The sequence below is a fragment of the Pseudophryne corroboree genome, chromosome 6, assembly GCF_028390025.1.
Source record: "Pseudophryne corroboree isolate aPseCor3 chromosome 6, aPseCor3.hap2, whole genome shotgun sequence".
NCBI classification, from domain to species: domain Eukaryota; kingdom Metazoa; phylum Chordata; class Amphibia; order Anura; family Myobatrachidae; genus Pseudophryne; species Pseudophryne corroboree.
Genome location: NC_086449.1, coordinates 660,891,742 through 660,963,830, shown reverse-complemented (window position 1 = coordinate 660,963,830; position 72,089 = coordinate 660,891,742).

Below are 72,089 nucleotides of genomic sequence, written 5' to 3'. Positions count from 1 at the left end.
GCTATCGCCTCAGCCTGGAGGTGCAGTGCTGGGTTGGCATGGTCGGATTCCCTGACTGGAAATATTGATATCCTAGATAAGGATAGTATATTATTGCCTATAGAGCATTTAAAAGATGCATTTCTATATATGCATGATGCACAGCGGAATAATTGCCGACTGGCATCAAGTATAAGTGCGTTGTCCAATTCTACCAGTAAAATGGTCAGGTGATGCGGATTCCAAACGGCATTTGGAAGTATTGCCTTTGAAAGGGGACATTTGGGGTCGGTCTTTTAGACCTGGTGGCCACGGCAACAGCTGGGAAATCCACGTTTGTACCCCAGGTCGCCTCTCAAAATAAGACGCCGTATTATCAGGCGCAGTCCTTTGTTGGCAAGCGGACAAAAGGTTCCTCTTTTCTGCTCGTGACAGAGGGAGAGGAAAAAGGCTGCAGAGATCAGCCAGTTCCCAGGAACAGAAACCCTTTCCCGCCTCTGCCAAGCCCTCAGTATGACGCTAGGGCTTTACAAGCTCAGGCACGGTGGGGGCCCGTTCTCAATGAATTTCAGTGCGCAGTGGGCTCACTCGCAAGTAGACCCCTGGATCCTTCAGGTAATATCTCAGGGGTACATATTGGAATTCGAGACGTCTCCCCCTCGCCGTTTCCAAAAGTCGGCTTTACCGACGTCTCCCTCTGACAGGGAGGCAGTTTTGGAAGCCATTCACAAGCTGTATTCCCAGCAGGTGATAATCAAGGTACCCCTCCTGCAACAGGGAACGGGGTATTATTCCACACTATTGTGGTACCGAAGCCAGACGGCTTGGTGAGACCGATTCTAAAATCTAAAATCTTTGAACACTTACATACAGAGGTTCAAATTCAAGATTGAGTCACTCAGAGCAGTGATTGCGAACCTGGAAGAAGGGGACTACATGATGTCTCGGGACATCAAGGATGCTTACCTTCATGTCAAAATTTACCCTTCTCACCAAGGGTACCTCAGGTTATGGTACAGAACTGTCACTATCAGTTCAGACGCTGCCGTAGGGATGGTCCACGGCACCCCGGGTCTTTACCAAGGTAATGGACGAAATGATATCCCTTCGAAGGAAGGAAATTTTAGTTATCCCTTACTTGGACGATTCCCTGATAAGGGTAAGATCCAGGGAACAGTTGGAGGTCGGTGTAGCACTATCTCAGGTAGTGTTGCGGCAGCACGATTGGGTTCTCAATATTCCAAAATCGCAGCTGGTTCCGACGACTTGTCTTCTGTTTCCTAGGGATGATCCTGGACACAGTCCAGAAAAAAGGTGTTTCTCCCGGAAGAGAAACCCAGGGAGTTATCCGAGCTAATCAGGAACCTCCTAAAACCGAACCAAGTCTCAGTGCATCAATGCACAAGGGTTCTGGGAAAAAATGGTGGCTTCCTACGAAGCAATCCCATTCGTTAGATTCCACGCAAGAACTTTCCAGTGGAACCTACTGGACAAATGGTCCAGGTCGCATTTTCAGATGCATCAGCGGATAACCCTGTCACCAAGGACAAGGGTATCCATCCTGTGGTGGTTGCAGAGTGCTCATCTTCTAGAGGGCCGCAGATTCGGCATTCAGGACTGGGTCCTGGTGACCACGGATGCCAGCCTGCGAGGCTGGGGAGCAGTCACACAGGGAAGGAATATCCAGGGCTTAGGGTCAAGCCTGGATACATCACTTCACATAAATATCCTGAAGCTAAGGGCCATTTACAATGCTCTAAGCTTAGCGAGACCTCTGCTTCAAGGTCAGCCGGTGTTGATCCAGTCGGACAACATCATGGCAGTCACCCACGTAAACAGACAGGGTGGCACAAGAAGCAGGAGGGCAATGGCAGAAGCTGCAAGGATTCTCCGCTGGGCGGAAAATCATGTAATAGCACTGTCAACAGTATTCATTCCGGGAGTGGACAACTGGGAAGCAGACTTCCTCAGCACGACCTCCACCCGGGAGAGTGGGGACTTCACCCAGAAGTCGTCCACTTGATTAAAAAACTCGACCGGTATTGCGCCAGGTCAAGAGGCCCTCAGGCAATAGTTGTAGACGCTCTGGTAACACCGTGGGTGTACCAGTCAGTGTATGTGTTCCCTCCTCTGCCTCTCATACCCAAGGTACTGAGATTGATAAGATGGAGAGGAGTAAGCACTATATTCGTGGCTCCGGATGGACCAAAAAGGACTTGGTAACCGGAACTTCAAGAGAGGCTCACGGAGGATCCGTGGCCTCTACCTCTAAGAAGGGACCTGCTCCAGCAAGGACCCTGTCTGTTCCAAGACTTACCGCGGCTGCGTTTGACGGCATGGCGGTTGAACACCGGATCCTGAAGGAAAAAAGGCATTCCGGATGAAGTCATCCCTATCCTGATCAAAAGCCAGGAAGGATGTAACCGCAAAAACATTATCACCGCAATTGGCGAAAATATGTTGCGTAGTGCGAGGCCAGTAAGGCCCGACGGAGGAAATTCAACTGGGTCGATTCCTACATTTCCTGCAAACAGGAGTGTCTATGGGCCTGAAATTGGGGTCCATTAAGGTTCAGATTTCGGCCCTGTCAATTTTCTTCCAAAAAAGAACTAGCTTCAGTCCCTGAAGTTTAGACGTTTGTAAAAGGGGTACTGCATATACAGCCTCCCTTTGTGCCTCCAGTGGCAATTTGGGATCTCAATGTAGTTTGGGTTCCAAAAGTCACATTGGTTTGAACCACTTAAATCTGTGGAGTTTAAATATATCACACATGTAAAGTGGTCATGCTGTTGGCCCTGGCCTGGGCCAGGCGCGTGTCAGGATTGGCGGCTTTATCCTGTAAAAGCCCTTATCTGATTTTCCATTCGGACAGGGCGGAATTGAGGACTCGTCCTCAGTTTCTCCCTAAGGTGGTTCCAGCGTTTTCACCTGAACCAACCTATTGTGGTGCCTGCGGCTACTAGGGACTTGGAGGAATCCAAGTTGCTGGATGTTGTCAGGGCCCTGAAAATATGTTCCAGGACGGCTGGAGTCAGGAAATCTGACTCGCTGTTTATCCTGTATGCACCCAACATGCTGGGTGCTCCTGCTTCTAAGCAGACTATTGCTCGTTGGATTTGTAGTACAATTCAGCTTGCACATTCTGTGGCAGGCCCGCCACAGCTAAAATCTGTAAAAGCCCGTTCCACAAGGAAAGTGGGCTCATCTTGGGCGGCTGCCCGAGGGGTCTCGGCTTTACAACTTTGCCGAGCAGCTACTTGGTCAGGGGCAAACACGTTTGCTAAATTCTACAAATTTGATACCCTGGCTGAGGAGGACCTGGAGTTCTCTCATTCGGTGCTGCAGAGTCATCCGCACTCTCCCGCCCGTTTGGGAGCTTTGGTATAATCCCCATGGTCCTTACGGAGTCCCCAGCATCCACTTAGGACGTCAGAGAAAATAAGAATTTACTTACCGATAATTCTATTTCTCGTAGTCCGTAGTGGATGCTGGGCGCCCATCCCAAGTGCGGATTGTCTGCAATACTTGTACATAGTTATTGTTACAAAAATCGGGTTATTATTGTTGGGAGCCATCTTTTCAGAGGCTCCTCTGTTATCATACTGTTAACTGGGTTCAGATCACAAGTTATACGGTGTGATTGGTGTGGCTGGTATGAGTCTTACCCGGGATTCAAAATCCTTCCTTATTGTGTACGCTCGTCCGGGCACAGTTTCCTAACTGAGGCTTGGAGGAGGGTCATAGGGGGAGGAGCCAGTGCACACCAGTTAGTCCTAAAGCTTTCTTTAGATGTGCCCAGTCTCCTGCGGAGCCGCTATTCCCCATGGTCCTTACGGAGTCCCCAGCATCCACTACGGACTACGAGAAATAGAATTATCGGTAAGTAAATTCTTATTTTTTATTTTCAGTGAGACCTGCTGGCAACAGGCTCACTGCAGCGAGGGACTAAGGGGAGAAGAAGCGAACTCGCCTGCTTGCAGCCGGATTGGGCTTCTTAGGCTACTGGACACCATTAGCTCCAGATGGATCGACCGCAGGCCCAGTCCTTGGTGTTCGGTCCCGGAGCCGCGCCGCCGTCCCCTTTACAGAGCCAGAAGCAAGAAGAGGTCCGGAAAAACGGCGGCAGAAGACATCAGTCTTCACCAAGGTAGCGCACAGCACTGCAGCTGTGCGCCATTGCTCCTCACACACACTTCATACTCCGGTCACTGAGGGTGCAGGGCGCTGGGGGGGGGGCGCCCTGAGAAGCAATAATAACACCTTGGCTGGCAAAAATTCCACAATATATAGTCCCAGAGGCTATATATGTGGAAAATACCCCTGCCAGAATATGGAAAAAAGCGGGAGAATAGTCCGCGGAAAAGGGGCGGAGCTATCTCTCACAGCACACTGGCGCCATTTCTCCTTCACAGATCCGCTGGAAGGAAGCTCCCTGGCTCTCCCCTGCAGTCTACACTACAGAACAGGGTAAAAACAGAGAGGGGGGGCACTAAATTTAGGCGCAGTATATAATATATAGAAAAAGCAGCTATAGGGGACATAACTCAGTTAGTCCCTGCATTATATAGCGCTCTGGTGTGTGCTGGCATACTCTCACTCTGTCCCCCCAAAGGGCTTTTGTGGGTCCTGTCCTCATTCGGAGCATTCCTTGTGTGTGTGCGGTGTGTCGGTACGGCTGTGTCGACATGTTTGATGAGGATAATGATGTGGAGGCGGAGCAGATGCCTTTAGAAGGGATGTCACCCCCTGCGGGGCAGACACCTGAGTGGATGAGCTTATGGAAAGTAATGAGTGCACGTATAGACTCCTTACATAAGAAAATTGACGACATGCCGAATGTGGGACAGCCGACTTCTCAGCTCGTGCCTGCCCAGGCGTCGCATGGGTCGTCAGGGGCTCTAAAACGCCCGCTACCGCAAGCAGACCCAGATGTCGACACTGATACTGACACCAGTGTCGACGACGATGAGTCTAACCTGATGCCCACTAAGGCCATTCACTGCATGATTGAGGCAATGAAAGAGGTGTTACACATTTCTGATATAACTACAGGTACCACTAAAAAGGGTATTATGTTTGGAGAGAAAAAACTACCCGTAGTTTTTCCCCCATCAGATGAATTAAATGAAGTGTGTGAAGAAGCGTGGGCTTTCCCGGATAAAAAATTGGTAATTCCTAAGAAGGTACTAATGGCGTTCCCTTTCCCGCCAGAGGATAGGTCACGTTGGGAAACACCCCCCAGGGTGGACAAAGCGCTCACACGTTTGTCTAAAAAGGTGGCACTACCGTCTCCGGATACGGCCGCCCTCAAGGAACCTGCTGATAGAAAGCAGGAGGCGATCCTGAAGTCTGTATATACACACTCAGGCATTATACTTAGGCCAGCTATTGCGTCAGCCTGGATGTGCAGTGCTGCCGCTGCGTGGTCAGATAAACTGTCAGAAAATATTGACACATTAGACAGAGACACGATCCTGTTAACCATAGACCATATAAAAGACTCAGTCTTATATATGAGAGATGCACAGAGGGAAATCTGCCGACTGGCATCTAAAGTAAGTGCATTGTCCATTTCTGCTAGGAGAGGTTTATGGACTCGCCAGTGGACAGGAGATGCAGATTCTAAAAAGCACATGGAAGTGTTGCCATATAAGGGTGAGGAATTATGTGGGGATGGTCTCTCGGACCTAGTTTCCACAGCAACGTCTGGGAAGTCAGCATTTTTACCCCATGTCCCCTCACAGCCTAAGAAGGCGCCGTTTTATCAGGTTCAGTCCTTTCGGACCCAGAAAAACAGGCGTGGAAAAGGCGGGTCCTTTCTGTCCAGAGGCAGAGGTAGGGGAAAAAGGCTGCAACAAACAGCAGGTTCCCAGGAGCAAAAATCCTCCCCCGCTTCTTCTTCCAAGTCCGCCGCATGACGGTGGGGCTCCACAGGCGGAGCCAGGTACGGTGGGGGGTCGCCTCAAGAATTTCAGCGATCAGTGGGCTCGCTCACAGGTGGATCCCTGGATCCTGCAAATAGTATCTCAGGGGTACAAACTGGAATTCGAGGCGTCCCCACCCCACCGGTTCCTAAAATCTGCCTTGCCGATTGCTCCCTCAGACAGGGAGGCGGTGCTAGCGGCAATTCACAAGCTGTATTCCCAGCAGGTGATAATCAAGGTACCCCTACTTCAACAAGGCCGGGGTTATTATTCCACACTATTTGTGGTACCGAAACCGGACGGTTCGGTGAGACCCATTTTAAATTTGAAATCCTTGAACACATACATAAAAAAATTCAAGTTCAAGATGGAATCGCTCAGGGCGGTTATTGCAAGCCTGGACGAGGGGGATTACATGGTATCCCTGGACATCAAGGATGCTTACTTGCATGTCCCCATTTACCATCCTCACCAGGAGTACCTCAGATTTGTGGTACAGGATTGCCATTACCAATTCCAGACGCTGCCGTTTGGCCTGTCCACGGCACCGAGGGTATTTACCAAGGTTATGGCGGAAATGATGATACTCCTTCGAAAAAAGGGAGTTTTAATTATCCCGTACTTGGACGATCTCCTAATAAAAGCGAGGTCCAAGGAACAGTTGTTGGTGGGAGTAGCACTATCTCAGGAGGTGCTGCACCAGCACGGCTGGATTCTGAATATCCCAAAGTCACAGCTGGTTCCGACGACACGGCTACTGTTCCTGGGTATGATTCTGGATACAGTCCAGAAAAAAGTGTTTCTCCCGGAGGAGAAAGCCAGGGAGTTGTCATCTCTAGTCAGAGACCTCCTGAAACCAAAACAGGTATCAGTGCATCGCTGCACGCGGGTCCTGGGAAAGATGGTGGCTTCTTACGAAGCAATTTCCTTCGGCAGGTTCCATGCCAGAATCTTTCAGTGGGACCTGTTGGACCAGTGGTCCGGATCGCATCTTCAGATGCATCGCTTAATAACCCTGTCTCCAAGAACCAGGGTGTCTCTACTGTGGTGGCTGCAGAGTGCCCATCTTCTAGAGGGCCGCAGGTTCGGCATACAGGACTGGGTCCTGGTGACCACGGATGCCAGCCTTCGAGGCTGGGGGGCAGTCACAAAGGGAAGAAACTTCCAAGGACTATGGTCGAGTCAGGAGACTTCCCTTCACATAAATATTCTGGAACTAAGGGCCATCTACAATGCCCTAAGTCAAGCAAAATCCCTGCTCCTGCACCAGCCGGTGCTGATCCAGTCAGACAACATCACGGCAGTCGCCCATGTAAATCGACAGGGCGGCACAAGAAGCAGGATGGCGATGGCAGAAGCCACAAGAATTCTCCGATGGGCGGAGAATCATGTACTAGCACTGTCAGCAGTGTTCATTCCGGGAGTGGACAACTGGGAAGCAGACTTCCTCAGCAGACACAACCTCCACCCAGGAGAGTGGGGACTTCATCCAGAAGTCTTCCAGATGCTGGTAAACCGTTGGGAAAAACCACAGGTGGACATGATGGCGTCCCGCCTCAACAAAAAGTTAAAAAGATATTGCGCCAGGTCAAGGGACCCTCAGGCGATAGCTGTGGACGCTCTAGTGACACCGTGGGTGTACCAGTCGGTTTATGTGTTCCCTCTTCTGCCTCTCATACCAAAGGTATTGAGAATAATAAGAAAGCGGGGAGTAAACACAATTCTCGTGGTTCCGGATTGGCCAAGACGAGCGTGGTACCCGGAACTTCAAGAGATGCTCTCAGAGGACCCGTGGCCTCTACCGCTCAGACAGGACCTGCTACAGCAGGGGCCCTGTCTGTTCCAAGACTTACCGCGGCTGCGTTTGACGGCATGGCGGTTGAACACCGGATCCTGAAGGAAAAGGGTATTCCGGAAGAAGTCATTCCTACGCTTATTAAGGCCAGGAAAGATGTTACGGCAAAGCATTATCACCGCATATGGCGGAAATATGTTGCATGGTGCGAGGCAAAAAAGGCCCCAACAGAGGAATTTCAGCTGGGTCGATTTCTGCATTTCCTGCAAGCAGGAGTGAATATGGGCCAAAGCTAGGCTCCATTAAATTACAGATCTCGGCTCTGTCGATTTTCTTTCAAAAAGAACTAGCTTCAGTACCTGAAGTTCAGACATTTGTGAAAGGAGTGCTGCAAATTCAGCCCCCGTTTGTGCCCCCTGTGGCACCTTGTGATCTCAACGTGGTGTTTAGTTTCTTAAAATCACATTGGTTTGAGCCACTTAAAACCGTGGATCTAAAATATCTCACGTGGAAAGTGGTCATGTTATTGGCCTTGGCTTCAGCCAGGCGAGTGTCAGAATTGGCGGCTTTATCATGTAAAAGCCCTTATCTGATTTTCCATATGGATAGGGCAGAATTGAGGACTCGTCCCCAGTTTCTACCTAAGGTGGTGTCAGCGTTTCACCTGAACCAGCCTATTGTGGTGCCTGCGGCTACTAAGGATTTGGAGGACTCCAAGTTGCTAGACGTTGTCAGGGCCCTGAAAATATATGTTTCCAGGACGGCTGGAGTCAGAAAATCTGACTCGCTGTTTATCCTGTATGCACCCAACAAGCTGGGCGCTCCTGCTTCTAAGCAGACTATTGCTCGCTGGATTTGTAGTACAATTCAGCTTGCACATTCTGTGGCAGGCCTGCCACAGCCAAAATCTGTAAATGCCCATTCCACAAGGAAAGTGGGCTCATCTTGGGCGGCTGCCCGAGGGGTCTCGGCTTTACAACTTTGCCGAGCAGCTACTTGGTCAGGGGCAAACACGTTTGCTAAATTCTACAAATTTGATACCCTGGCTGAGGAGGACCTAGAGTTCTCTCATTCGGTGCTGCAGAGTCATCCGCACTTTCCCGCCCGTTTGGGAGCTTTGGTATAATCCCCATGGTCCTTACGGAGTTCCCAGCATCCACTAGGACGTCAGAGAAAATAAGAATTTACTCACCGGTAATTCTATTTCTCGTAGTCCGTAGTGGATGCTGGGCGCCCATCCCAAGTGCGGATTGTCTGCAATACTTGTAAATAGTTATTGTTAACTAAAGGGTTATTGTTGAGCCATCTGTTGAGAGGCTCAGTTGTTTTTCATACTGTCAAACTGGATATAGTATCACGAGTTGTACAGTGTGATTGGTGTGGCTGGTATGAGTCTTACCCGGGATTCTAAATCCTTCCTTATTATGTCAGCTCGTCCGGGCACAGTGTCCTAACTGAGGCTTGGAGGAGGGTCATAGTGGGAGGAGCCAGTGCACACCAGGTAGTCATAAATCTTTCTAGAGTGCCCAGCCTCCTTCGGAGCCCGCTATTCCCCATGGTCCTTACGGAGTTCCCAGCATCCACTACGGACTACGAGAAATAGAATTACCGGTGAGTAAATTCTTATTTTTTCTGTCCTGGAGGACTTTGGTGTCACTGTCCCTGACCAGTTGATCTCCTTGGACTCTCACTTAAAATAACGACCCAATCTTCTGGGATGTTTTGGGTCACCTACGCTGCGATAGCTTTCACCTGGTTGAACTTTTTATGTTCTGTTTTATTTTTATGGTTTTGTATTCTGGTTTGATTTGAGTGCACCTGCGCTGCTATTGTTTTTTCTTTACTCTGTTATGGCAAGGTTCTGTCCGTTATGCTCTTATATTTTACTTGAATGTTTATATATGGTCCATTCCCGTTTACGTGTGTATGAATTTTCCCAGTATGTATAGTTTTCTCCCAATATTTTTACAAATATTTTTAGAGATATATTTTTGTATAGATTTATATTTTTTTATATATAGTATATATTTTATTTTTCTATTTTATTATATATTTTATATATTATTTTAGATTTCTATAGACTGTAAGCTCCTATGGGGCAGGGACTGATATGGATGACATGTGTTCTATGTATAGCACTGCATTTATTTGTGGTACTATATAAAGAAACAATGATAAATATGCAGGTATATCAGGAACATATTATCGCGCCTCTAATTTTTTTTTTTCAGGTGGACCATCTCCGTGATTGAATTGTGAGGTCATCAGCCGCCAGCCTTCATCTCTGGGCTTCTTTGAGGTCATCTTTACTACAAAGCATACTCTGAAGATAGAACCGCAGGAGTAGTTGACCCAAGACAGGTAATTAATATTATTATTAATTACCGATAACGCTCAGGCTAGACTTTAGTTCTAGACCTGTAGAGGCGTGGTAATATGTTTCTGATGTATATGGATATTTAATATGTATGTTTTCTAGTAGGTGAAAATTTTCATTTTCACCTTGCTTTGTAGAAATTTAGGGATAATAGGCCCCTTAGTGCGAAATCACCCTGCCAAAATGCAACACAGTTTGTGTTTGAGTACTTGTGTGTTAGGACACCTGCAAGGATATATTTATACAACACTGTGGGGGTAGGATTTCTAAGGCACAATTTATCAAAACTGGCCTTGATAGTGACTTTGATAAACTGTGTCTTACTGGGGTGTGGCCTGGATGGGCATGGAGCTTTCCAGCCGGATAACTCTATTTACCTACCCTGTGGCCACCCGAAAAGACTCATCCATTTTTTTTGTGTGCTTGCGTGTGTCTACCTGCCACTCTGTACTGACCAAAGGGTCTCCTCCAGCTCCAGACGCCTGGTTGTCATCTATCCCGGCTCTTCTGCTCAGGCTTTGACTGGGCGTTGTATGGGTATTTAGGGTAATCCCCGGTGGGCCCATAAAATTCATAGCCACTCCCTCTACCGCTGGAGGGCGATGCCTAGTTGTGGTCAACAGGGTGGTTCATTATAGCAGGCTGCACAGTGCAACTGCTTGCCGGGCAGTCATCGGACTGACCCGGCTGATGGCTGTGGATGGTGGGATCAGTCTCTGTACTGCCAATCACCCCACTTGCACTGGGCCGTCTGGCCTTATGTGTGTGTATATACATATATATATATGTGTGTGTGTATTATTTATGTATTTGTATACTATGTATACAGTGTATATGTTTATGTATACTATGTATGTGTACACTATGTATTGTTATGTATATGTATGTTACGTTCAGCATTTCAGTTGCTATGTCATGTCACATCTCAGCATGCCTTTCCACAGTTTTGCTGTTAGAGCAAGCTGTAACTTTAGCAGGGCATACTGGGATGTTCAGTTCCATAGCATCTGGAGTCCTGGACATTGCCTACGCCTGCTGTATATGTATGCATACTGAGTCTGTACACATATACAGATGGAGCCACGCTCATCTGAGGCGGCTCCATCGCAGGCGTGCACTTCCGGCATGACTAGGCGATCCGTCCGCCTAGCCCAGCCGAAGTGCACAGAGACCCTCTCCCATTCTAGTGAATGGGGCAGTCTCCGTCACGGACGCGTGGACGGAGACGCTCTAGCGATAGGTGCGCCCAGGCACAGACGGAGCCACGATTAATGTGGCTCCATCTGTACTGTAAGTATGTATATGTACACTATGTATAGGTATATTTACTATGTTTATGTGCTGGTCACACCCGTTCAGCAGGCCCTTGTCATTGCATTCCCCTGTGAACCCTTTAGGACCCAGTCCGACACTACCTCCTCTGACCGCGAAGGTCTCTCTGGCTGTTTGGTCCCCCCTGATGGTGGACAGTCTCCCCCTGGGTCCTGGCGTTGCCTGTGCCAGTGTTGCTCTTGATCCCCGTGGTGCCATGTCGCTGCACAATTCTCATGCAAGCCGCAGCCTTCTTGGATCCTGAGCTCTGCTCCAAAGTGCTTCCGTGTGATGTGCCGGGTACCATTGCTCCGCTGACCTGCTGGCTTGAGGGATATCCTCTACCGCCCGGCGGCTCCTGATTGCGGCTTCCTCTGTGGTGACTGCTGCTGTCCCGTGGCTGCGCTTGTATTGGGGTTCTGTTCTGCTGACCTGCTCCTGCCTGCTGGTCGCTTTCTTCTGTTTCCATTTTGAATATCGTATAATGTGTCTGTGGGGCCCTGGTGACTGCTGTCCCGCTTTCTCTGTCCTGTGATACTGGACACCCTGATCTCCTTGAAGTCTGCTGGTGTTAAGCTGTCATTATTTCCTTCTCTGTTGATCTAGTCATCCCAGTCTCAGTTTCAGTGCTATTCTGTAGAGTCCTGCTCCTGATACTTACCTGCTGCAGCCTGCTTGTCTTTTGCTTGAACTGTTCTCTTCACTCGTTTGTCTGTCTCGCTGGCTCTATATTTCCGTCTTCAGTTCAGTGTGACCCTATGTAGCTCCTGACTATACCTTCAGTCTCCTGTTCCAGTTATCCTGTGGATTTTTGCTATCACCTGCTCTGTTGATTTGGTCACCCCAGTCTCCTGTTCAGGGCTACCCTTTGCAACTTTTCTGTTCTCGTACATTGGCTGTCCCTTCTGACCATGCTATGGACCAGCTTCACCAAGCCATTTTCCACTCTTATAACAGACTGATGGCTCGGATAGCTGAATTATCTGTGGCTGTCCGTTTCATGTTAAAATATGCAGGAGATGGGGGATGGGTCTGGTGAGCCCAAGTACTGTTTTTCTGTCCTGGAGGACTTTGGTGTCACTGTCCCTGACCAGTTGATCTCCTTGGACTCTCACTTAAAATAACGACCCAATCTTCTGGGATGTTTTGGGTCACCTTCGCTGCGATAGCTTTCACCTGGTTGAACTTTTTATGTTCTATTTTATTTTTATGGTTTTGTATTCTGGTTTGATTTGAGTGCACCTGCGCTGCTATTGGTTTTTCTTTACTGTGTTATGGCAAGGTTCTGTCCGTTATGCTCTTATATTTTACTTGAATGTTTATATATGGTCCATTCCCGTTTCCGTGTGTATGAATTTTCCCAGTATGTATAGTTTTCTCCCAATATTTTTACAAATATTTTTAGAGATATATTTTTGTATAGATTTATATTTTTTTATATATACAGGTTGAGTATCCCTTATCCAAAATGCTTGGGACCAGAGGTATTTTGGATATCGGATTTTTCCGTATTTTGGAATAATTGCATACCATAATGAGATACCATGGCGATGTGACCCAAGTCTAAGCACAGAATTCATTTATGTTACATATATACCTTATACACACAGCCTGAAGGTCATTTTAGCCAATATTTTTTATAACTTTGTGCATTAAACAAAGTGTATCTACATTCACACAATTCATTTATGTTTAATATACACCTTATAAACACAGCCTGAAGGTCATTTAATACAATATTTTTAATAACTTTGTGTATTAAACAAAGTTTGTGTACATTGAGCCATCAAAAAACAAAGGTTTCATTATCTCACTCTCACTCAAAAAAGTCCGTATTTCGGAATATTCCGTATTTCGGAATATTTGGATATGGGATACTCAACCTGTAGTATATATTTTATTTTTCTATTTTATTATATATTTTATATATTATTTTAGATTTCTATAGAGTGTAAGCTCCTATGGGGCAGGGACTGATATGGATGACGTGTTCTATGTATAGCACTGCATTTATTTGTGGTACTATATAAAGAAACAATGATAAATATGCATGTATATCAGGAACATATTATCGCGCCTCTAATTTTTTTTTTTCAGGTGGACCATCTCCGTGATTGAATTGTGAGGTCATCAGCCGCCAGCCTTCATCTCTGAGCTTCTTTAAGGTCATCTTTACTACAAAGCATACTCTGAAGATAGAACCGCAGGAGTAGTTGACCCAAGACAGGTAATTAATATTATTATTAATTACCGATAACGCTCAGGCTAGACTTTAGTTCTAGACCTGTAGAGGCGTGGTAATATGTTTCTGATGTATATGGATATTTAATATGTATGTTTTCTAGTAGGTGAAAATTTTCATTTTCACCTTGCTTTGTAGAAATGTAGGGATAATAGGCCCCTTAGTGCGAAATCACCCTGCCAAAATGCAACACAGTTTGTGTTTGAGTACTTGTGTGTTAGGACACCTGCAAGGATATATTTATACAACACTGTGGGGGTAGGATTTCTAAGGCACAATTTATCAAAACTGGCCTTGATAGTGACTTTGATAAACTGTGTCTTATTGGGGTGTGGCCTGGATGGGCATGGAGCTTTCCAGCCGGATAACTCTATTTACCTACCCTGTGGCCACCGAAAAGACTCATCCATTTTTTTTGTGTGCTTGCGTGTGTCTACCTGCCACTCTGTACTGACCAAAGGGTCTCCTCCAGCTCCAGACGCCTGGTTGTCATCTATCCCGGCTCTTCTGCTCAGTCTTTGACTGGGCGTTGTATGGGTATTTAGGGTAATCCCCGGTGGGCCCATAAAATTCATAGCCACTCCCTCTACCGCTGGAGGGCGATGCCTAGTTGTGGTCAACAGGGTGGTTCATTATAGCAGGCTGCACAGTGCAACTGCTTGCCGGGCAGTCATCGGACTGACCCGGCTGATGGCTGTGGATGGTGGGATCAGTCTCTGTACTGCCAATCACCCCACTTGCACTGGGCCGTCTGGCCTTATGTGTGTGTATATACATATATATATATATATGTGTGTGTATTATTTATGTATTTGTATACTATGTATACAGTGTATATGTTTATGTATACTATGTATGTGTACACTATGTATTGTTATGTATATGTATGTTACGTTCAGCATTTCAGTTGCTATGTCATGTCACATCTCAGCATGCCTTTCCACAGTTTTGCTGTTAGAGCAAGCTGTAACTTTAGCAGGGCATACTGGGATGTTCAGTTCCATAGCATCTGGAGTCCTGGACATTGCCTACGCCTGCTGTATATGTATGCATACTGAGTCTGTACACATATACAGATGGAGCCACGCTCATCTGAGGCGGCTCCATCGCAGGCGTGCACTTCCGGCATGACTAGGCGATCCGTCCGCCTAGCCCAGCCGAAGTGCACAGAGACCCTCTCCCATTCTAGTGAATGGGGCAGTCTCCGTCACGGACGCGTGGACGGAGACGCTCTAGCGATAGGTGCGCCCAGGCACAGACGGAGCCACGATTAACGTGGCTCCATCTGTACTGTAAGTATGTATATGTACACTATGTATAGGTATATTTACTATGTTTATGTGCTGGTCACACCCTTTCAGCAGGCCCCTGTCATTGCATTCCCCTGTGAACCTTTTAGGACCCAGTCCGACACTACCTCCTCTTACCGCGAAGGTCTCTCTGGCTGTTTGGTCCCCCCTGATGGTGGACAGTCTCCCCCTGGGTCCTGGCGTTGCCTGTGCCAGTGTTGCTCTTGATCCCCGTGGTGCCATGTCGCTGCACAATTCTCATGCAAGCCGCAGCCTTCTTGGATCCTGAGCTCTGCTCCAGAGTGCTTCCGTGTGATGTGCCGGGTACCATTGCTCCGCTGACCTGCTGGCTTGAGGGATATCCTCTACCGCCCGGCGGCTCCTGATTGCGGCTTCCTCTGTGGTGACTGCTGCTGTCCCGTGGCTGCGCTTGTATTGGGGTTCTGTTCTGCTGACCTGCTCCTGCCTGCTGGTCGCTTTCTTCTGTTTCCATTTTGAATATCGTATAATGTGTCTGTGGGGCCCTGGTGACTGCTGTCCCGCTTTCTCTCTCCTGTGATACTGGACACCCTGATCTCCTTGAGGTCTGCTGGTGTTAAGCTGTCATTATTTCCTTCTCTGTTGATCTAGTCATCCCAGTCTCAGTTTCAGTGCTATTCTGTAGAGTCCTGCTCCTGATACTTACCTGCTGCAGCCTGCTTGTCTTTTGCTTGAACTGTTCTCTTCACTCGTTTGTCTGTCTCGCTGGCTCTATATTTCCATCTTCAGTTCAGTGTGACCCTATGTAGCTCCTGACTATACCTTCAGTCTCCTGTTCCAGTTATCCTGTGGATTTTTGCTATCACCTGCTCTGTTGATTTGGTCACCCCAGTCTCCTGTTCAGGGCTACCCTTTGCAACTTTTCTGTTCTCGTACATTGGCTGTCCCTTCTGACCATGCTATGGACCAGCTTCACCAAGCCATTTTCCACTCTTATAACAGACTGATGGCTCGGATAGCTGAATTATCTGTGGCTGTCCGTTTCATGTTAAAATATGCAGGAGATGGGGGATGGGTCTGGTGAGCCCAAGTACTGTTTTTCTGTCCTGGAGGACTTTGGTGTCACTGTCCCTGACCAGTTGATCTCCTTGGACTCTCACTTAAAATAACGACCCAATCTTCTGGGATGTTTTGGGTCACCTTCGCTGCGATAGCTTTCACCTGGTTGAACTTTTTATGTTCTGTTTTATTTTTATGGTTTTGTATTCTGGTTTGATTTGAGTGCACCTGCGCTGCTATTGGTTTTTCTTTACTCTGTTATGGCAAGGTTCTGTCCGTTATGCTCTTATATTTTACTTGAATGTTTATATATGGTCCATTCCCGTTTCCGTGTGTATGAATTTTCCCAGTATGTATAGTTTTCTCCCAATATTTTTACAAATATTTTTAGAGATATATTTTTGTATAGATTTATATTTTTTTATATATAGTATATATTTTATTTTTCTATTTTATTATATATTTCTCTGACGTTCTAAGTGGATGCTTGGACTCCGTAAGGACCATGGGGAATAGCTGCTCCGCAGGAGACTGGGCACAACTAAAGAAAGCTTTAGGACTACCTGGTGTGCACTGGCTACTCCCTCTATGACCCTCCTCCAGACCTCAGTTAGAATCTTGTGCCCGGCTGAGCTGGATGCACTCTAGGGGCTCTCCTGAGCTCCTAGAAAAGAAAGTATAATTTTAGGTTTTTTATTTTCAGTGAGATCTGCTGGCAACAGACTCACTGCTACGAGGGACTAAGGGGAGAAGAAGCGAACCTACCTGCTTGCAGCTAGCTTGGGCTTCTTAGGCTACTGGACACCATTAGCTCCAGAGGGATCGAACACAGGGCCCGACCTCGATCGTCCGGTCCCGGAGCCGCGCCGCCGTCCCCCTTACAGAGCCAGAAGCAAGAAAATGGTCCTGAAAATCGGCGGCAGAAGACTTCGGTCTTCAACAAGGTAGCGCACAGCACTGCAGCTGTGCGCCATTGCTCCTCATGCACACCTCACACTCCGGTCACTGATGGGTGCAGGGCGCTGGGGGGGGCGCCCTGAGCAGCAATATTAACACCTTGGCTGGCATAAAAAAATCACAATATATAGTCCTAGAGGCTATATATGTGAAAAATACCCCTGCCAGAGATCCATAAAAAAGCGGGAGAAGTCCGCCGGAAAAGGGGCGGGGCTATCTCCCTCAGCACACTGGCGCCATTTTTCCCTCACAGCTCCGCTGGAAGGATCGCTCCCAGGCTCTCCCCTGCAGTTTCAAGCTACAAAGGGTAAAAAAGAGAGGGGGGGCACTAAATTTAGGCGCAGTAGTAGATATATAAGCAGCTATAAGGGAAAATCACTCAGTTATAGTGTTCATCCCTGTGTTATATAGCGCTCTGGTGTGTGCTGGCATACTCTCTCTCTGTCTCCCCAAAGGGCTTTGTGGGGTCCTGTCCTCTGTCAGAGCATTCCCTGTGTGTGTGCGGTGTGTCGGTACGGCTGTGTCGACATGTTTGATGAGGAGGCTTATGTGGAGGCGGAGCAGATGCCGATAAATGTGATGTCACCCCCTGCGGGGCCGACACCTGAGTGGATGGACTTGTGGAAGGAATTACGTGAAAGTGTCAACTCCTTACATAAAAGGTTTGACGACATACCAAATATGGGACAGCCGGCTTCTCAGCCCGTGCCTGCCCAGGCGTCTCAAAAGCCATCAGGGGCTCTAAAACGCCCGCTACCTCAGATGGCAGACACAGATGTCGACACGGATACTGACTCCAGTGTCGACGACGATGAGACTAATGTAACTTCCAATAGGGCCACACGTTACATGATTGAGGCTATGAAAAATGTGTTGCACATTTCTGATATTACCCCAGCTACCACAAAAAAAGGGTATTATGTTTGGGAAGAAAAAACTACCAGTGGTTTTCCCCCCATCTGAGGAATTAAATGAAGTGTGTGAAGAAGCGTGGGCTTCCCCCGATAAGAAACTGGTAATTTCTAAAAGGTTACTAATGACGTACCCTTTCCCGCCAGAGGATAGGTCACGTTGGGAAACATCCCCTAGGGTGGATAAAGCGCTCACACGCTTGTCAAAGAAGGTGGCACTACCGTCTCCGGATACGGCCGCCCTAAAGGAGCCTGCTGATAGGAAGCAGGAGGCTATCCTGAAGTCTGTATATACACACACAGGTATTATACTGAGACCAGCTATTGCTTCAGCATGGATGTGCAGTGCTGCAGCTGCGTGGTCAGATTCCCTGTCGGAAAATATTGATACCCTAGACAGGGACACTATATTGCTAACCATAGAGCATATAAAAGACGCAGTCTTATACATGAGAGATGCACAGAGGGATATTTGCCGGCTGGCATCTAAAATAAGTGCAATGTCCATTTCTGCCAGGAGAGGGTTATGGACTCGGCAGTGGACAGGTGATGCAGATTCTAAAAGGCACATGGAAGTTTTGCCTTATAAAGGTGAGGAGTTGTTTGGGGATGGTCTCTCGGACCTCGTTTCCACAGCAACAGCTGGGAAGTCAGCATTTTTACCCCATGTTCCCTCACAGCCAAAGAAAGCACCGTATTATCAGGTACAGTCCTTTCGGCCCCATAAGGGCAAGCGGGTTAAAGGCGCGTCCTTTCTGCCCAGAGGCAGAGGTAGAGGGAAAAAGCTGCAGCATACAGCCAGTTCCCAGGAGCAAAAGCCCTCCCCCGCTTCCTCTAAGTCCACCGCATGACGCTGGGGCTCCACAGGCGGAGCCAGGTACGGTGGGGGCCCGTCTCAAAAACTTCAGCAATCAGTGGGCTCGCTCACAGGTGGATCCCTGGATCCTTCAAGTAGTATCTCAGGGGTACAAGCTGGAATTCGAGACGTCTCCCCCCCGCCGTTTCCTCAAATCTGCCTTGCCAACAACTCCCTCAGGCAGGGAGGCAGTGTTAGAGGCAATACACAAACTTCAACAAGGACGGGGTTACTGTTCCACAATGTTTGTGGTACCGAAACTGGACGGTTCGGTGAGACCCATTTTAAATTTGAAATCCTTGAACACATATATAAAAAAATTCAAGTTCAAGATGGAATCGCTCAGGGCGGTTATTGCAAGCCTGGATGAGGGGGATTACATGGTATCAATGGACATCAAGGATGCTTACCTGCATGTCCCCATTTACCATCCTCACCAGGAGTACCTCAGATTTGTGGTACAGGATTGTCATTACCAATTCCAGACATTGCCGTTCGGTCTGTCCACGGCACCGAGAGTATTTACCAAGGTAATGGCCGAAATGATGATACTCCTTCGAAAAAAGGGAGTTTTAATTATCCCGTACTTGGACGATCTCCTGATAAAGGCGAGGTCCAGGGAGCAGTTGTTGGTCTGGGTAGCACTATCTCAGGAGGTGCTACAACAGCACGGTTGGATTCTAAATATTCCAAAGTCACAGCTGGTCCCTACGACACGTCTACTGTTCCTGGGGATGGTTCTGGACACAGACCAGAAAAAAGTGTTTCTCCCGGAGGAGAAAGCCAAGGAGCTGTCATCTCTAGTCAGAGGCCTCCTGAAACCAAGACAGGTGTCGGTGCATCACTGCACGCGAGTCCTGGGAAAGATGGTAGCTTCCTACGAAGCAATTCCATTCGGCAGGTTCCATGCAAGAACCTTTCAGTGGGACCTGTTGGACAAGTGGTCCGGATCGCATCTTCAGATGCATCGGCTGATAACCCTGTCTCCAAGGACCAGGGTGTCTCTGCTGTGGTGGCTGCAGAGTGCTCATCTTCAAGAGGGCCGCAGATCCGGCATACAGGACTGGGTCCTGGTGACCACGGATGCCAGCCTTCGAGGCTGGGGGGCAGTCACACAGGGAAGAAACTTCCAGGGACTATGGTCAAACCAGGAGATTTCACTGCACATAAATATTCTGGAACTGAGAGCCATTTACAATGCCCTAAGTCAAGCAAGACCCCTGCTTCAAAACCAGCCGGTACTGATTCAGTCAGACAACATCACGGCGGTCGCCCATGTAAACCGACAGGGCGGCACAAGAAGCAGGATTGCGATGGCAGAAGCCACAAGGATTCTCCGATGGGCGGAAAATCACGTGTTAGCACTGTCAGCAGTGTTCATTCCGGGAGTGGACAACTGGGAAGCAGACTTCCTCAGCAGGCACGACCTCCACCCGGGAGAGTGGGGACTTCATCCAGAAGTCTTCCAAATGATTGTAAACCGTTGGGAAAAGCCACAGGTGGACATGATGGCGTCCCGCCTCAACAAAAAGCTAAAAAGATATTGCGCCAGGTCAAGGGACCCTCAGGCGATAGCTGTGGACGCTCTAGTGACACCGTAGGTGTACCAGTCGGTTTATGTGTTCCCTCCTCTGCCTCACTTACCCAAGGTACTGAGAATAATACGAAGGAGAGGAGTAAGAACTATACTTGTGGTTCCGGATTGGCCAAGAAGAGCTTGGTACCCAGAACTTCAAGAGATGATCTCAGAGGACCCATGGCCTCTGCCGCTCAGACAGGACCTGCTGCAGCAGGGGCCCTGTCTGTTCCAAGACTTACCGCGGCTGCGTTTGACGGCATGGCGGTTGAACACCGGATCCTAAAAGAAAAGGTCATTCCTACGCTGATTAAAGCCAGGAAAGATGTAACCGCAAATCATTATCACCGCATATTGCGAAAATATGTTGCGTGGTGTGAGGCCAGGAAGGCCCCAACGGAGGAATTTCAGCTGGGTCGATTTCTGCACTTCCTACAGTCAGGGGTGACTATGGGCCTAAAATTGGGTTCCATTAAGGTCCAGATTTCGGCTCTGTCGATTTTCTTCCAGAAAGAACTGGCTTCACTGCCTGAAGTTCAGACATTTGTTAAGGGAGTGCTGCATATTCAGCCTCCTTTTGTGCCTCCAGTGGCACCTTGGGATCTCAAGTGGTGTTGAGTTTCCTAAAGTCGCATTGGTTTGAGCCACTTAAAACCGTGGATTTGAAATATCCCACGTGGAAGGTGGTCATGCTGTTGGCCTAGGCTTCGGCCAGGCGTGTGTCAGAATTGGCGGCTTTGTCATGTAAAAGCCCTTATCTGATTTTCCATATGGATAGGGCAGAATTGAGGACTCGTCCCCAGTTTCTCCCTAAGGTGGTATCAGCTTTTCACTTGAACCAACCTATTGTGGTGCCTGCGGCTACTAGGGACTTGGAGGATTCCAAGTTCCTGAACGTAGTCAGGGCCTTGAAAATATATGTTTCCAGGACGGCTGGAGTCAGGAAAACTGACTCGCTATTTATCCTGTATGCACCCAACAAGATGGGTGCTCCTGCTTCGAAGCAGACTATTGCTCGCTGGATCTGTAGCACAATTCAACATGCACATTCTGCGGCTGGACTACCGCAACCTAAATCTGTAAAACCCCATTCCACGAGGAAGGTGGGCTCTTCTTGGGCAGCTGCCCGAGGGGTCTCTGCTTTACAACTTTGCCGAGCGGCTACTTGGTCAGGGTCTAACACTTTTGCAAAATTCTACAAATTTGATACCCTGGCTGAGGAGGACCTTGAGTTTGCTCATTCGGTGCTGCAGAGTCATCCGCACTCTCCCGCCCGTTTGGGAGCTTTGGTATAATCCCCATGGTCCTTACGGAGTCCCAGCATCCACTTAGGACGTCAGAGAAAATAAGATTTTACTCACCGGTAAATCTATTTCTCGTAGTCCGTAGTGGATGCTGGGCGCCCATCCCAAGTGCGGATTGTCTGCAATACTTGTATATAGTTATTGTTTAACTAAAGGGTTATTGTTGAGCCATCTGTTGAGAGGCTCAGTTATTGTTCATACTGTTAACTGGGTATAGTATCACGAGTTATACGGTGTGATTGGTGTGGCTGGTATGAATCTTACCCGGGATTCAAAATCCTTCCTTATTGTGTCAGCTCTTCCGGGCACAGTATCCTAACTGAGGTCTGGAGGAGGGTCATAGAGGGAGGAGCCAGTGCACACCAGGTAGTCCTAAAGCTTTCTTTAGTTGTGCCCAGTCTCCTGCGGAGCCGCTATTCCCCATGGTCCTTACGGAGTCCCAGCATCCACTACGGACTACGAGAAATATATTTACCGGTGAGTAAAATCTTATTTTTATATATTATTTTAGATTTCTATAGACTGTAAGCTCCTATGGGTCAGGGACTGATATGGATGACGTGTTCTATGTATAGCACTGCATTTATTTGTGGTACTATATAAAGAAACAATGATAAATATGCATGTATATCAGGAACATATTATCGCGCCTCTAATTTTTTTTTTCAGGTGGACCATCTCCGTGATTGAATTGTGAGGTCATCAGCCGCCAGCCTTCATCTCTGAGCTTCTTTGTGGTCATCTTTACTACAAAGCATACTCTGAAGATAGAACTGCAGGAGTAGTTGACCCAAGACAGGTAATTAATATTATTATTAATTACCGATAACGCTCAGGCTAGACTTTAGTTCTAGACCTGTAGAGGCGTGGTAATATGTTTCTGATGTATATGGATATTTAATATGTATGTTTTCTAGTAGGTGAAAATTTTCATTTTCACCTTGCTTTGTAGAAATTTAGGGATAATGGGCCCCTTAGTGCGAAATCACCCTGCCAAAATGCAACACAGTTTGTGTTTGAGTACTTGTGTGTTAGGACACCTGCAAGGATATATTTATACAACACTGTGGGGGTAGGATTTCTAAGGCACAATTTATCAAAACTGGCCTTGATAGTGACTTTGATAAACTGTGTCTTATTGGGGTGTGGCCTGGATGGGCATGGAGCTTTCCAGCCGGATAACTCTATTTACCTACCCTGTGGCCACCGAAAAGACTCATCCATTTTTTGTGTGTGCTTGCGTGTGTCTACCTGCCACTCTGTACTGACCAAAGGGTCTCCTCCAGCTCCAGACGCCTGGTTGTCATCTATCCCGGCTCTTCTGCTCAGGCTTTGACTGGGCGGTGTATGGGTATTTAGGGTAATCCCCGGTGGGCCCATAAAATTCATAGCCACTCCCTCTACCGCTGGAGGGCGATGCCTAGTTGTGGTCAACAGGGTGGTTCATTATAGCAGGCTGCACAGTGCAGCTGCTTGCCGGGCAGTCATCGGACTGACCCGGCTGATGGCTGTGGATGGTGGGATCAGTCTCTGTACTGCCAATCACCCCACTTGCACTGGGCCGTCTGGCCTTATGTGTGTGTATATACATATATATATATATATGTGTGTGTGTGTATTATTTATGTATTTGTATACTATGTATACAGTGTATATGTTTATGTATACTTAGGGGTAAATTTACTAACATTCGTATTTTCCCGTTTCAGGTCAAAGTTCAATCACGAATGACATCGAAAGTGTAAAACTGCAACTTTTTGAATTTATTACGACTAATTTACTAAGCTGCCGTATTTTGCCTTTTCGGGTTTTCCGATGTCGATGTCATTCGGTTTTTTTTTTCAGTTTTTTACGGCAGTGATTAGCAAAACACTGCCGAGTTTTTAAAAATGAATCTCGGCCGGATCTGTGTGATCCGTGCTGGGGTTCATTTTTTTTTTTTTTTTTAAATTAAACAGTGTAAAATCATAAAAAAAATTGCGTGGGGTCCCCCTTCCTAAGCATAACCAGCCTCGGGCTCTTTGAGCCGACCCTGGTTGCAGAAATATGGGGGGAAAAATGACAGGGGTTCCCCCATATTTAAGCAACCAGCATCGGGCTCTGCGCCTGGTCCTGGTTCCAAAAATACGGGGGACAAAAAGAGTAGGGGTCCCCCGTATTTCTAAAACCAGCACCGGGCTCCACTAGCTGGACAGATAATGCCACAGCCGGGGGTCACTTTTATATAGTGCCCTGCGGCCGTGGCATCAAAAATCCAACTAGTCACCCCTGGCCGGGGTACCCTGGGGGAGTGGGGACCCCTTCAATCAAGGGATCCCCCCCCCCAGCCACCCAAGGGCCAGGGGTGAAGCCCGAGGCTGTCCCCCCCCATCCAATGGGCTGCGGATGGGGGGGCTGATAGCCTTTTGTGATAATGAAAAGATATTGTTTTTAGTAGCAGTACTACAAGGCCCTGCAAGCCTCCCCCGCATGCTGGTACTTGGAGAACCACAAGTACCAGCATGCGGCGGAAAAACGGGCCCGCTGGTACCTGTAGTACTACTACTAAAAAAATACCCAAAAAAAGACAAGACACACACACCGTGAAAGTAAAGATTTATTACATACATGCACACAAACATACATACATACTTACCTTATGTTCACACGCAGGTCGGTCCTCTTCTCCAGTAGAATCCAAGGGGTACCTGTTGAATACATTCTACTCACCAGATCCAGGGTCCCAGGGTCCTCGGGGCAACCATTTGTAATCCAGGTACTTGAATAAAATGACAAACCGCAGACCCGAGCCACGAACTGAAAGGGGCCCCATGTTTTCACATGGGACTCCTTTCCCCGAATGCCAGAAACCCACTCTGACTTCTGTCTAAGTGGGTTTCTTCAGCCAATCAGGGAGCGCCACGTTGTAGCACTCTCCTGATCGGCTGTGTGCTCCTGTCCTGACTGACAGGCGGCACACGGCAGTGTTACAATGTAGCGCCTATGCGCTCCATTGTAACCAATGGTGGGAACTTTCTGCCCTGCGGTTGACCTAAAGTGACGTCACCGCTGAGCAGAAAGTTCACACCATTGGTTACAATGGAGCGCATAGGCGCTACATTGTAACACTGCCGTGTGCCGCCTGTCATACAGTACAGGAGCACACAGCCGATCAGGAGAGTGCTACAACGTGGCGCTCCCTGATTGGCTGAAGAAACCCACTTAGACAGAAGTCAGAGTGGGTTTCTGGCATTCGGGGAAAGGAGTCCCATGTGAAAACATGGGGCCCCTTTCAGTTCGTGGCTCGGGTATCCGTTTTGTTATTTTATTCAAGTACCTGGATTACAAATGGTTGCCCCGAGGACCCTGGGACCCTGGATCTGGTGAGTAGAATTTATTCAACAGGTACCCCTTGGATTCTACTGGAGAAGAGGACCGACCTGCGTGTGAACATAAGGTAAGTATGTATGTATGTTTGTGTGCATGTATGTAATAAATCTTTACTTTCACGGTGTGTGTGTCTTGTCTTTTTTTGGGTATTTTTTTAGTAGTAGTACTACAGGTACCAGCGGGCCCGTTTTTCCACTGCATGCTGGTACTTGTGGTTCTCCAAGTACCAGCATGCGGGGGGAGGCTTGCTGGGCCTTGTAGTACTGCTACTAAAAACAATATCTTTTCATTATCACAAAAGGCTATCAGCCCCCCCATCCGCAGCCCATTGGATGGGGGGGACAGCCTCGGGCTTCACCCCTGGCCCTTGGGTGGCTGGGGGGGGGGGGACCCCTTGATTGAAGGGGTCCCCACTCCCCCAGGGTACCCCGGCCAGGGGTGACTAGTTGGGTTTTTGATGCCACGGCCGCAGGGCACTATATAAAAGTGACCCCCGGCTGTGGCATTATCTGTCCAGCTAGTGGAGCCCGGTGCTGGTTTTAAAAATACGGGGACCCCTACTCTTTTTGTCCCCCGTATTTTTGGAACCAGGACCAGGCGCAGAGCCCGATGCTGGTTGCTTAAATATGGGGGAACCCCTGTCAATTTTTCCCCCATATTTCTGCAACCAGGATCGGCTCAAAGAGCCCGAGGCTGGTTATGCTTAGGAGGGGGGACCCCACGCAATTTTTTTAAAGAAAATAACCACTTTCCCACCCCTTCCCACTGATATACATGCACGGATCTCATGGATCCCTGCATGCCTATACAATCACGGATTAAAAAAGCAGGTCTGTTTTTTTTTAGCACTTTTTTACGAGTTGTAATTTTTCACGGCAGTGTTTGTTTTTTTTTTTGCTTTGCACTTCTTAGTAAATTACCGAGATTCATACTTAAACAGCCGCGTTTTGACCGATGGTGTATTCATTTGTATTTTTTTTGTTGGACTTCCAAAAAATTACGAATGCCCTCATCACTGCCGTGATTATTGCTTAGTAAATTACCGAGATGACACTTTGATGAAAAAACGGCATCTCGGTCAAAATCGGGACCTTAGTAAATATACCCCTATGTATGTGTACACTTTGTATTGTTATGTATATGTATGTTACGTTCAGCATTTCAGTTGCTATGTCATGTCACATCTCAGCATGCCTTTCCACAGTTTTGCTGTTAGAGCAAGCTGTAACTTTAGCAGGGCATACTGGGATGTTCAGTTCCATAGCATCTGGAGTCCTGGACATTGCCTACGCCTGCTGTATATGTATGCATACTGAGTCTGTACACATATACAGATGGAGCCACGCTCATCTGAGGCGGCTCCATCGCAGGCGTGCACTCCCGGCATGACTAGGCGATCCGTCCGCCTAGCCCAGCCGAAGTGCACAGAGACCCTCTCCCATTCTAGTGAATGGGGCAGTCTCCGTCACGGACGCATGGACGGAGACGCTCTAGCGATCGGTGCCCCCAGGCACAGACGGAGCCACGATTAACGTGGCTCCATCTGTACTGTAAGTATGTATATGTACACTATGTATAGGTATATTTACTATGTTTATGTGCTGGTCACACCCTTTCAGCAGGCCTCTGTCATTGCATTCCCCTGTGAACCCTTTAGGACCCAGTCCGACACTGCCTCCTCTGACCGCGAAGGTCTCTCTGGCTGTTTTGTTCCCCCTGATGATGGACAGTCTCCCCCTGGGTCCTGACGTTGCCTGTGCCAGTGTTGCTCTTGATCCCCGTGGTGCCATGTCGCTGCACAATTCCCATGCAAGCCTCAGCCTTCTTGGATCCTGAGCTCTGCTCCAGAATGCTTCCGTGTGATGTGCCGGGTACCATTGCTCCGCTGACCTGCTGGCTTGAGGGATATCCTCTACCGCCTGGCGGCTCCTGATTGCGGCTTCCTCTGTGGTGACTGCTGCTGTCCCGTGGCTGCGCTTGCATCGGGGTTCTGTTCTGCTGACCTGCTCCTGCCTGCTGGTCGCTTTCTTCTGTTTCCATTTTGAATATCGTATAATGTGTCTGTGGGGCCCTGGTGAATGCTGTCCCGCTTTCTCGCTCCTGTGATACTGGACACCCTGATCTCCTTGAGGTCTGCTGGTGTTAAGCTGTCATTATTTCCTTCTCTGTTGATCTAGTCATCCCAGTCTCAGTTTCAGTGCTATTCTGTAGAGTCCTGCTCCTGATACTTACCTGCTGCAGCCTGCTTGTCTTTTGCTTGAACTGTTCTCTTCACTCATTTGTCTGTCTCGCTGGCTCTATATTTCCGTCTTCAGTTCAGTGTGACCCTATGTAGCTCCTGACTATACCTTCAGTCTCCTGTTCCAGTTATCCTGTGGATTTTTGCTATCACCTGCTCTGTTGATTTGGTCACCCCAGTCTCCTGTTCAGGGCTACCCTTTGCAACTTTTCTGTTCTCGTACATTGGCTGTCCCTTCTGATCATGCTATGGACCAGCTTCACCAAGCCATTTTCCACTCTTATAACAGACTGATGGCTCGGATAGCTGAATTATCTGTGGCTTTCCGTTTCATGTTAAAATATGCAGGAGATGGGGGATGGGTCTGGTGAGCCCAAGTACTGTTTTTCTGTCCTGGAGGACTTTGGTGTCACTGTCCCTGACCAGTTGATCTCCTTGGACTCTCACTTAAAATAACGACCCAATCTTCTGGGATGTTTTGGGTCACCTTCGCTGCGATAGCTTTCACCTGGTTGAACTTTTTATGTTCTGTTATATTTTTATTGTTTTGTATTCTGGTTTGATTTGAGTGCACCTGCGCTACTATTGGTTTTTCTTTACTCTGTTATGGCAAGGTTCTGTCCGTTATGCTCTTATATTTTACTTGAATGTTTATATATGGTCCATTCCCGTTTCCGTGTGTATGAATTTTCCCAGTATGTATAGTTTTCTCCCAATATTTTTACAAATATTTTTAGAGATATATTTTTGTATAGATTTATATTTTTTTATATATAGTATATATTTTATTTTTCTATTTTATTATATATTTCTCTGACGTTCTAAGTGGATGCTGGGACTCCGTAAGGACCATGGGGAATAGCTGCTCCGCAGGAGACTGGGCACAACTAAAGAAAGCTTTAGGACTACCTGGTGTGCACTGGCTCCTCCCTCTATGACCCTCCTCCAGATCTCAGTTAGAATCTTGTGCCCGGCTGAGCTGGATGCACACTAGGGGCTCTCCTGAGCTCCTAGAAAAGAAAGTATAATTTTAGGTTTTTTATTTTCAGTGAGATCTGCTGGCAACAGACTCACTGCTACGAGGGACTAAGGGGAGAAGAAGCGAACCTACCTGCTTGCAGCTAGCTTGGGCTTCTTAGGCTACTGGACACCATTAGCTCCAGAGGGATCGAACACAGGGCCCGACCTCGATCGTCCGGTCCCGGAGCCGCGCCGCCGTCCCCCTTACAGAGCCAGAAGCAAGAAAATGGTCCTGAAAATCGGCGGCAGAAGACTTCGGTCTTCAACAAGGTAGCGCACAGCACTGCAGCTGTGCGCCATTGCTCCTCATGCACACCTCACACTCCGGTCACTGATGGGTGCAGGGCGCTGGGGGGGGGCGCCCTGAGCAGCAATATTAACACCTTGGCTGGCATAAAAAAATCACAATATATAGTCCTAGAGGCTATATATGTGAAAAATACCCCTGCCAGAGATCCATAAAAAAGCGGGAGAAGTCCGCCGGAAAAGGGGCGGGGCTATCTCCCTCAGCACACTGGCGCCATTTTCCCCTCACAGCTCTGCTGGAAGGATCGCTCCCAGGCTCTCCCCTGCAGTTTCAAGCTACAAAGGGTAAAAAAGAGAGGGGGGGCACTAAATTTAGGCGCAGTAGTAGATATATAAGCAGCTATAAGGGAAAATCACTCAGTTATAGTGTTCATCCCTGTGTTATATAGCGCTCTGGTGTGTGCTGGCATACTCTCTCTCTGTCTCCCCAAAGGGCTTTGTGGGGTCTTGTCCTCTGTCAGAGCATTCCCTGTGTGTGTGTGGTGTGTCGGTACGGCTGTGTCGACATGTTTGATGAGGAGGCTTATGTGGAGGCGGAGCAGATGCCGATAAATGTGATGTCACCCCCTGCGGGGCCGACACCTGAGTGGATGGACTTGTGGAAGGAATTACGTGAAAGTGTCAACTCCTTACATAAAAGGTTTGACGACATACCAAATATGGGACAGCCGGCTTCTCAGCCCGTGCCTGCCCAGGCGTCTCAAAAGCCATCAGGGGCTCTAAAACGCCCGCTACCTCAGATGGCAGACACAGATGTCGACACGGATACTGACTCCAGTGTCGACGACGATGAGACTAATGTAACTTCCAATAGGGCCACACGTTACATGATTGAGGCTATGAAAAATGTGTTGCACATTTCTGATATTACCCCAGCTACCACAAAAAAAGGGTATTATGTTTGGGAAGAAAAAACTACCAGTGGTTTTTCCCCCATCTGAGGAATTAAATGAAGTGTGTGAAGAAGCGTGGGCTTCCCCCGATAAGAAACTGGTAATTTCTAAAAGGTTACTAATGACGTACCCTTTCCCGCCAGAGGATAGGTCACGTTGGGAAACATCCCCTAGGGTGGATAAAGCGCTCACACGCTTGTCAAAGAAGGTGGCACTACCGTCTCCGGATACGGCCGCCCTAAAGGAGCCTGCTGATAGGAAGCAGGAGGCTATCCTGAAGTCTGTATATACACACACAGGTATTATACTGAGACCAGCTATTGCTTCAGCATGGATGTGCAGTGCTGCAGCTGCGTGGTCAGATTCCCTGTCGGAAAATATTGATACCCTAGACAGGGACACTATATTGCTAACCACAGAGCATATAAAAGACGCAGTCTTATACATGAGAGATGCACAGAGGGATATTTGCCGGCTGGCATCTAAAATAAGTGCAATGTCCATTTCTGCCAGGAGAGGGTTATGGACTCGGCAGTGGACAGGTGATGCAGATTCTAAAAGGCACATGGAAGTTTTGCCTTATAAAGGTGAGGAGTTGTTTGGGGATGGTCTCTCGGACCTCGTTTCCACAGCAACAGCTGGGAAGTCAGCATTTTTACCCCATGTTCCCTCACAGCCAAAGAAAGCACCGTATTATCAGGTACAGTCCTTTCGGCCCCATAAGGGCAAGCGGGTTAAAGGCGCGTCCTTTCTGCCCAGAGGCAGAGGTAGAGGGAAAAAGCTGCAGCATACAGCCAGTTCCCAGGAGCAAAAGCCCTCCCCCGCTTCCTCTAAGTCCACCGCATGACGCTGGGGCTCCACAGGCGGAGCCAGGTATGGTGGGGGCCCGTCTCAAAAACTTCAGCAATCAGTGGGCTCGCTCACAGGTGGATCCCTGGATCCTTCAAGTAGTATCTCAGGGGTACAAGCTGGAATTCGAGACGTCTCCCCCCCGCCGTTTCCTCAAATCTGCCTTGCCAACAACTCCCTCAGGCAGGGAGGCAGTGTTACATAGAAACATAGAAACATAGAATTTGACGGCAGATAAGAACCACTTGGCCCATCTAGTCTGCCCCTTTTTTATTTTATCCTTTAGGCAATCTCAACCCTTTTTTAACCTTGATTCTTTGTAAGGATATTCATATGCCTGTCCCAAGCATGTTTAAATTGCCCTACAGTCTTAGCCTCTACCACCTCTGATGGGAGGCTATTCCACTTATCCACTACCCTTTCTGTGAAGTAATTTTTCCTTAAATTTCCCCTGAACCTCCCCCCCTCCAGTCTCAATGTATGCCCTCGAGTTCTAATACTTCTTTTCCTTTGAAGAATGTTTCCCTCCTGAACTTTGTTAAGACCCTTTATATATTTGAAAGTTTCTATCATGTCTCCCCTTTCCCTTCTCTCCTCCAAACTATACATGTTAAGATCTTTTAGCCTTTCCGGGTAAGTTTTGTGATGTAGGCCATGCACCATTTTAGTTGCCCTTCTTTGTACACTCTCTAATGTATTTATATCCTTCTGGAGATAGGGTCTCCAGAACTGGACACAGTATTCCAGATGGGGCCTTACCAATGACCTATACAGTGGCATTATCACTTCTTTTTTCCTGCTACTGATTCCTCTCCCTATGCAACCAAGCATCTGACTTGCCTTTCTCATTGCTTTGTTGCATTGCTTTCCTGCCTTCAAGTCACTTGAAATAGTGACTCCTAAATCTCTTTCCTCCTCAGTAGTTTCCATTATAGTACCCTTGATACTATACTTAGCCTTTGGGTTTTTGAGACCCAAGTGCATGATTTTGCATTTTTTAGCATTAAACTGTAGTTGCCACGTTCTTGACCATTTCTCAAGCCTACCTAGGTCATCAATCATTTGCTTGACCCCTCCCGGTGTGTCTACCCTGTTGCATATCTTTGTATCATCTGCAAAAAGGCATATCTTCCCTTCAATACCATCTGCAATGTCACCAACAAAGATATTAAAGAGAACTGGACCAAGTACAGATCCCTGGGGTACTCCACTGGTAACATTTCCCTCCATAGATTGCACTCCATTAACTACAACTGTCTGTTTCCTATCCTGCAACCAGGTTCTTATCCATTTCACTAATTTATAATCCACCCCCAGGCTTTCAAGTTTATTTAGCAGTCTGTGATGTGGGACAGTGTCAAATGCCTTACTAAAGTCTAGATATGCTACATCTACAGCTCCCCCTTGCTCTATTATTTTCATCACAGAGTCAAAAAAGTCAATAAGATTTGTTTGGCATGATCTCCCACCAGTAAATCCATGCTGTTTTGGATCCTGTAAGTTGTTTGATTTAAGATATTCCACTACTCTTTCTTTTAATAGTTTTTCCATTACTTTCCCTACTACTGATGTAAGGCTTACTGGTCTGTAGTTACTTGCTTCTTCCTTGCTTCCACTTTTGTGCAGTGGAACTACATTTGCTCTTTTCCAGTCCTCTGGAATATCACCTGTATTTAGTGACTGGTTAAATAATTCTGTTAAAGGTGTAACCAGGACATCTTTTAGCTCTTTGAGTATCCTTGGGTGTATTCCATCTGGTCCCATTGATTTATCCACTTTTAGTTTTGAAAGTTCTGTTAGGACCTTCTCCTCTGTAAATGTATTTTCATCTACCTTATTTTTATGAATGTCCTTGCAATTTAACTGTGGCCCCATCCCTTCTTCTGTAGTAAATACTGAGCAAAAATAATTATTTAGGTGATCTGCTATTGCCTTGTCTCCCTCCACCAAATGCCCACTCTCTGTCTTAAGTCTTATTATTCCTCCATTTGATTTTCTCCTTTCACTTATATACTTAAAAAAAGTTTTGCCCCCTTTATCTACTGACTGGGCCATTTTCTCCTCAGCTTCTGCCTTTGCACGTCTGATCACTTTCTTAGCATCCTTCCGTCTGTCCAGATACTCCTCTTTGTCGTTATTATTTTGAGTCTGTTTGTATTTCCTAAAAGCCATCTTTTTTGCTTTCACACTAGTTGATACTACTTTTGTGAACCACACTGGCTTCCTTTTCCTGGTGCTTTTCCTAACCATTTTGATACAAAGGTCTGTTACACTTAGTAATGCACTTTTAATTTTTTTCCACCTCTCCTGCACCCCTTCCAAGTTCCTCCAGTCTGCCAATGAATCACTTAAACATCTCCCCATTTTTGCAAAGTCTGCATTTCTAAAATCCAACACCTTTGTTTTTGTGTGAGAGGAGTTGGATCCTGTCTTTATACTAAACCATACTGCTTGATGATCACTGGATCCCAGGTGCTCACCCACATATATATCAGATATTCTATCACCATTTGTAAGAATTAGATCTAATATTGAGTCTTTGCGAGTGGGCTCCCTCACCAATTGCTTGAGAGATGCTCCCTGTAAGGAATGTAGAAATTTGCCACTTGTAGCTGAACTTGCAAAAGACCCCTCCCAATTTACATCAGGTAAATTAAAGTCTCCCATGATTATGACTTCTCCCTTAAAAGCCATTTTAGAGATGTCCAACAATAGGTTCCTGTCCAAATCCTGCCCCTGGCCTGGTGGTCTATAGATCACCCCAATGCGAATAATGTCCTTCTTCCCAGTTTCTATGGTGACCCAAAGGGCCTCAGTTTTGGCTTCAATATTTTGTATTAAAGTGGCATTTATGCTTTTTTTCACATACATTGCTACCCCTCCTCCTATTCTTCCTATTCTATCTTTCCTAAATAAATTGTATCCTGGTATAGTTAAGTCCCAGTCATGATTCTCATTGCACCAAGACTCTGTAATAGCCACAAAATCCAGGTTATCCCTTGTCATTATCGCAATTAGCTCTGGAATTTTGTCTCCTAAGCTCCTAGCATTTGCAGACATAGCTTTAAAAAATGTTTCTGTGCATTTGTTAGTAGTAGCCATGTCCAGAGCGTACAAAATAAATGACAAGTTTAAAGTTGAAATTACCTGTTTGGGGATGTTGCTCAGTATTTGTTTTCTTTTACTAATCAGTAATCATACTCTGTCCTTTACACCACGACTATACCTTACTAAATATAAAGACATAGTACACCTGACCACAATGGGTTAATGTTCAAAAGAGGTAATCACCAGTTAGTATGCAATACTAAACTGTTTCACTGAGCAACTTCCCCACACATGCAATGACATTTTCAAGAAATCATTACATAAAGAAACATACATAAGTTTGCATAAGAGAGAACTGTAGTGAGCAGATTGGGGATACCTTTTCCTAGGTTTTGTAAAAACGGATGATATGCATAAGATGAATTACATACTTTTGAGCATTAAGGCAGTCCTTTTGTGGTAGTGTTGGTGTGTTGATGTTTTCCTTCTGGTTTCCTTCGGTTTAACGCAGGTATAACGCTATTTTTATAATAACACTTTTATGTCAGCACTTCTATGGAAGCACGACCAGCCGACGGCTATCCAGCCGTATACTAGACTACACATAGGAACAATATCCATGTGAATGCAATGATTGCAAACTCCACCCAAGACCATCCCCCTTTAAACTAAGGCCATAAATTAGCTTAGAAAAACAGACATTACATACCAATAAGGCAGCCAACTATATCTCTAGACTATTCAATCATGAAATTCATTTGACATAATCAGCAAATGCAGTACAACTTGCTGGGATGTGTAGTTCAACGAATCATACCTGTTGAGCACAAAGAGTGATGAGGAGTTGGTTCACAAGTTCACAATTGACAACAGCTGATGATATAACTTGACGCAGGTATAACGCTATTTTTATAATAACACTTTTATGTCAGCACTTCTATGGAAGCACATCCAGCCGACAGCTATCCAGCCGTATACTAGAGGCAATACACAAACTTCAACAAGGACGGGGTTACTATTCCACAATGTTTGTGGTACCGAAACTGGACGGTTCGGTGAGACCCATTTTAAATTTGAAATCCTTGAACACATATATAAAAAAATTCAAGTTCAAGATGGAATCGCTCAGGGCGGTTATTGCAAGCCTGGACGAGGGGGATTACATGGTATCACTGGACATCAAGGATGCTTACCTGCATGTCCCCATTTACCACCCTCACCAGGAGTACCTCAGATTTGTGGTACAGGATTGTCATTACCAATTCCAGACATTGCCGTTCGGTCTGTCCACGGCACCGAGAGTATTTACCAAGGTAATGGCCGAAATGATGATACTCCTTCGAAAAAAGGGAGTTTTAATTATCCCGTACTTGGACGATCTCCTGATAAAGGCGAGGTCCAGGGAGCAGTTGTTGGTCTGGGTAGCACTATCTCAGGAGGTGCTACAACAGCACGGTTGGATTCTAAATATTCCAAAGTCACAGCTGGTCCCTACGACACGTCTACTGTTCCTGGGGATGGTTCTGGACACAGACCAGAAAAAAGTGTTTCTCCCGGAGGAGAAAGCCAAGGAGCTGTCATCTCTAGTCAGAGGCCTCCTGAAACCAAGACAGGTGTCGGTGCATCACTGCACGCGAGTCCTGGGAAAGATGGTAGCTTCCTACGAAGCAATTCCATTCGGCAGGTTCCATGCAAGAACCTTTCAGTGGGACCTGTTGGACAAGTGGTCCGGATCGCATCTTCAGATGCATCGGCTGATAACCCTGTCTCCAAGGACCAGGGTGTCTCTGCTGTGGTGGCTGCAGAGTGCTCATCTTCAAGAGGGCCGCAGATTCGGCATACAGGACTGGGTCCTGGTGACCACGGATGCCAGCCTTCGAGGCTGGGGGGCAGTCACACAGGGAAGAAACTTCCAGGGACTATGGTCAAACCAGGAGATTTCACTGCACATAAATATTCTGGAACTGAGGGCCATTTACAATGCCCTAAGTCAAGCAAGACCCCTGCTTCAAAACCAGCCGGTACTGATTCAGTCAGATAACATCACGGCGGTCGCCCATGTAAACCGACAGGGCGGCACAAGAAGCAGGATGGCGATGGCAGAAGCCACAAGGATTCTCCGATGGGCGGAAAATCACGTGTTAGCACTGTCAGCAGTGTTCATTCCGGGAGTGGACAACTGGGAAGCAGACTTCCTCAGCAGGCACGACCTCCACCCGGGAGAGTGGGGACTTCATCCAGAAGTCTTCCAAATGATTGTAAACCGTTGGGAAAAGCCACAGGTGGACATGATGGCGTCCCGCCTCAACAAAAAGCTAAAAAGATATTGCGCCAGGTCAAGGGACCCTCAGGCGATAGCTGTGGACGCTCTAGTGACACCGTGGGTGTACCAGTCGGTTTATGTGTTCCCTCCTCTGCCTCACATACCCAAGGTACTGAGAATAATACGAAGGAGAGGAGTAAGAACTATACTTGTGGTTCCGGATTGGCCAAGAAGAGCTTGGTACCCAGAACTTCAAGAGATGATCTCAGAGGACCCATGGCCTCTGCCGCTCAGACAGGACCTGCTGCAGCAGGGGCCCTGTCTGTTCCAAGACTTACCGCGGCTGCGTTTGACGGCATGGCGGTTGAACACCGGATCCTAAAAGAAAAGGTCATTCCTACGCTGATTAAAGCCAGGAAAGATGTAACCGCAAATCATTATCACCGCATATTGCGAAAATATGTTGCGTGGTGTGAGGCCAGGAAGGCCCCAACGGAGGAATTTCAGCTGGGTCGATTTCTGCACTTCCTACAGTCAGGGGTGACTATGGGCCTAAAATTGGGTTCCATTAAGGTCCAGATTTCGGCTCTGTCGATTTTCTTCCAGAAAGAACTGGCTTCACTGCCTGAAGTTCAGACATTTGTTAAGGGAGTGCTGCATATTCAGCCTCCTTTTGTGCCTCCAGTGGCACCTTGGGATCTCAACGTGGTGTTGAGTTTCCTAAAGTCGCATTGGTTTGAGCCACTTAAAACCGTGGATTTGAAATATCTCACGTGGAAGGTGGTCATGCTGTTGGCCTAGGCTTCGGCCAGGCGTGTGTCAGAATTGGCGGCTTTGTCATGTAAAAGCCCTTATCTGATTTTCCATATGGATAGGGCAGAATTGAGGACTCGTCCCCAGTTTCTCCCTAAGGTGGTATCAGCTTTTCACTTGAACCAACCTATTGTGGTGCCTGCGGCTACTAGGGACTTGGAGGATTCCAAGTTACTGAACGTAGTCAGGGCCTTGAAAATATATGTTTCCAGGACGGCTGGAGTCAGGAAAACTGACTCGCTATTTATCCTGTATGCACCCAACAAGATGGGTGCTCCTGCTTCGAAGCAGACTATTGCTCGCTGGATCTGTAGCACAATTCAACATGCACATTCTGCGGCTGGACTACCGCATCCTAAATCTGTAAAAGCCCATTCCACGAGGAAGGTGGGCTCTTCTTGGGCGGCTGCCCGAGGGGTCTCTGCTTTACAACTTTGTCAGGGTCTAACACTTCTGCAAAATTCTACAAATTTGATACCCTGGCTGAGGAGGACCTTGAGTTTGCTCATTCGGTGCTGCAGAGTCATCCGCACTCTCCCGCCCGTTTGGGAGCTTTGGTATAATCCCCATGGTCCTTACGGAGTCCCAGCATCCACTTAGGACGTCAGAGAAAATAAGATTTTACTCACCGGTAAATCTATTTCTCGTAGTCCGTAGTGGATGCTGGGCGCCCATCCCAAGTGCGGATTGTCTGCAATACTTGTATATAGTTATTGTTTAACTAAAGGGTTATTGTTGAGCCATCTGTTGAGAGGCTCAGTTATTGTTCATACTGTTAACTGGGTATAGTATCACGAGTTATACGGTGTGATTGGTGTGGCTGGTATGAGTCTTACCCGGGATTCAAAATCCTTCCTTATTGTGTCAGCTCTTCCGGGCACAGTATCCTAACTGAGGTCTGGAGGAGGGTCATAGAGGGAGGAGCCAGTGCACACCAGGTAGTCCTAAAGCTTTCTTTAGTTGTGCCCAGTCTCCTGCGGAGCCGCTATTCCCCATGGTCCTTACGGAGTCCCAGCATCCACTACGGACTACGAGAAATATATTTACCGGTGAGTAAAATCTTATTTTTATATATTATTTTAGATTTCTATAGACTGTAAGCTCCGATGGGGCAGGGACTGATATGGATGACATGTGTTCTATGTATAGCACTGCATTTGTTTGTGGTACTATATAAAGAAACAATGATAAATATGCATGTATATCAGGAACATATTATCGCGCCTCTAATTTTTTTTTTCAGGTGACCATCTCCGTGATTGAATTGTGAGGTCATCAGCCGCCAGCCTTCATCTCTGGGCTTCTTTGAGGTCATCTTTACTACAAAGCATACTCTGAAGATAGAACCGCAGGAGTAGTTGACCCAAGACAGGTAATTAATATTATTATTAATTACCGATAACGCTCAGGCTAGACTTTAGTTCTAGACCTGTAGAGGCGTGGTAATATGTTTCTGATGTATATGGATATTTAATATGTATGTTTTCTAGTAGGTGAAAATTTTCATTTTCACCTTGCTTTGTAGAAATGTAGGGATAATAGGCCCCTTAGTGCGAAATCACCCTGCCAAAATGCAACACAGTTTGTGTTTGAGTACTTGTGTGTTAGGACACCTGCAAGGATATATTTATACAACACTGTGGGGGTAGGATTTCTAAGGCACAATTTATCAAAACTGGCCTTGATAGTGACTTTGATAAACTGTGTCTTATTGGGGTGTGGCCTGGATGAGCTTTCCAGCCGGATAACTCTATTTACCTACCCTGTAGCCACCGAAAAGACTCATCCATTTTTTTTTGTGTGTGCTTGCGTGTGTCTACCTGCCACTCTGTACTGACCAAAGGGTCTCCTCCAACTCCAGACGCCTGGTTGTCATCTATCCCGGCTCTTCTGCTCAGGCTTTGACTGGGCGTTGTATGGGTATTTAGGGTAATCCCCGGTGGGCCCATAAAATTCATAGCCACGCCCTCTACCGCTGGAGGGCGATGCCTAGTTGTGGTCAACAGGGTGGTTCATTATAGCAGGCTGCACAGTGCAACTGCTTGCCGGGCAGTCATCGGACTGACCCGGCTGATGGCTGTGGATGGTGGGATCAGTCTCTGTACTGCCAATCACCCCACTTGCACTGGGCCGTCTGGCCTTATGTGTGTGTATATACATATATATATATATATATGTGTGTGTATTATTTATGTATTTGTATACTATGTATACAGTGTATATGTTTATGTATACTATGTATGTGTACACTATGTATTGTTATGTATATGTATGTTACGTTCAGCATTTCAGTTGCTATGTCATGTCACATCTCAGCATGCCTTTCCACAGTTTTGCTGTTAGAGCAAGCTGAAACTTTAGCAGGGCATACTGGGATGTTCAGTTCCATAGCATCTGGAGTCCTGGACATTGCCTACGCCTGCTGTATATGTATGCATACTGAGTCTGTACACATATACAGATGGAGCCACGCTCATCTGAGGCGGCTCCATCGCAGGCGTGCACTCCCAGCATGACTAGGCGATCCGTCCGCCTAGCCCAGCCGAAGTGCACAGAGACCCTCTCCCATTCTAGTGAATGGGGCAGTCTCCGTCACGGACGCATGGACGGAGACGCTCTAGCGATAGGTGCGCCCAGGCACAGACGGAGCCACGATTAACGTGGCTCCATCTGTACTGTAAGTATGTATATGTACACTATGTATAGGTATATTTACTATGTTTATGTGCTGGTCACACCCTTTCAGCAGGCCCCTGTCATTGCATTCCCCTGTGAACCCTTTAGGACCCAGTCCGACACTACCTCCTCTGACCGCGAAGGTCTCTCTGGCTGTTTTGTTCCCCCTGATGGTGGACAGTCTCCCCCTGGGTCCTGACGTTGCCTGTGCCAGTGTTGCTCTTGATCCCCGTGGTGCCATGTCGCTGCACAATTCCCATGCAAGCCGCAGCCTTCTTGGATCCTGAGCTCTGCTCCAGAGTGCTTCCGTGTGATGTGCCGGGTACCATTGCTCCGCTGACCTGCTGGCTTGAGGGATATCCTCTACCGCCCGGCGGCTCCTGATTGCGGCTTCCTCTTTGGTGACTGCTGCTGTCCCGTGGCTGCGCTTGTATTGGGGTTCTGTTCTGCTGACCTGCTCCTGCCTGCTGGTCGCTTTCTTCTGTTTCCATTTTGAATATCGTATAATGTGTCTGTGGGGCCCTGGTGACTGCTGTCCCGCTTTCTCTCTCCTGTGATACTGGACACCCTGATCTCCTTGAGGTCTGCTGGTGTTAAGCTGTCATTATTTCCTTCTCTGTTGATCTAGTCATCCCAGTCTCAGTTTCAGTGCTATTCTGTAGAGTCCTGCTCCTGATACTTACCTGCTGCAGCCTGCTTGTCTTTTGCTTGAACTGTTCTCTTCACTCGTTTGTCTGTCTCGCTGGCTCTATATTTCCGTCTTCAGTTCAGTGTGACCCTATGTAGCTCCTGACTATACCTTCAGTCTCCTGTTCCAGTTATCCTGTGGATTTTTGCTATCACCTGCTCTGTTGATTTGGTCACCCCAGTCTCCTGTTCAGGGCTACCCTTTGCAACTTTTCTGTTCTCGTACATTGGCTGTCCCTTCTGATCATGCTATGGACCAGCTTCACCAAGCCATTTTCCACTCTTATAACAGACTGATGGCTCGGATAGCTGAATTATCTGTGGCTTTCCGTTTCATGTTAAAATATGCAGGAGATGGGGGATGGGTCTGGTGAGCCCAAGTACTGTTTTTCTGTCCTGGAGGACTTTGGTGTCACTGTCCCTGACCAGTTGATCTCCTTGGACTCTCACTTAAAATAACGACCCAATCTTCTGGGATGTTTTGGGTCACCTTCGCTGCGATAGCTTTCACCTGGTTGAACTTTTTATGTTCTGTTATATTTTTATTGTTTTGTATTCTGGTTTGATTTGAGTGCACCTGCGCTACTATTGGTTTTTCTTTACTCTGTTATGGCAAGGTTCTGTCCGTTATGCTCTTATATTTTACTTGAATGTTTATATATGGTCCATTCCCGTTTCCGTGTGTATGAATTTTCCCAGTATGTATAGTTTTCTCCCAATATTTTTACAAATATTTTTAGAGATATATTTTTGTATAGATTTATATTTTTTTATATATAGTATATATTTTATTTTTCTATTTTATTATATATTTCTCTGACGTTCTAAGTGGATGCTGGGACTCCGTAAGGACCATGGGGAATAGCTGCTCCGCAGGAGACTGGGCACAACTAAAGAAAGCTTTAGGACTACCTGGTGTGCACTGGCTCCTCCCTTTATGACCCTCCTCCAGACCTCAGTTAGAATCTTGTGCCCGGCTGAGCTGGATGCACACTAGGGGCTCTCCTGAGCTCCTAGAAAAGAAAGTATAATTTTAGGTTTTTTATTTTCAGTGAGATCTGCTGGCAACAGACTCACTGCTACGAGGGACTAAGGGGAGAAGAAGCGAACCTACCTGCTTGCAGCTAGCTTGGGCTTCTTAGGCTACTGGACACCATTAGCTCCAGAGGGATCGAACACAGGGCCCGACCTCGATCGTCCGGTCCCGGAGCCGCGCCGCCGTCCCCCTTACAGAGCCAGAAGCAAGAAGATGGTCCTGAAAATCGGCGGCAGAAGACTTCGGTCTTCAACAAGGCAGCGCACAGCACTGCAGCTGTGCGCCATTGCTCCTCATGCACACCTCACACCCCGGTCACTGATGGGTGCAGAGCGCTCGGTGGGGGGGGGGGGGGGCGCCCTGAGCAGCAATATTAACACCTTGGCTGGCATAAAAAAAATCACAATATATAGTCCTAGAGGCTATATATGTGAAAAATACCCCTGCCAGAGATCCATAAAAGAGCGGGAGAAGTCCGCCGGAAAAGGGGCGGGGCTATCTCCCTCAGCACACTGGCGCCATTTTTCCCTCACAGCTCCGCTGGAAGGATCGCTCCCAGGCTCTCCCCTGCAGTTTCAAGCTACAAAGGGTAAAAAAGAGAGGGGGGGCACTAAATTTAGGCGCAGTAGTAGATATATAAGCAGCTATAAGGGAAAATCACTCAGTTATAGTGTTCATCCCTGTGTTATATAGCGCTCTGGTGTGTGCTGGCATACTCTCTCTCTGTCTCCCCAAAGGGCTTTGTGGGGTCCTGTCCTCTGTCAGAGCATTCCCTGTGTGTGTGCGGTGTGTCGGTACGGCTGTGTCGACATGTTTGATGAGGAGGCTTATGTGGAGGCGGAGCAGATGCCGATAAATGTGGTCACCCCCTGCGGGGCCGACACCTGAGTGGATGGACTTGTGGAAGGAATTACGTGAAAGTGTCAACTCCTTACATAAAAGGTTTGACGACATACCAAATATGGGACAGCCGGCTTCTCAGCCCGTGCCTGCCCAGGCGTCTCAAAAGCCATCAGGGGCTCTAAAACGCCCGCTACATCAGATGGCAGACACAGATGTCGACACGGATACTGACTCCAGTGTCGACGACGATGAGACTAATGTAACTTCCAATAGGGCCACACGTTACATGATTGAGGCTATGAAAAATGTGTTGCACATTTCTGATATTACCCCAGCTACCACAAAAAAAGGGTATTATGTTTGGGAAGAAAAAACTACCAGTGGTTTTTCCCCCATCTGAGGAATTAAATGAAGTGTGTGAAGAAGCGTGGGCTTCCCCCGATAAGAAACTGGTAATTTCTAAAAGGTTACTAATGACGTACCCTTTCCCGCCAGAGGATAGGTCACGTTGGGAAACATCCCCTAGGGTGGATAAAGCGCTCACACGCTTGTCAAAGAAGGTGGCACTACCGTCTCCGGATACGGCCGCCCTAAAGGAGCCTGCTGATAGGAAGCAGGAGGCTATCCTGAAGTCTGTATATACACACACAGGTATTATACTGAGACCAGCTATTGCTTCAGCATGGATGTGCAGTGCTGCAGCTGCGTGGTCAGATTCCCTGTCGGAAAATATTGATACCCTAGACAGGGACACTATATTGCTAACCATAGAGCATATAAAAGACGCAGTCTTATACATGAGAGATGCACAGAGGGATATTTGCCGGCTGGCATCTAAAATAAGTGCAATGTCCATTTCTGCCAGGAGAGGGTTATGGACTCGGCAGTGGACAGGTGATGCAGATTCTAAAAGGCACATGGAAGTTTTGCCTTATAAAGGTGAGGAGTTGTTTGGGGATGGTCTCTCGGACCTCGTTTCCACAGCAACAGCTGGGAAGTCAGCATTTTTACCCCATGTTCCCTCACAGCCAAAGAAAGCACCGTATTATCAGGTACAGTCCTTTCGGCCCCATAAGGGCAAGCGGGTTAAAGGCGCGTCCTTTCTGCCCAGAGGCAGAGGTAGAGGGAAAAAGCTGCAGCATACAGCCAGTTCCCAGGAGCAAAAGCCCTCCCCCGCTTCCTCTAAGTCCACCGCATGACGCTGGGGCTCCACAGGCAGAGCCAGGTACGGTGGGGGCCCGTCTCAAAAACTTCAGCAATCACTGGGCTCGCTCACAGGTGGATCCCTGGATCCTTCAAGTAGTATCTCAGGGGTACAAGCTGGAATTCGAGACGTCTCCCCCCCGCCGTTTCCTCAAATCTGCCTTGCCAACAACTCCCTCAGGCAGGGAGGCAGTGTTAGAGGCAATACACAAACTGTATTCCCAGCAGGTGATAGTCAAGGTGCCCCTCCTTCAACAAGGACGGGGTTACTATTGCAATGTTTGTGGTACCGAAACTGGACGGTTCGGTGAGACCCATTTTAAATTTGAAATCCTTGAACACATATATAAAAAAATTCAAGTTCAAGATGGAATCGCTCAGGGCGGTTATTGCAAGCCTGGACGAGGGGGATTACATGGTATCACTGGACATCAAGGATGCTTACCTGCATGTCCCCATTTACCATCCTCACCAGGAGTACCTCAGATTTGTGGTACAGGATTGTCATTACCAATTCCAGACATTGCCGTTCGGTCTGTCCACGGCACCGAGAGTATTTACCAAGGTAATGGCCGAAATGATGATACTCCTTCGAAAAAAGGGAGTTTTAATTATCCCGTACTTGGACGATCTCCTGATAAAGGCGAGGTCCAGGGAGCAGTTGTTGGTCTGGGTAGCACTATCTCAGGAGGTGCTACAACAGCACGGTTGGATTCTAAATATTCCAAAGTCACAGCTGGTCCCTACGACACGTCTACTGTTCCTGGGGATGGTTCTGGACACAGACCAGAAAAAAGTGTTTCTCTAACGTCCTAGTGGATGCTGGGGACTCCGAAAGGACCATGGGGAATAGCGGCTCCGCAGGAGACTGGGCACAAAAGTAAAAGCTTTAGGACTACCTGGTGTGCACTGGCTCCTCCCCCTATGACCCTCCTCCAAGCCTCAGTTAGATTTTTGTGCCCGAACGAGAAGGGTGCATACTAAGGGGCTCTCCTGAGCTGCTTAGAGTAAAAGTTTAAAGTAGGTTTTTTATTTTCAGTGAGACCTGCTGGCAACAGGCTCACTGCACCGAGGGACTAAGGGGAGAAGAAGCGAACTCACCTGCGTGCAGAGTGGATTGGGCTTCTTAGGCTACTGGACATTAGCTCCAGAGGGACGATCACAGGCCCAGCCATGGATGGGTCCCAGAGCCGCGCCGCCGGCCCCCTTACAGAGCCAGAAGACTGAAGAGGTCCGGAAAATCGGCGGCAGAAGACGTCCTGTCTTCAATAAGGTAGCGCACAGCACCGCAGCTGTGCGCCATTGCTCTCAGCACACTTCACACTCCGGTCACTGAGGGTGCAGGGCGCTGGGGGGGGCGCCCTGAGACGCAATAAAAATACCTTTTTTGGCAAAAAATACATCACATATAGCTCCTGGGCTATATGGATGCATTTAACCCCTGACAATTTTTCCATAAAAAAGCGGGAGAAAGGCCCCCGAGAAGGGGGCGGAGCCTATCTCCTCAGCACACTGGCGCCATTTTTTCCTCACAGCTCCGTTGGAGGAAGGCTCCCTGACTCTCCCCTGCAGTCCTGCACTACAGAAACAGGGTAAAACAAGAGAGGGGGGGCACTAATTTGGCAGATAAATATATACAGCAGCTATATCAGGGAAAAACACTTATATAAGGTTATCCCTATATATATATAGCGCTCTGGTGTGTGCTGGCAAACTCTCCCTCTGTCTCCCCAAAGGGCTAGTGGGGTCCTGTCCTCTATCAGAGCATTCCCTGTGTGTGTGCTGTGTGTCGGTACGTTGTGTCGACATGTATGAGGAGGAAAATGGTGTGGAGGCGGAGCAATTGCCTGTGTTAGTGATGTCACCCCCTAGGGAGTCGACACCTGACTGGATGGTCTTATGGAAAGAATTACGTGATAGTGTCAGCACTTTACAAAAGACTGTTGACGACATGAGACAGCCGGCAAATCAGTTAATACCTGTACAGGCGTCTCAAACACCGTCAGGGGCTATAAAACGCCCGTTACCTCAGGTCGATACAGACACTGACACGGACACTGACTCCAGTGTCGACGGTGAGGAAACAAACGTATTTTCCAGTAGGGCCACACGTTACATGATCACGGCAATGAAGGAGGTTTTGAACATTTCTGATACTACAAGTACCACAAAAAAGGGTATTATGTGGGGTGTGAAAAAACTACCCGTAGTTTTTCCTGAATCAGATGAATTAAATGAGGTGTGTGATGAAGCGTGGGTTTCCCCCGATAAAAAACTGCTAATTTCTAAAAAATTATTGGCATTATACCCTTTCCCGCCAGAGGTTAGGGCACGTTGGGAAACACCCCCTAGGGTAGATAAGGCGCTCACACGCTTATCAAAACAAGTGGCGTTACCGTCTCCTGATACGGCCGCCCTCAAGGAACCAGCTGATAGGAAGCTGGAAAATATCCTAAAAAGTATATACACACATACTGGTATTATACTGCGACCAGCAATCGCCTCAGCCTGGATGTGCAGTGCTGGGGTGGCTTGGTCGGATTCCCTGACTGAAAATATTGATACCCTGGACAGGGACAATATATTATTGACTATAGAGCATTTAAAGGATGCATTTCTATATATGCGAGATGCACAGAGGGATATTTGCACTCTGGCATCAAGAGTAAGTGCGATGTCCATTTCTGCCAGAAGAGGGTTATGGACGCGACAGTGGTCAGGTGATGCGGATTCCAAACGGCATATGGAAGTATTGCCGTATAAAGGGGAGGAGTTATTTGGGGTCGGTCTATCGGACCTGGTGGCCACGGCAACGGCTGGGAAATCCACCTTTTTACCCCAGGTCACCTCTCAGCAGAAAAAGATACCGTCTTTTCAGGCTCAGTCCTTTCGTCCCCATAAGGGCAAGCGGGCAAAAGGCCACTCATATCTGCCCCGGGGCAGAGTAAGGGGAAAAAGACTGCAGCAGACAGCCTCTTCCCACGAACAGAAGCCCTCCCCCGCTTCTGCCAAGTCCTCAGCATGACGCTGGGGCCTTACAAGCGGACTCAGGCACGGTGGGGGCCCGTCTCAAGAATTTCAGCGCGCAGTGGTCTCACTCGCAAGTGGACCCCTGGATCCTGCAAGTAGTATCTCAGGGGTACAAATTGGAATTTGAGACGTCTCCCCCTCGCCGGTTCCTGAAGTCTGCTTTACCAACGTCTCCCCCCGACAGGGAGGCGGTATTGGAAGCCATTCACAAGCTGTATTCCCAGCAGGTGATAATCAAGGTACCCCTCCTACAACAGGGAAAGGGGTATTATTCCACGCTGTTTGTGGTACCGAAGCCGGACGGCTCGGTGAGACCCATTTTAAATCTGAAATCCTTGAACACTTACATAAAAAGGTTCAAGTTCAAGATGGAGTCACTCAGAGCAGTGATAGCGAACCTGGAAGAAGGGGACTATATGGTGTCTCTGGACATCAAGGATGCTTACCTCCATGTCCCAATTTGCCCTTCTCACCAAGGGTACCTCAGGTTTGTGGTACAGAACTGTCACTATCAGTTTCAGACGCTGCCGTTTGGATTGTCCACGGCACCCCGGGTCTTTACCAAGGTAATGGCCGAAATGATGATTCTTCTTCGAAGAAAAGGCGTCTTAATTATCCCTTACTTGGACGATCTCCTGATAAGGGCAAGGTCCAGAGAACAGTTAGAGGTCGGAGTAGCACTATCTCAAGTAGTACTACGACAGCACGGATGGATTCTAAATATTCCAAAATCGCAGCTGATTCCGACGACACGTCTGCTGTTCCTAGGGATGATTCTGGACACAGTACAGAAAAAGGTGTTTCTCCCGAAGGAGAAAGCCAGGGAGTTATCCGACCTAGTCAGGAACCTCCTAAGACCAGGCCAAGTCTCAGTGCATCAATGCACAAGGGTCCTGGGAAAGATGGTGGCTTCTTACGAAGCGATTCCATTCGGCAGATTCCACGCAAGAACTTTTCAGTGGGATCTGCTGGACAAATGGTCCGGATCGCATCTTCAAATGCATCAGCGGATAACCCTGTCTCCAAGGACAAGGGTGTCTCTCCTGTGGTGGTTACAGAGTGCTCATCTCCTAGAGGGCCGCAGATTCGGCATTCAGGATTGGGTCCTGGTGACCACGGATGCCAGCCTGAGAGGCTGGGGAGCAGTCACACAGGGAAAAAATTTCCAGGGCTTGTGGTCAAGCATGGAAACGTCACTTCACATAAATATCCTGGAACTAAGGGCCATTTACAATGCCCTAAGTCAGGCAAGGCCTCTGCTTCAGGGTCAGCCGGTGTTGATCCAGTCGGACAACATCACGGCAGTCGCCCACGTAAACAGACAGGGCGGCACAAGAAGCAGGAGGGCAATGACGGAAGTTGCAAGGATTCTTCGCTGGGCGGAAAATCATGTGATAGCACTGTCAGCAGTGTTCATTCCGGGAGTGGACAACTGGGAAGCAGACTTCCTCAGCAGACACGATCTTCACCCGGGGGAGTGGGGACTTCACCCATAAGTCTTCCACATGATTGTGAACCGTTGGGAAAAACCAAAGGTGGACATGATGGCGTCCCGCCTCAACAAAAAACTGGACAGATATTGCGCCAGGTCAAGGGACCCTCAGGCAATAGCTGTGGACGCTCTGGTAACACCGTGGGTGTACCAGTCAGTATATGTGTTCCCTCCTCTGCCTCTCATACCCAAGGTACTGAGAATCATAAGAAGGAGAGGTGTAAAGACTATACTCGTGGCTCCGGATTGGCCAAGAAGGACTTGGTACCCCGGAAATTCAAGAGATGCTCACGGAAGACCCGTGGCCTCTACCTCTAAGAAAGGACCTGCTCCAGCAGGGACCATGTCTGTTCCAAGACTTACCGCGGCTGCGTTTGACGGCATGGCGGTTGAACGCCGGATTCTGAAGGAAAAAGGCATTCCAGATGAAGTCATCCCTACCCTGATCAATGCCAGGAAGGATGTAACTGTGCAACATTATCACCGTATTTGGCGTAAATATGTTGCGTGGTGTGAGGCCAGGAAGGCCCCTACAGAGGAATTTCAACTGGGTCGATTCCTGCATTTCCTGCAAACAGGACTGTCTATGGGCCTCAAATTAGGGTCCATTAAGGTTCAAATTTCGGCCCTGTCAATATTCTTCCAAAAAGAACTTGCTTCAGTTCCTGAAGTTCAGACGTTTGTCAAGGGGGTACTGCATATACAGCCTCCTTTTGTGCCTCCAGTGGCACCTTGGGATCTCAATGTAGTTTTGGGATTCCTAAAATCACATTGGTTTGAACCACTCACCACTGTGGACTTAAAATATCTCACATGGAAAGTGGTAATGCTGTTAGCCCTGGCTTCAGCCAGGCGTGTATCAGAATTGGCGGCTTTATCCTATAAAAGCCCTTACCTAATTTTTCATACGGACAGGGCAGAATTGAGGACTCGTCCTCAATTTCTCCCGAAGGTGGTTTCAGCATTTCACTTAAACCAGCCTATTGTGGTGCCTGCGGCTACTAGGGACTTGGAGGATTCCAAGTTGCTGGACGTAGTCAGGGCCCTGAAAATATATGTTTCCAGGACGGCTGGAGTCAGAAAATCTGACTCGCTGTTTATCCTGTATGCACCCAACAAGCTGGGTGCTCCTGCTTCTAAGCAGACGATTGCTAGTTGGATTTGTAGTACAATTCAGCTTGCACATTCTGTGGCAGGCCTGCCACAGCCAAAATCTGTAAAAGCCCATTCCACACGGAAAGTGGTCTCATCTTGGGCGGCTGCCCGAGGGGTCTCGGCTTTACAACTTTGCCGAGCAGCTACTTGGTCAGGGGCAAACACGTTTGCTAAATTCTACAAATTTGATACCCTGGCTGAGGAGGACCTTGAGTTCTCTCATTCGGTGCTGCAGAGTCATCCGCACTCTCCCGCCCGTTTGGGAGCTTTGGTATAATCCCCATGGTCCTTTCGGAGTCCCCAGCATCCACTAGGACGTTAGAGAAAATAAGAATTTACTTACCGATAATTCTATTTCTCATAGTCCGTAGTGGATGCTGGGCGCCCATCCCAAGTGCGGACTGTCTGCAATACTTGTACATAGTTATTGTTACAAAAATCGGGTTGTTATTATTGTTGTGAGCCATCTATTCAGAGGCTCCTCTGTTATCATGCTGTTAACTGGGTTCAAATCACAAGTTGTACGGTGTGATTGGTGTGGCTGGTATGAGTCTTACCCGGGATTCAAAATCCTTCCTTATTGTGTACGCTCGTCCGGGCACAGTATCCTAACTGAGGCTTGGAGGAGGGTCATAGGGGGAGGAGCCAGTGCACACCAGGTAGTCCTAAAGCTTTTACTTTTGTGCCCAGTCTCCTGCGGAGCCGCTATTCCCCATGGTCCTTTCGGAGTCCCCAGCATCCACTACGGACTATGAGAAATAGAATTATCGGTAAGTAAATTCTTATTTTCTCCCGGAGGAGAAAGCCAAGGAGCTGTCATCTCTAGTCAGAGGCCTCCTGAAACCAAGACAGGTGTCGGTGCATCACTGCACGCGAGTCCTGGGAAAGATGGAAGCTTCCTACGAAGCAATTCCATTCGGCAGGTTCCATGCAAGAACCTTTCAGTGGGACCTGTTGGACAAGTGGTCCGGATCGCATCTTCACATGCATCGGCTGATAACCCTGTCTCCAAGGACCAGGGTGTCTCTGCTGTGGTGGCTGCAGAGTGCTCATCTTCAAGAGGGCCGCAGATTCGGCATACAGGACTGGGTCCTGGTGACCACGGATGCCAGCCTTCGAGGCTGGGGGGCAGTCACACAGGGAAGAAACTTCCAGGGACTATGGTCAAACCAGGAGATTTCACTGCACATAAATACTTTGGAACTGAGGGCCATTTACAATGCCCTAAGTCAAGCAAGACCCCTGCTTCAAAACCAGCCGGTACTGATTCAGTCAGACAACATCACGGCGGTCGCCCATGTAAACCGACAGGGCGGCACAAGAAGCAGGATGGCGATGGCAGAAGCCACAAGATTTCTCCGATGGGCGGAAAATCACGTGTTAGCACTGTCAGCAGTGTTCATTCCGGGAGTGGACAACTGGGAAGCAGACTTCCTCAGCAGGCACGACCTCCACCCGGGAGAGTGGGGACTTCATCCAGAAGTCTTCCAAATGATTGTAAACCGTTGGGAAAAGCCACAGGTGGACATGATGGCGTCCCGCCTCAACAAAAAGCTAAAAAGATATTGCGCCAGGTCAAGGGACCCTCAGGCGATAGCTGTGGACGCTCTAGTGACACCGTGGGTGTACCAGTCGGTTTATGTGTTCCCTCCTCTGCCTCACATACCCAAGGTACTGAGAATAATACGAAGGAGAGGAGTAAGAACTATACTTGTGGTTCCGGATTGGCCAAGAAGAGCTTGGTACCCAGAACTTCAAGAGATGATCTCAGAGGACCCATGGCCTCTGCCGCTCAGACAGGACCTGCTGCAGCAGGGGCCCTGTCTGTTCCAAGACTTACCGCGGCTGCGTTTGACGGCATGGCGGTTGAACACCGGATCCTAAAAGAAAAGGTCATTCCTACGCTGATTAAAGCCAGGAAAGATGTAACTGCAAATCATTATCACCGCATATTGCGAAAATATGTTGCGTGGTGTGAGGCCAGGAAGGCCCCAACGGAGGAATTTCAGCTGGGTCGATTTCTGCACTTCCTACAGTCAGGGGTGACTATGGGCCTAAAATTGGGTTCCATTAAGGTCCAGATTTCGGCTCTGTCGATTTTCTTCCAGAAAGAACTGGCTTCACTGCCTGAAGTTCAGACATTTGTTAAGGGAGTGCTGCATATTCAGCCCCCTTTTGTGCCTCCAGTGGCACCTTGGGATCTCAACGTGGTGTTGAGTTTCCTAAAGTCGCATTGGTTTGAGCCACTTAAAACCGTGGATTTGAAATATCTCACGTGGAAGGTGGTCATGCTGTTGGCCTAGGCTTCGGCCAGGCGTGTGTCAGAATTGGCGGCTTTGTCATGTAAAAGCCCTTATCTGATTTTCCATATGGATAGGGCAGAATTGAGGACTCGTCCCCAGTTTCTCCCTAAGGTGGTATCAGCTTTTCACTTGAACCAACCTATTGTGGTGCCTGCGGCTACTAGGGACTTGGAGGATTCCAAGTTACTGAACGTAGTCAGGGCCTTGAAAATATATGTTTCCAGGACGGCTGGAGTCAGGAAAACTGACTCGCTATTTATCCTGTATGCACCCAACAAGATGGGTGCTCCTGCTTCGAAGCAGACTATTGCTCGCTGGATCTGTAGCACAATTCAACATGCACATTCTGCGGCTGGACTACCGCATCCTAAATCTGTAAAAGCCCATTCCACGAGGAAGGTGGGCTCTTCTTGGGCGGCTGCCCGAGGGGTCTCTGCTTTACAACTTTGCCGAGCGGCTACTTGGTCAGGGTCTAACACTTTAGCAAAATTCTACAAATTTGATACCCTGGCTGAGGAGGACCTTGAGTTTGCTCATTCGGTGCTGCAAAGTCATCCGCACTCTGCCGCCCGTTTGGGAGCTTTGGTATAATCCCCATGGTCCTTACGGAGTCCCAGCATCCACTTAGGACGTCAGAGAAAATAAGATTTTACTCACCGGTAAATCTATTTCTCGTAGTCCATAGTGGATGCTGGGCGCCCATCCCAAGTGCGGATTGTCTGCAATACTTGTATATAGTTATTGTTTAACTAAAGGGTTATTGTTGAGCCATCTGTTGAGAGGCTCAGTTATTGTTCATACTATTAACTGGGTATAGTATCACGAGTTATACGGTGTGATTGGTGTGGCTGGTATGAGTCTTACCCGGGATTCAAAATCCTTCCTTATTGTGTCAGCTCTTCCGGGCCCAGTTTCCTAACTGAGGTCTGGAGGAGGGTCATAGAGGGAGGAGCCAGTGCACACCAGGTAGTCCTAAAGCTTTCTTTAGTTGTGCCCAGTCTCCTGCGGAGCCGCTATTCCCCATGGTCCTTACGGAGTCCCAGCATCCACTACGGACTACGAGAAATATATTTACCGGTGAGTAAAATCTTATTTTTATATATTATTTTAGATTTCTATAGACTGTAAGCTCCTATGGGGCAGGGACTGATATGGATGACATGTGTTCTATGTATAGCACTGCATTTATTTGTGGTACTATATAAAGAAACAATGATAAATATGCATGTATATCAGGAACATATTATCGCGCCTCTAATTTTTTTTTTCAGGTGGACCATCTCCGTGATTGAATTGTGAGGTCATCAGCCGCCAGCCTTCATCTCTGAGCTTCTTTGAGGTCATCTTTACTACAAAGCATACTCTGAAGATAGAACCGCAGGAGTAGTTGACCCAAGACAGGTAATTAATATTATTATTAATTACCGATAACGCTCAGGCTAGACTTTAGTTCTAGACCTGTAGAGGCGTGGTAATATGTTTCTGATGTATATGGATATTTAATATGTATGTTTTCTAGTAGGTGAAAATTTTCATTTTCACCTTGCTTTGTAGAAATGTAGGGATAATAGGCCCCTTAGTGCGAAATCACCCTGCCAAAATGCAACACAGTTTGTGTTTGAGTACTTGTGTGTTAGGACACCTGCAGGGATATATTTATACAACACTGTGGGGGTAGGATTTCTAAGGCACAATTTATCAAAACTGGCCTTGATAGTGACTTTGATAAACTGTGTCTTATTGGGGTGTGGCCTGGATGGGCATGGAGCTTTCCAGCCGGATAACTCTATTTACCTACCCTGTGGCCACCGAAAAGACTCATCCATTTTTTTGTGTGTGTGCTTGCGTGTGTCTACCTGCCACTCTGTACTGACCAAAGGGTCTCCTCCAGCTCCAGACGCCTGGTTGACATCTATCCCGGCTCTTCTGCTCAGGCTTTGACTGGGCGTTGTATGGGTATTTAGGGTAATCCCCGGTGGGCCCATAAAATTCACAGCCACTCCCTCTACCGCTGGAGGGCGATGCCTAGTTGTGGTCAACAGGGTGGTTCATTATAGCAGGCTGCAAAGTGCAGCTGCTTGCCGGGCAGTCATCGGACTGACCCGGCTGATGGCTGTGGATGGTGGGATCAGTCTCTGTACTGCCAATCATTATGTGCTGGTCACACCCTTTCAGCAGGCCCCTGTCATTGCATTCCCCTGTGAACCCTTTAGGACCCAGTCCGACACTACCTCCTCTGACCGCGAAGGTCTCTCTGGCTGTTTTGTTCCCCCTGATGGTGGACAGTCTCCCCCTTGGTCCTGACGTTGCCTGTGCCAGTGTTGCTCTTGATCCCCGTGGTGCCATGTCGCTGCACAATTCCCATGCAAGCCGCAGCCTTCTTGGATCCTGAGCTCTGCTCCAGAATGCTTCCATGTGATGTGCCGGGTACCATTTCTCCGCTGACCTGCTGGCTTGAGGGATATCCTCTACCGCCTGGCGGCTCCTGATTGCGGCTTCCTCTGTGGTGACTGCTGCTGTCCCGTGGCTGCGCTTGCATTGGGGTTCTGTTCTGCTGACCTGCTCCTGCCTGCTGGTCGCTTTCTTCTGTTTCCATTTTGAATATCGTATAATGTGTCTGTGGGGCCCTGGTGAATGCTGTCCCGCTTTCTCGCTCCTGTGATACTGGACACCCTGATCTCCTTGAGGTCTGCTGGTGTTAAGCTGTCATTATTTCCTTCTCTGTTGATCTAGTCATCCCAGTCTCAGTTTCAGTGCTATTCTGTAGAGTCCTGCTCCTGATACTTACCTGCTGCAGCCTGCTTGTCTTTTGCTTGAACTGTTCTCTTCACTCGTTTGTCTGTCTCGCTGGCTCTATATTTCCGTCTTCAGTTCAGTGTGACCCTATGTAGCTCCTGACTATACCTTCAGTCTCCTGTTCCAGTTATCCTGTGGATTTTTGCTATCACCTGCTCTGTTGATTTGGTCACCCCAGTCTCCTGTTCAGGGCTACCCTTTGCAACTTTTCTGTTCTCGTACATTGGCTGTCCCTTCTGATCATGCTATGGACCAGCTTCACCAAGCCATTTTCCACTCTTATAACAGACTGATGGCTCGGATAGCTGAATTATCTGTGGCTTTCCGTTTCATGTTAAAATATGCAGGAGATAGGGGATGGGTCTGGTGAGCCCAAGTACTGTTTTTCTGTCCTGGAGGACTTTGGTGTCACTGTCCCTGACCAGTTGATCTCCTTGGACTCTCACTTAAAATAACGACCCAATCTTCTGGGATGTTTTGGGTCACCTTCGCTGCGATAGCTTTCACCTGGTTGAACTTTTTATGTTCTGTTATATTTTTATTGTTTTGTATTCTGGTTTGATTTGAGTGCACCTGCGCTACTATTGGTTTCTCTGACGTCCTAGTGGATGCTGGGAACTCCGTAAGGACCATGGGGAACAGCGGCTCCGCAGGAGACTGGGCACAACTAAAGAAAGCTTTAGGTCACCTGGTGTGCACTGGCTCCTCCCACTATGACCCTCCTCCAAGCCTCAGTTAGATTTTGTGCCCGGCCGAGGTTGGATGCACACTAGGGGCTCTCCTGAGCTTCTAGAAAGAAAGTATAATTAGGTTTTTTATTTTCATTGAGACCTGCTGGCAACAGGCTCACTGCAGCGAGGGACTAAGGGGAGAAGAAGCGAACCTGCCTGCTTGCAGCCAGCTTGGGCTTCTTAGGCTACTGGACACCATTAGCTCCAGAGGGATCGACCGCAGGCCCAGCCTTGGTGTTCGGTCCCGGAGCCGCGCCGCCGTCCCCCTTACAGAGCCAGAAGCAAGAAGAGGTCCGGAAAATCGGCGGCAGAAGACATCAGTCTTCACCAAGGTAGCGCACAGCACTGCAGCTGTGCGCCATTCTTCCTCATACACACTTCACACTCCGGTCACTGAGGGTGCAGGGCGCTTGGGGGGGGGGGGCGCCCTGAGCAGCAATAAAAACACCTTGGCTGGCAAAAATACCACAATATATAGCCCCAGAGGCTATATATGTGGTAAATACCCCTGCCAGAATCCAGAAAAAAGCGGGAGAAAAGTCCGCGAAAAAGGGGCGGAGCTATCTCCCTCAGACACACTGGCGCCATTTTCTCTTCACAGTGCAGCTGGAAGAAAGGTCCCCAGGCTCTCCCCTGTAGTTTTCAGGCTCAAAGGGTTAAAAAGAGAGGGGGGGCACTAAATTTAGGCGCAATATTATATATACAAGCAGCTATTGGGGAAATTTCACTCAGTTATAGTGTTAATCCCTGTCACAACTGAGGGCCTGAGCTGACGGGAGGCAGCCTCAGTTGTAGGGGCTGAGATGTACCGGAACCTGGGAGGTTGTATCAGACCCCTGGACATGTAAGTAACATGAATAATAACTGCCCGAAGGCGTGACCACGACAACTTGGATAAAAGTCAATGATGTTTATTATGACAACTCCGCAACACAGCAGCAGTAAAAGAAAACGTAAAAGTCAGCAAAGAATAAATACAGTTCCTGGGTACTACAGGATGGCAGGAGCCACAGGGCACTGGTAGTGTGAGATAGTTCTTATGATCTTCTAGATGGAAAGTCCTTACCAGGCCCGACTGTAGCAATGGAGATAACCCAGGATTGTGCCAGCTGGTGTTCCAGGAAAAGCTGGGTTGCTGAAGATAAAACAGCTGCTGTGGATACTGGCTGGAACCAGACTGTTGTTAGCACGGAGTGGATACTGGCTGGAACCAGTTAAATAATAAATGAACTTGGGAGCGATGAAATATGAACTGAAATGTAGAACTTGAGAGCGGAGAAATAATAATACCGGTGGAGAGTGGTAAAGTGTAGAAAGGACACCGGCCCTTTAAGGGAAGCTGTACTCTGCTGGAAGCTGAGCTGGAAGCAGGTAATGTTGTAGCTGGAAACAGATGAATCCACAATGGATTGGAGAGTCAGGCTACACCGCAGGTGGAATGCTGGTGCGGGTCTCTATGGTGGAAGTCTTGAGACAGGAGCTGGAACCTGGAAGACAATCACAGGAGAGAGACAAACAGGAACTAGGTTTGACAACCAAAGCACTGACGCCTTCCTTGCTCAGGCACAGTGTATTTATACCTGCAGCAAGGAAGGGATTGGCTAGGCAATTATGCAGATTATCAATACTGAGAACAGATTGGTGGAAATGATCAGCTGACAGAATCCAAGATGGCTGCGCCCATGCAGACACTTGGAGGGAAGTTTGGTTTGTAATCCATGTGGTAATGAAAACAGTAATGGCGGCGCCGGCCACCGGAGACAGGAGGCGCCAGGCTGACAGATGCACATCCAACCACGCGGACACAGCGGAGGCCGCGGCTGACGTAATCGCCACTCAGACACTCTGCATGCAGAAGTTCAGGGACGGCGGCGGAGGCCGCGGGAGACGCCATGCCAGGTGTAATATGGCGTTTACTGTGACAGCGTCCCAGAGTGACAGGAGAGGATACAGGAATGTACACATCAGGATAACAGATGGAATCCGGTCCTGGAGCGCTGAGCCAGCCTTAGGAGGCATCTGATGGGTAAGAAATGGCGTCCAGATACCCGGATCGTGACAAATCCCCACATTATATAGCGCTCTGGTGTGTGCTGGCATACTCTCTCTCTGTCTCCCCAAAGGGCTTTGTGGGGTCCTGTACTCAGTCAGAGCATTCCCTGTGTGTGTGCGGTGTGTCGGTACGGCTGTGTCGACATGTTTAATGAGGAGGCTTATATGGTGACGGAGCAGATGCCGATAAATGTGATGTCGCCCCCGTGGGGCCGACACCAGAGTGGATGGTTAGGTGAAAGGTATAAACCGACAGTGTCAACTCCTTACATAAAAGGGTGGATGACGTAACAGCTGTGGGACAGCCGGCTTCTCAGTCCGCGCCTGCCCAGGCGTCTCAAAGGCCATCAGGGGCTCAAAAACGCCCGCTCACTCAGATGGCAGACACAGATGTCGACACGGAGTCTGACTCCAGTGTCGACAAGGTTGAGACATATACACAATCCACTAGGAACATCCGTGACTTGATCCCGGCAATAAAAAAAATGTGTTACACATTTCTGACATTAACCCTCTAAAAATGGGTTTTTATGTTGGGGAGAAAAAGCAGGCAGTGTTTTGTTCCCCCATCTGATGAATGAATGAAGTGTGTGAAAAGCGTGGGTTCCCCCCGATATGAAACTGGTAATTTCTAAAAAGTTACTGATGGCGTACCCTTTCCCGCCAGAGGATAAGTTACGCTGGGAGATATCCCCTAGGGTGGATAAGGCGCTCACACGGTTGTCAAAAAAGGTGGCACTGCCGTTTTAGGAACGGCCACTTTGAAGGTACCTGTTGATAAAAAGCAGGAGGCTATCCTGAAGTCTGTATTTACACACTCAGGTACTAGACTGAGACCTGCAGATCGTGCTGCTGCAGCGTGGTCGGTGACCCTGTCAAACATAAGAACATATTAAAGACGTCATCTTATATATGAGGGATGCACAGAGGGATATTTTGCCGGCTGGCATCCAAAATGAATGTAATGTCCATTCTGTCAGGAGGGTATTAGAGACCTGTCACTGGACAGGTGATGCTGACTTTAAAAGGCGCATAGAGATTCTGCCTTATAAGGGTGAGGAATTATTTGGGGATGGTCTCTGGGACCTCGTATCCACAGCAACAGCTGGGAAGAAATATTTTTACCTCAGGTTTCCTCACAGACTAAGAAAGCACTGTATTATCAGGTACAGTCCTTTCGGCTTCAGAAAAGCAAGCAGGTCAAAGGCGCTTCCTTTCTGTACAGAGACATGGGAAGAGGGAAAAAGCTGCACCAGTCAGCCTGTTCCCAGAATCAAAATTCTTCTCTCGCTTCCTCTGAGTCCACAGCATGACGCGGGGGCTCCACAGGTGTAGCCAGGTACGGTGGGGGGCCGTCTCAAAAATTTCAGCGATCAGTGGGCTCGCTCACAGGTGGATCCCTGTTTCATTCAAGTAGTATTTCAGGGGTACAAGCTGGAATTCGAGATGTCTCCCCCCCGCCGTTTCCTCAAATATGCCTTGCCGACAACTCCCTCAGGCAGGGAGGCTGCACTAGAGGCAATTAATAAGCTGTATTCCCAGCAGGTAATACTCAAGGTGCCCCTACTTCAACAAGGATAGGGTTACTATTCCACACGGTTTGGGGTACCGAAACCGCATGGTTCGGTGTGACCCATTTTATATTTAAAATCCTTGAACACATACATAAAAAAATTCAAGTTCAAGATGGAATCGCTCAGGGCGGTTATTGCAAGCCTGGACGAGGGGGATTACATGGGATCCCGGGACATCAAGGATGCTTACCTGCATGTCCCCATTTACCATCCTCGCCAGGAGTACCTCAGATTTGTGGTACAGGATTACCATTACCAAGGCCAGACACTGCCGTTTGGACTGTACATGGCACCGAGGGTGTTTACCAAGGTAATGGCCAAAATGATGATACTCCTTCGAAAAAAGGGAGTTTTAATTATCCCGTACTTGGACAATCTCCTTATAAGGGCAAGGTCCAAGGAGCAGTTGCTAGTCGGGGTAGCACTATTTTGGAAAGTGCTACAACAGCACGGTTGGAATCTAAACAGTCCAAAGTCACAGCTGGTTCCTACGACACGTCTACTGTTCCGGGGGATGGTTCTGGACACAGAACAGAAATAAGTGTTTCTCTCGGAGGAGAAAGCCAAGGAGCTGTCATCTCTAGTCAGAGACCTCCTGAAGCCAAAACAGGTATCGGTGCATCATTGCACGCGAGTCCTGGGAAAAATGGTAGCTTCCTACGAAGCAATCCCATTCGGTAGGTTCCATGCAAGAACTTTTCAGTGGGACCTGTTGGACAAGTGGTCCGGATCACATCTTCAGATGCATCGGCTGTTAACCCTGTCTTCAAGGACCAGGGTATCTCTACTGTGGTGACTGCAGACTGCCCATCTTCAAGAGGGCCGCAGGTTCGGCATACAGGACTAGGTCCTAGTGACCATGGATGCCAGCCTTTGAGGCTGGGGGGCAGTCACACAGGGAAGAAACTTCCAGGGACTTTGGTCAAGTCAGGTGACTTCCCTACACATAAATATTCTGGAACTGAGGGCCATTTACAATGCCCTGAGTCAGGCAAGGCCTCTGCTTCAAAACCAGCCGGTACTGATCCAATCAGACAACATCACGGCAGTCGCCCATGTAAACCAACGGGGCGACACAAGAAGCAGGATGGCGATGGCAGAAGCCACAAGGATTCTCCGATGGGCGGAAAATCATGTGTTAACACTGTCAGCAGTGTTCATTCCCGGAGTGGACGACTGGGAAGAAGATCTTCTCAGCAGACACGACCTCCACCCGGGAGAGTGGGGATTTCATCCAGAAGTCTTCCAAAGGATTGTACACCATTGGGAAAGGCCACAGGTGGACATGATGGCGTCCCGCCTCAACAAAAAGCTATAAAAGATATTGCGCCAGGTCAAGGGACCATCAGGCGATAGCTGTGGACGCTCTGGTAACACCGTGGGTGTACCAGTCGGTTTATGTGTTCCCCCCTCTGCCTCTCATACAAAAGGTACTGAGAATAATAGGAAGGCGAGGAGTAAGAACGATACTCGTGGTTCCGGATTGGCCAAGAAGAGCTTGGTACCCAGAACTTCAAGAAATTATATCAGAGGACCCATGGCCTCTGCCGCTCAGACAGGACCTGCGGCAGCAGGGGCCCTGTCTGTTCCAAGACTTACCGCGGCTACGTTTTGACGGCATGGCGGTTGAACGCCGGATCCTAAAGGAAAAGGGCATTCCGGAGGAAGTCATTCCTACGCTGATTCAAGCCAGGAAAGATGTAACTGCAAAACATTATCACCGCATATGGCGAAAATATGTTGCTTGGTGTGAGGCCAAAAAAGGCCCCAACAGAGGAATTTCAACTAGGTCGATTTCTGCATTTCCTACAAGCAGGAGTGTCTATGGGCCTAAAATTAGGCTCCATTAAGGTACAGATCTCGGCTCTGTCGATTTTCTTCCAGAAAGAACTAGCTTCAGTACCTGAAGTTCAGACATTGTAAAAGGAGTGCTGCATATTCAGCCCCCGGTTGTGCCTCCAGTGGCACCTTGGGTTCTCAATGTGGTGTTGAGTTTCTTAAAATCACATTGGTGTGAGCCACTAAAAACCGTGGATCTAAAATATCTCACGCGGAAAGTGGTCATGTTATTGGCCTTGGCTTCGGCCAGGCGTGTATCAGAATTGGCGGCTTTGTCATATAAAAGTCCTTATCTGATTTTCCATATGGATAGGGCAGAATTGAGGACTCGTCCCCAGTTTCTCCCTAAGGTGGTATCAGCTTTTCACTTGAACCAACCTATTGTAGTGCCTGCGGCTACTAGGGACTTGGAGGATTCCAGGTTACTGGACGTAGTCAGGGCCTTGAAAAATTATGTTTCCAGGACGGCTAGAGTCAGGAGAACTGACTCGCTGTTTATCCTGTATGCACCCAGCAAACTGGGTGCTCCTGCTTCTAAGCAGACTATTGCTCGCTGGATTTGTAGCACAATTCAGCTGGCGCATTCTGCGGCTGGACTACCGCAGCCAAAATCTGTAAAAGCCCATTCCACAAGGAAGGTGGGCTCATCTTGGGCAGCTGCCCGAGGGGTCTCGGCTTTCCAACTTTGCCGAGCTGCAACTTGGTCAGGGGCAAACACGTTTGCTAAATTCTACAAAATTGATACCCTGGCTGAGGAGGACCTGGAGTTCTCTCATTCGGTGCTGCAGAGTCATCCGCACTCTCCCGCCCGTTTGGGAGCTTTGGTATAATCCCCATGGTCCTTACGGAGTTCCCAGCATCCACTAGGACGTCAGAGAAAATAAGATTTTACTCACCGGTAAATCTATTTCTCGTAGTCCGTAGTGGATGCTGGGCGCCCATCCCAAGTGCGGATTGTCTGCAATACTTGTATATAGTTATTGCCTAACTAAAGGGTTATTGTTGAGCCATCTGTTGAGAGGCTCAGTTATATTCATACTGTTAACTGGGTATAGTATCACGAGTTATACGGTGTGATTGGTGTGGCTGGTATGAGTCTTACCCGGGATTCAAAATCCTTCCTTATTGTGTCAGCTCGTCCGGGCACAGTGTCCTAACTGAGGCTTGGAGGAGGGTCATAGTGGGAGGAGCCAGTGCACACCAGGTGACCTAAAGCTTTCTTTAGTTGTGCCAAGTCTCCTGCGGAGCCGCTGTTCCCCATGGTCCTTACGGAGTTCCCAGCATCCACTACGGACTACGAGAAATAGATTTACCGGTGAGTAAAATCTTATTTTTTCTTTACTCTGTTATGGCAAGGTTCTGTCCGTTATGCTCTTATATTTTACTTGAATGTTTATATATGGTCCATTCCCGTTTACGTGTGTATGAATTTTCCCAGTATGTATAGTTTTCTACCAATATTTTTACAAATATTTTTAGAGATATATTTTTGTATAGATTTATATTTTTTTATATATAGTATATATTTTATTTTTCTATTTTATTATATATTTTATATATTATTTTAGATTTTTATAGACTGTAAGCTCCTATGGGGCAGGGACTGATATGGATTACATGTGTTCTATGTATAGCACTGCATTTATTTGTGGTACTATATAAAGAAACAATGATAAATATGCATGTATATCAGGAACATATTATCGCGCCTCTAATTTTTTTTTTCAGGTGGACCATCTCCGTGATTGAATTGTGAGGTCTTCAGCCGCCAGCCTTCATCTCTGGGCTTCTTTGAGGTCATCTTTACTACAAAGCATACTCTGAAGATAGAACTGCAGGAGTAGTTGACCCAAGACAGGTAATTAATATTATTATTAATTACCGATAACGCTCAGGCTAGACTTTAGTTCTAGACCTGTAGAGGCGTGGTAATATGTTTCTGATGTATATGGATATTTAATATGTATGTTTTCTAGTAGGTGAAAATTTTCATTTTCACCTTGCTTTGTAGAAATTTAGGGATAATAGGCCTCTTAGTGCGAAATCACCCTGCCAAAATGCAACACAGTTTGTGTTTGAGTACTTGTGTGTTAGGACACCTGCAAGGATATATTTATACAACACTGTGGGGGTAGGATTTCTAAGGCACAATTTATCAAAACTGGCCTTGATAGTGACTTTGATAAACTGTGTCTTATTGGGGTGTGGCCTGGATGGGCATGGAGCTTTCCAGCCGGATAACTCTATTTACCTACCCTGTGGCCACCGAAAAGACTCATCCATTTTTTGTGTGTGCTTGCGTGTGTCTACCTGCCACTCTGTACTGACCAAAGGGTCTCCTCCAGCTCCAGACGCCTGGTTGTCATCTATCCCGGCTCTTCTGCTCAGGCTTTCACTGGGCGGTGTATGGGTATTTAGGGCAATCCCCGGTGGGCCCATAAAATTCATAGCCACTCCCTCTACCGCTGGAGGGCGATGCCTAGTTGTGGTCAACAGGGTGGTTCATTATAGCAGGCTGCACAGTGCAACTGCTTGCCGGGCAGTCATCGGACTGACCCGGCTGATGGCTGTGGATGGTGGGATCAGTCTCTGTACTGCCAATCACCCCACTTGCACTGGGCCGTCTGGCCTTATGTGTGTGTATATACATATATATATATATGTGTGTGTATTATTTATGTATTTGTATACTATGTATACAGTGTATATGTTTATGTATACTATGTATGTGTACACTATGTATTGTTATGTATATTTCTCTAAAGTCCTAAGTGGATGCTGGGGACTCCGTAAGGACCATGGGGAATAGCGGCTCCGCAGTAGACTGGGCACAACTAAAGAAAGCTTTAGGACTACCTGGTGTGCACTGGCTCCTCCCTCTATGACCCTCCTCCAGACCTCAGTTAGAATTTTGTGCCCGGCCGAGCTGGATGCACACTAGGGGCTCTCCTGAGCTCTTAGAAAAGAAAGTTATATTTAGGTTTTTTATTTTCAGTGAGATCTGCTGGCAACAGACTCACTGCTACGAGGGACTTAGGGGAGAGAAGCGAACCTACCTGCTTGCAGCTAGCTTGGGCTTCTTAGGCTACTGGACACCATTAGCTTCAGAGGGATCGAACACAGGCCCAGCCTCGGTCGTCCGGTCCCGGAGCCGCGCCGCCGTCCCCCTTGCAGAGCCAGAAGCAAGAAGATGTTCCTGGAAATCGGCGGCAGAAGACTTGGGTCTTCATTAAGGTAGCGCACAGCACTGCAGCTGTGCGCCATTGCTCCCCATGCACACCACACACTCCGGTCACTGATGGGTGCAGGGCGCTCGGGGGGGGGGGGCGCCGCCCTGGGCTGCAATAAGAGTACCTTACTGGCAAATTACCACATAATATAGTCATTAAGACTATATATGTGTAAAATCCCCTGCCATATATTCCATAGAAAAGCGGGAGAAGCCCGCCGAGAAAGGGGCAGGGCTATCTCCCTCAGCACACTGGCGCCATTTCCTCTCACAGCTCCGCTGGAAGGACGCTCCCAAGGCTCTCCCCTGCAGTTTCCAGACTTCGTAGGGTAAAAAAGAGAGGGGGGCACTAAATTTAGGCGCAAATCTGTATATTATTAGCAGTTATAAGGGAAAAATCACTGTGTGTATAGTGTGAATCCCTACATTATATAGCGCTCTGGTGTGTGCTGGCATATTCTCTCTCTGTCTACCCAAAGGACTTTGTGGGGTCCTGTCCTCAGTCAGAGCATTCCCTGTGTGTGTGCGGTGTGTCGGTACCACTGTGTCGACATGTTTGATGAGGAGGCTTATGTGGAGGCGGAGCAGGTGCCGATAAATGTGATGTCACCCCCTGCGGGGCCGACAACTGAATGGATGGACATGTGGAAGGAATTACGTGACAGTGTCAACTCCTTCCATAAAAGGTTTGACGACATAGCAGATGTGGGACAGCCGGCTTCTCAGCTCGTGCCTGCCCAGATGTCTCAAAAGCCATCAGGGGCTCTAAAGCGCCCGCTACCTCAGATGGCAGACACAGATGTCGACACGGATACTGACTCCAGTGTCGACGACGATGAGACTAGTGTACATTCCAATAGGGCCACACGTTACATGATTACGGCAATGAAAAATGTGTTGCACATTTCTGATATTACCCCAGGAACCACAAAAAAGGGTATTATGTTTGGGGAGAAAAAACTACCAGTGGTTTCTCTGACTTCCTAAGTGGATGCTGGGACTCCGTAAGGACCATGGGGGAATAGCGGCTCCGCAGGAGACTGGGCACAACTATAAAGAAAGCTTTAGGTCTAACTGGTGTGCACTGGCTCCTCCCACTATGACCCTCCTCCAGACTTCAGTTAGAATATTGTGCCCGGCCGAGCTGGATGCACACTAGGGGCTCTCCTGAGCTCCGAGAAAGAAAGTATATTTAGGTTTTTTATTTTACAGTGAGATCTGCTGGCAACAGACTCACTGCAGCGAGGGACTAAGGGGAGAAGAAGCGAACCTACCTAACAGGTGGTAGTTTGGGCTTCTTAGGCTACTGGACACCATTAGCTCCAGAGGGATCGACCGCAGGACCTGACCTTGGTGTTCGTTCCCGAAGCCGCGCCGCCGTCCCCCTTACAGAGCCAGAAGCAAGATGTCGGTCCGGAAAATCTGCGGCAGAAGACTACGGTCTTCAACAAGGTAGCACACAGCACTGCAGCTGTGCGCCATTGCTCCTCATGCACACCTCACACTCCGGTCACTGATGGGTGCAGGGCGCTGGGGGGGGGGGCGCCCTGAGCAGCAATATTAACACCTTGGCTGGCAAAAAATCACAATATATAGTCCCAGAGGCTATATATGTGAAAAATACCCCTGCCAGAATTCCTTAAAAAAGCGGTTGAAGTCCGTCGAAAAAGGGGCGGGGCTATCTCCCTCAGCACACTGGCGCCATTTTCTCTTCACAGTGCAGCTGGAAGACAGCTCCCCAGGCTCTCCCCTGTAGTTTTCAGGCTCAAAGGGTTAAAAAGAGAGGGGGGGGCCACTAAATTTAGGCGCAATATTGTATATACAAGCAGCTATTGGGAAAAATCACTCAGTTATAGTGTTAATCCCTGTGTTATATAGCGCTCTGGTGTGTGCTGGCATACTCTCTCTCTGTCTCCCCAAAGGACTTTGTGGGGTCCTGTCCTCAGTCAGAGCATTCCCTGTGTGTGTGCGGTGTGTCGGTACGACTGTGTCGTCATGTTTGAGGAGGAAGGTTATGTGGAGGCGAAGCAGATGGCGATAAATGTGATGTCGCCCCCTGTGGGGCCGACACCAGAGTGGATGGATAGGTGGTAGATATTAACCGACAGTGTCAACTCCTTACATAAAAGGCTGGATGACGTAACAGCTGTGGGACAGCCGGCTTCTCAGCCCGCGCCTGCCCAGGCGTCTCAAAAGGTCATCAGGGGCTCAAAAACGCCCGCTACCTCAGATGGCAGACACAGATGTCGACACGGAATCTGACTCCAGTGTCGACGAGGTTGAGACATATACACAATCCACTAGGAACATCCGTAGCATGATCTCGGCAATAAAAAATGTGTTACACATTTCTGACATTAACCCAACTACCACTAAAAAAGGGTTTTATGTTTGGGGAGAAAAAGCAGCCAGTGTTTTGTTCCCCCATCCGATGAGTGAATGAAGTGTGTGAAGAAGCGTGGGTTCCCCCGATAAGAAACTGGTAATTTCTAAAAAGTTACTGATGGCGTACCCTTTCCCGCCAGAGGATAGGTCACGTTGGGAGATATCCCCTAGGGTGGATAAGGCGCTCACACGTTTGTCAAAAAAGGTGGCACTGCCGTCTTAGGATACGGCCACTTTGAAGGAGCTTGCTGATAAAAAGCAGGAGGCTATCCTGAAGTCTGTATTTACACACTCAGGTACTATACTGAGATCTGAAATTGCCTCAGCATGGGTAGTGCTGCTGCAGCGTGGTCTGTTACCCTGTCAGGACAGGGATACTATTTTGCTAACCATAGAGCATATTAAAAGACGTCGTCTTTATATGAGGGATGCACAGAGGGATATTTGCCGGCTGGCATCCAGAATTAATGCAATGTCCATTCTGCCAGGAGGGTATTAGGGACCCGGCAGTGGACAGCTGATGCTGACTTTAAAAGGCACATGGAGATTCTGCCTTATAAGGGTGAGGAATTGTTTGGGGATGGTCTTTGGGACCTCGTATCCATAGCAACAGCTGGGAAGAAAAAATTTTACCTCAGGTTTCCTCACAGCCTGAGAAAACACTGTATTATCAGGTACAGTCCTTTCGGCTCCAGAAAAGCAAGCGGGTCAAAGGCGCTTCCTTTCGGCACAGAGACAAGGGAAGAGGGAAAAGCTGCACCAGACAGCCAGTTCCCAGGATCAAAAATCTTCCCCCGCTTCCTCTGAGTCCACCGCATGACGCTGGGGCTCCACAGGTGGAGCCAAGTGCGGTGGGGGCGCGTCTCGGGAACTTCAGCGACCAGTGGGCTCGCTCACAGGCAGATCCCTGGGTTCTGCAAGTAGTATCACAGGGATACAAGCTGGAGTTCGAGGCGACTCCCCCTTGCCGTTACCTCAAATCAGCCTTGCCTGCTGCCCTCGGAGAGAGCGAAGGTAGTACTGGCGGCAATTCACAAGCTGTACTTCCAGCAGGTGATAATCAAGGTACCCCTCCTTAAACAAGGCCGGGGTTACTATTCCACAATGTTTGTGGTACCGAAATCGGACGGTTCGGTGAGACCCATTTTAAATTTGAAATCCTTGAACACATATATAAAAAAATTCAAGTTCAAGATGGAATCGCTCAGGGCGGTTATTGCAAGCCTGGACGAGGGAGATTACATGGTATCTCTGGACATCAAGGATGCTTACCTGCATGTCCCCATTTACCATCCTCACCAGGAGTACCTCAGATTTGTGGTACAGGATTATCATTAAGGTAATGGCCGAAATGATGATACTCCTTCGAAAAAGGGAGTTTTAGTTATCCCATACTTGGACGATCTCCTGATAAAGGCGAGGTCCAGGGAGCAGTTGTTGGTCGGGGTAGCACTATCTCGGGAAGTGCTACAACAGCAGGGTTGGATTCTAAATATTCCAAAGTCACAGCTGGTCCCTACGACACGTCTACTGTTCCTGGGAATGGTTCTGGACACAGACCAGAAAAAAGTGTTTCTCCCGGAGGAGAAAGCCAAGGAGCTGTCATCTCTAGTCAGAGGCCTCCTGAAACCAAAACAGGTGTCGGTGCATCACTGCACGCGAGTCCTGGGAAAAATGGTAGCTTCCTACGAAGCAATTCCATTCGGCAGGTTCCATGCAAGAACCTTTCAGTGGGACCTGTTGGACAAGTGGTCCGGATCGCATCTTCAGATGCATCGGCTGATAACCCTGTCTCCAAGGACCAGGGTGTCTCTGCTGTGCTCATCTTCAAGAGGGCCGCAGATTCGGCATACAGGACTGGGTCCTGGTGACCACGGATGCCAGCCTTCGAGGCTGGGGGGCAGTCACACAGGGAAGAAACTTCCAGGGACTATGGTCAAACCAGGAGATTTCCCTACACATAAATATTCTGGAACTGAGGGCCATTTACAATGCCCTAAGTCAAGCAAGACCCCTGCTTCAAAACCAGCCGGTACTGATTCAGTCAGACAACATCACGGCGGTCGCCCATGTAAACCGACAGGGCGGCAAAGAAGCAGGGTGGCGATGGCAGAAGCCACAAGGATTCTCCGATGGGCGGAAAATCACGTGTTAGCACTGTCAGCAGTGTTCATTCCGGGAGTGGACAACTGGGAAGCAGACTTCCTCAGCAGGCACGACCTCCACGCGGGAGAGTGGGGACTTCATCTAGAAGTCTTCCAAATGATTTTAAACCGTTGGGAAAGGTCACAGGTGGACATGATGGCGTCCCGCCTCAACAAAAAGCTAAAAAGATATTGCGCCAGGTCAAGGGACCCTCAGGCGATAGCTGTGGACGCTCTAGTGACACCGTGGGTGTACCAGTCGGTTTATGTGTTCCCTCCTCTGCCTCTCATACCCAAGGTACTGAGAATAATAAGAAGGAGAGGAGTAAGAACTATACTCGTGGTTCCAGATTGGCCAAGAAGAGCTTGGTACCCAGAACTTCAAGAAATGATCCCAGAGGACCCATGGCCTCTGCCGCTCAGACAGGACCTGCTGCAGCAGGGGCCCTGTCTGTTCCAAGACTTACCGCGGCTGCGTTTGATGGCATGGCGGTTGAACACCGGATCCTAAAAGAAAAGGGCATTCCGGAGGAAGTCATTCCTACGCTGATTAAAGCCAGGAAAGATGTAACCGCAAAACTTTATCACTGCATATGGCGGAAAAATGTTGCTTGGTGTGAGGCCAGGAAGGTCCAACGGAGGAATTTCAGCTGGGTCGATTTCTGCACTTCCTACAGTCAGGGGTGACTATGGGCCTAAAATTGGGTTCCATTAAGGTCCAGATTTCGGCTCTGTCGATTTTCTTCCAGAAAGAACTGACTTCACTGCATGAAGTTTAGACATTTGTTAAGGGAGTGCTGCATATTCAGCCCCCTTTTTGTGCCTCCAGTGGCACCTTGGGATCTCAACGTGGTGTTGGGTTTCCTAAAGTCACATTGGTTTGAGCCACTTAAAACCGTGGATTTGAAATATCTCACGTGGAAAGTGGTCATCCTGTTGGCCTTGGCTTCGGCCAGGCGTGTGTCAGAATTGGCGGCTTTGTCATGTAAAAGCCCTTATCTGATTTTCCATATGGATAGGGCAGAATTGAGGACTCGTCCCCAGTTTCTCCCTAAGGTGGTATCAGTTTTTCATTTGAACCAACCTATTGTGGTGCCTGCGGCTACTAGGGACTTGGAGGATTCCAAGTTACTGGACGTAGTCAGGGCCTTGAAAATATGTTTCCAGGACGGCTGGAGTCAGGAAAACTGACTCGCTATGTATCCTGTATGCACCCAACAAGCTGGGTGCTTCTGCTTCAAAGCAGACTATTGCTCGCTGGATCTGTAGCACAATTCAGCTTGCGCATTCTGCGGCTGGACTGCCGCATCCTAAATCTGTAAAAGCCCATTCCACGAGGAAGGTGGGCTCTTCTTGGGCGGCTGCCCGAGGGGTCTCAGCTTTACAACTTTGCCGAGCTGCTACTTGGTCAGGGTCTAACACTTTTGCAAAATTCTACAAATTTGATACCCTGGCTGAGGAGGACCTTGAGTTTGCCCATTCGGTGCTGCAGAGTCATCCGCACTCTCCCTCCCGTTTGGGAGCTTTGGTATAATCCCCATGGTCCTTACGGAGTCCCAGCATCCACTTAGGACGTCAGAGAAAATAAGATTTTACTCACCGGTAAATCTATTTCTCGTAGTCCGTAGTGGATGCTGGGCACCCATCCCAAGTGCGGATTGTCTGCAATACTTGTATATAGTTATTGTTAACTAAAGGGTTATTGTTGAGCCATCTGTTGAGAGGCTCAGTTATATTTCATACTGTTAACTTGATATAGTATCACGAGTTATACGGTGTGATTGGTGTGGCTGGTATGAGTCTTACCCGGGATTCAAAATCCTTCCTTATTGTGTCAGCTCTTCCGGGCACAGTATCCTAACTGAGGTCTGGAGGAGGGTCATAGTGGGAGGAGCCAGTGCACACCAGGTAGTCCTAATGCTTTCTTTAGTTGTGCCCAGTCTCCGCTATTCCCCATGGTCCTTACGGAGTCCCAGCATCCACTACGGACTACGAGAAATATATTTACCGGTGAGTAAAATCTTATTTTATGTATTTGTATACTATGTATACAGTGTATATGTTTATGTATACTATGTATGTGTACACTATGTATTGTTATGTATATGTATGTTACGTTCAGCATTTCAGTTGCTATGTCATGTCACATCTCAGCATGCCTTTCCACAGTTTTGCTGTTAGAGCAAGCTGTAACTTTAGCAGGGCATACTGGGATGTTCAGTTCCATAGCATCTGGAGTCCTGGACATTGCCTACGCCTGCTGTATATGTATGCATACTGAGTCTGTACACATATACAGATGGAGCCACGCTCATCTGAGGCTGCTCCATCGCAGGCGTGCACTCCCGGCATGACTAGGCGTTCCGTCCGCCTAGCCCAGCCGAAGTGCACAGAGACCCTCTCCCATTCTAGTGAATGGGGCAGTCTCCGTCACGGACGCGTGGACGGAGACGCTCTAGCGATAGGTGCGCCCAGGCACAGACGGAGCCACGATTAACGTGGCTCCATCTGTACTGTAAGTATGTATATGTACACTATGTATAGGTATATTTACTATGTTTATGTGCTGGTCACACCCTTTCAGCAGGCCCCTGTCATTGCATTCCCCTGTGAACCCTTTAGGACCCAGTCCGACACTACCTCCTCTGACCGCGAAGGTCTCTCTGGCTGTTTGGTTCCCCCTGATGGTGGACAGTCTCCCCCTGGGTCCTGACGTTGCCTGTGCCAGTGTTGCTCTTGATCCCCGTGGTGCCATGTCGCTGCACAATTCCCATGCAAGCCACAGCCTTCTTGGATCCTGAGCTCTGCTCCAGAGTGCTTCCGTGTGATGTGCCGGGTACCATTGCTCCGCTGACCTGCTGGCTTGAGGGATATCCTCTACCACCCGGCGGCTCCTGATTGCTGCTTCCTCTGTGGTGACTGCTGCTGTCCCGTGGCTGCGCTTGCATTGGGGTTCTGTTCTGCTGACCTGCTCCTGCCTGCTGGTCGCTTTCTTCTGTTTCCATTTTGAATATCGTATAATGTGTCTGTGGGGCCCTGGTGAATGCTGTCCTTCTTTCTCGCTCCTGTGATACTGGACACCCTGATCTCCTTGAGGTCTGCTGGTGTTAAGCTGTCATTATTTCCTTCTCTGTTGATCTAGTCATCCCAGTCTCAGTTTCAGTGCTATTCTGTAGAGTCCTGCTCCTGATACTTACCTGCTGCAGCCTGCTTGTCTTTTGCTTGAACTGTTCTCTTCACTCGTTTGTCTGTCTCGCTGGCTCTATATTTCCGTCTTCAGTTCAGTGTGACCCTATGTAGCTCCTGACTATACCTTCAGTCTCCTGTTCCAGTTATCCTGTGGATTTTTGCTATCACCTGCTCTGTTGATTTGGTCACCCCAGTCTCCTGTTCAGGGCTACCCTTTGCAACTTTTAATTTCTTCTCACATTGGCTGTCCCTTCTGATCATGCTATGGACCAGCTTCACCAAGCCATTTTCCACTCTTATAACAGACTGATGGCTCGGATAGCTGAATTATCTGTGGCTTTCCGTTTCATGTTAAAATATGCAGGAGATGGGGGATGGGAATGGTGAGCCCAAGTACTGTTTTTCTGTCCTGGAGGACTTTGGTGTCACTGTCCCTGACCAGTTGATCTCCTTGGACTCTCACTTAACATACATATAGATTGGTAAATGCTCAATTAGCTTAGTGATATCATTCAGGTGCTCGAAAGGAAGGGGTATTTCTGAGCAAGAAATCCAATTCCTTTTTTCTTGCTCAGAAATACCCCTTCCTTTCGAGCACCTGAATGATATCACTAAGCTAATTGAGCATTTACCAATCTATATGTCTGTTGTGAGAGGCAGAGAGGTCCTGCATTAGGAGGAGGTGCAGGCCCTGACATGCCACATGGAGCATTATGGGGTTGCTCCAAGGTAGGTAGCTCTTAGCTTAGACATATTTTAGTAAGGAGCCATTATCATGTGGCTCCTTGCTGGTTGATATTAGACCCAGAATGGGGTAATTGAGGTGTGAGGTGTGGTGTGAGGTGTGGTGCCTCTGGACTGGCTGAGCTGGATGGCTTTAGTGTGGCATACCTTTACATTCTATTAACACTTTTCACTTATTAATTTTCTAACACTATTTCTCTATTTTAATTACATTTCATGTTTGTATCACCCTCTCTATAGCTTCGGCTTCCTAAATACTAATTTATTAACACTATAGTTTTTTACACTGGTATGCCACGCTGGGCTTTCTGGCTCATTCTGGTGTTTTGGGGTGCCACACCCTGCACCTAGATATAGCGCTAGGGACCCCAAATATACAGAGAGGCCTTGATGCGGCTTTGGGGCTTAACCACACATTTGCGCAAATATGTGTAACGAAGATCTCTGAATTCTATTATCATGTGGGATTTATATCTGGTTACTGTTATCATCCAGGGTGCTGGGGAATCCAATTCCTTTTTTCTTGCTCTCACTTAACATACCTACCCAATCTTCTGGGATGTTTTGGGTCACCTTCGCTGCGATAGCTTTCACCTGGTTGAACTTTTTATGTTCTGTTATA